This window comes from Phalaenopsis equestris, unplaced genomic scaffold (genome assembly GCF_001263595.1).
Source record: "Phalaenopsis equestris unplaced genomic scaffold, ASM126359v1 Scaffold000347, whole genome shotgun sequence".
Taxonomy (NCBI): domain Eukaryota; kingdom Viridiplantae; phylum Streptophyta; class Magnoliopsida; order Asparagales; family Orchidaceae; genus Phalaenopsis; species Phalaenopsis equestris.
Genome location: NW_018164789.1, coordinates 1121632 through 1186237, shown reverse-complemented (window position 1 = coordinate 1186237; position 64606 = coordinate 1121632). Strand labels below are relative to the sequence as shown.

General features: G+C 34.9%; 2 protein-coding genes across 2 annotated transcripts in view; one reads left to right on the top strand and one right to left on the bottom strand.

Annotated features, from left to right (window-relative positions):
• Positions 1 to 4609: 4609 nt before the first annotated feature.
• On the bottom strand, positions 4610 to 36182 carry LOC110026000 (uncharacterized protein At1g04910-like). Its single transcript, XM_020726735.1, is given in 10 exon segments — positions 4610 to 5146; positions 20283 to 20759; positions 21788 to 22020; positions 22102 to 22158; positions 22160 to 22244; positions 22323 to 22411; positions 22757 to 22827; positions 22956 to 23025; positions 23114 to 23248; positions 35533 to 36182. Coding segments are annotated over 10 exon segments (1890 nt in total). The 5' UTR covers positions 36004 to 36182; the 3' UTR covers positions 4610 to 4944.
• Positions 36183 to 58209: 22027 nt separating this feature from the next.
• The window catches only part of LOC110026011 (LRR receptor-like serine/threonine-protein kinase ERECTA), a 27094-nt gene continuing 20697 nt past the window's right edge, over positions 58210 to 64606 (top strand). Inside the window, exon 1 of the mRNA XM_020726749.1 lies at positions 58210 to 58871. Within this exon, the coding sequence (XP_020582408.1) occupies positions 58772 to 58871 (100 nt within the window). The 5' untranslated portion in view covers positions 58210 to 58771. The remainder of the gene's footprint in view (positions 58872 to 64606) is intronic.

The following is a 64606-nucleotide window of genomic DNA, read 5'->3' as shown; positions in this document are numbered from 1 at the left end:
TATATATATAATAGTAGACATGAGCTTTAAAATGATATTGTAGTAGTGTGCAGTAGTCTAACAATTAATAAAATACCAATAACTGACAATAACCTAGAAAGTTCAAAGAGAGCTATAAGCTTATAAGGATCCCAATAAAATAGTCGAAACCAGAGATCCACCTAGCTGAGAAACAAATGAGAGAAAACAAAGTCATACATTATTAGCAAGCAACTTACCCGGTGAAAAAGTGTAGATATAACATTATATTAATATGAGAAAAATAAAAGGACAAAATTCCACATACGCACTAATAGAAATATTCTCAGAAGCTCAATTTAACACCAACCAACCCATAGTTAGCATAATGATTAATGATAATTTTGAGTGAATTATATGTAGCAACAAAGTGGAGGAAATTCATTTGAACAAATAAACAACTAATAATAAGATGAAGCTTGCCCTCAATTTTTTGTTTCTTATGTTTATGCCTAATAGCAAAATGAACTTTGTTAATAGTATATCAATGGAGGTCCTAACATTGCTAAAAGTTTTATACTTATTTTTCAAATAAATATAGTGAGTTTTAATGTGATTGAAAATAAGAAAAAAAACTTTCTAATGAGTGTTTAATTGAAAAAGTTTGCTTGCAATAATGTTTGTGCTAGATTAAACCTAAGAAATTATCAAGTATGCATTGCTTAAAAAGTGACATGGAAGCAGGCATTAAAAAAAGAGCAATGAATAAGTTTCATGTTGAGCAAAATAGAGCACATATTTAGAGTTAATATACAACCCTCTAGAAGATTGAGCATCTTTTCTAAGCCTCCAAGAAGGATTTTTCAACCAACAATAGCATATTTAGTATAGCAACCTCTAAACCAACCAAGATTGCACCAATCAATTTTAGGACGATATTCATAAGAGAAAGAGTATGAAAGATAGTTAGTGCATATGCTTTTGCACTACCATAAGAAAATATGTTGAGTATATAGGTGTATTATGAAGTCCAAGGTATAGTAGATAGTGTGTAAATGCCACTTATTATTGTCAATCAACATAAAAACTTTAGTAAAGATAGTGAAAGAAAATCTAGAGATGACTTGATTGTCAAGCTTTCCAAAAACTTAGTAGAAGAGTAAATTTCTCTTTTTGTTAACTTGAAGATGAAATACTTTTGAATCTAATGGACACTTGTTTTAAATCTCTCTAAAATATAAAGGCATAATGATTCGTATTATTCTATAGAAATTCATAATATTTAAGATTCTAGGAGTAGAAATAGGTGTTAGAATTATAATGCCTCCAAACAGAGTTGAATTTATAAATGACATTTATGGTGTCTGATTTAGGAAGGTCAACTCCTCCACAATCCTTGGCTCGGTAGTGGTGTTGGTGTTCTCTGAAATAGTGGCAATTTCATTCTTGCCTCATTATAATGTAAAAATTTATTAGTATTAGAAGAGGGTGTCATTCTCAATAATTTAAGGATAACATACATATGAATCAATAAAAATGATGGTTTCAATGGGTTGATCTGAGCTATTAGAATCTACCAATAAATGAGAATAATTTTTGTTGCTATCTACTTAACCAATGTACACTTGGTCCATAACTTTAGAAGAATCAATATAACATGATTAAAAGTAATGTTAAGAAAATCAAAAGGGAGAAATTTACATGGTATGATGACATAAATGAGCATATGATGTTCTAGAGAAGGAAATAATCAACTTCATGGGATTAGCAAAAAGATTAGTAGCCTCGTGAAAAAATCAGATGACATCAAAGAGACATTTGATAGAATTTAAGTTGCATTTTCCAATAATTAGAACGTCATTTGCATATATAAGTCGAATAAAATTTTGAAATTGAGAATCCCAAATTTTAGAAAAGTCATCTATAAAAATTCTTAAAATGTGTGGTGATAGAGAAAAAAGGCTGAGAGGTTCAAACTTCAATCTAGTTATCAAAATTGTTAGGGAAGTCCATAATTTTAATTCTATCAATAAAAACATGACTATAATATGACAGTTTGATATTCTTTAATCAATCACAAAAAAGAAAATATGGGATCTCCTTCCACAAGGATATTCTTAGCATCAGACACAATGTTGACGTATTCAGAATATCAGCTCTAACAATTTTTATAGAGATATCTGTATGGTAGTTATAATGCCAAAGATGGGCCAACAAAATTATGCAAATGTGGTCTATGTATTTGAAACCCTTCACATGGCATGCATAATGCTAAGTTTCTAAAGAAATGCAATATTCAATTTATAGTTCATTCTATACTTGATTAGAAATAGAAGTCCAATAATGATGAAATTGTGGCTTGCAATCAATTTAAACATTAGGAATTCATTAATACCCTTCAATGCATTATTTTATTAGATTATTAGACTCACCAAGCTATTGTCCTACTTGTCTTCTTATGCTTATTTGTAGATTTCTTAACTTGGGTTTTAATTTTATGTTTTCTAATTGGTTATATTATTTCTTGCTAATTTCTACTAAATCTTATCGAATGTCTGGTAGAATGTTTATATTTAGTAAGATTTAATAAATCCCAACTTAAATTAAGAATTTATTAATTTATAATAGGAAGATTTACATTCATACCACTCAATTCCTGTGTATTTACATATCTTGCACCTAAACTTTCCTATGCATGAAAAGAGGCATTCACTCTTTACAAGTTATTTCCGATGGAACATGAAGGATTTGGGTGGTATAAATGTAAAACGTAAAGCTTGCAGGTTAGACATGCAAATACATAGGAATTGGGTGGCATGTATGTAAATGCTCTTTTTCTAATAAGTGTGATTTAAGGGATTATTTCGGTCGATGAACGCAGCGCCTCAATCAAACAACGAAGAAATTCATCTTGATTTAAAAATACAGAGCCATATAATATGACCAATATAATATTAAATAATACTTGAATGAAATGAATTTACTGAGGAATATTTACATAGGTACCCCTCAAATCCTATGTATTTACATATCTATGTTTAAATGTCTTGATTTAAAATATAGGCTCCCATAGAATTTTATTTTAAATATTCTATGCTTAAATGACTTAATTTAAAATATTATAAATTAAATTAGAAAAACTGTTGTATTATTATTATGATATTTAAGTTAAGTTGGTAATTCAAATTTTAAATTTTGAACCTTTTTTTTTTTCTATTCACCATATGGTCCCGCTTATAAAGGCTTCGTTATTATGGCTTTATTTATAAATATGATGTATGCCTTGAGAATACTTTAAACTCATAAGCTCATTGCATCTCTTAGAGTATATTAAAATCTTTTAATTTGAGTATCATAATAGTGAATGAGATGATGGTCTGGTGGTTGGACATTTCCTCCCGTACCGAGAGGTCATATGCTCGAAGCTCACCTAGCCCCAATACATGGGTAGGTTAGCATTAGAGCATTAGATGTTTTAGTGCGAGAGAAAATATCCAATCATCAGATCATTATCTCATCTGCATTATGCATTATATTGAAGCATATTTTTCAATATTTGATACTATTTGATGTATTCATTTCCCCAACTAATATTGACTGATTATTTATTAGCATTATTTGCTAAAAGTTTTATGCTACGCTTCATGTTGTCATCATTTTAAAATTCATTTTATGGAACAAATATTTTATCATGTATTTATTCTTAATGAAATCCACTGGTACTGTTTGTTATAGAAGAATTTTTTTTTGTTGGTGTTTAAGTTTAAAATTTAATAATAAAATAATTTTTTTATACTCTAAAAGAAATTGTTATATAATTTATTATAATAAAATTAAATTCAATTTTATGCTGATTAAATTCAAATTTACAAAATTCTGCTTAATGGATGAAATCCTATGCCAAAAAACAAATTCTTTTAATAATGCCTTCTATATATATAATTTTTTGTTTGATCCATGGTAAAGAACAAAATTGATTGTATATATTTATTTATTTATTTATTTATTTATTTATCGGACAATAAGTTTGATTAAATTTATGATTTAACCATACCTAATTCATATACTTGATTGCACATTATCAGCAATAAAGATTTTCAAAATAACTATAAAACAAGAGGAAAGATGATTTTTAACAAGTTTGTTGACTACATATATTAAAAAATACACCAAAATACCACACAATTCTTGGTCTGTTTGGGGCGGCTGCAACTTATTGAATAATATGTTGATAAGCTAATTAAAAATAATATGTTGATAATCTAGGCGCGGTAGCTATTATAAATTTTTATTTTTTTTGGAAAAATCAGACTGCAGCCAGAAAGCTATTACCGCACCTAGACATGTGTGGTGTGAAAACGTTGTTTTCAAGAAAACGTTGTTTTCAATCGTTGTTTTCAATATTTTGAAAACGCATAAGCTGCCAAAACACAGTTTACCCAAAAAGACCAGGTGTGTTTTCAAAACGCCACCGCACCAAATAAGCTAACACCTAAACTTCCATATTTACAAACCTAGCACTCAACTTTTTAACATAATTTTAAAATACCCCTTTATCATCCTTTGAAAAGTCCAATGCATCTCATACGTAAGTTTATAAATGGCTAATCATAACTAGAGAGAGAGAGAGAGAGAGAGAGAGAGTACTAAATGGGAAAAACTCATCCCTAAACATTTGGTTTATATCATGTAATGAGATTATTTGCAATTACAAATAATAAAAAAAAACAAATACAATTCCGGTTCCTTAAAGAATCAATATTGCATATTTTTTGCCTTTCTATTCCAGTGCTCTCCAATTAATTTTTTCAATATTGCACAGGCTTTTCAGGGTCTCTCTTCAGAGACAAGACCCCAAATTCTTCTCTCCATAATTTGCTTATCTTGCAGTAAAAAATGGCTTTCAATTCTATATACTTTTGTGTGCTTTGTATCTCAACGCAAAATGAAGTAAGAACCAGTGGCTTTTTGCAAATTGCTGCTCCTTCATTTTATACGTGGCTTTTTGCAAATACAACCAGGAAGAGGATTTGCATAAAAAGGCTCCTCCAGCTTGGGAAATTCACCAGGTTCTCTGTAATATGGAGCACCGATTCGTTCCCTGTGCAGTTTCTTCACTTTTGACTTGAATTGCTTCAGTGAGATCTTCCCTTCATCAAAAGCATCAACCAGCTTCACAAAATTTAACCTGTAGGCAATGGGATCAACCAGCTATGAGAATCATTATGGAGTAGAGTGCCGAAATAGTCCATTGATCGTTTGCTTGCGGCTATTTCAGTCCCAGAGTATAAAAGTATCAACTTAGTATCTAGACACTTTAAATTTGTGCGGAAATAGTTCTTCTTGAAAATTATTTTAGCTTATATTAAAAATGTCTAGGGACCAAAAATTGACATTTTTATAGGCTCTTAACACTGAAAAAAGAAGAGAATTATTTTGACACTTTTCTCAATTATTATGAATAAAAATTAGTTCTACTTTGTAGGATCGGAGAATGAAAATATCTTGAAAGTAAAAGAATAGCACAAGGAAAGTGTGGACTAGATTCCTTGGCAACGGTTCAGTTATAGGTGTGTAACTGAGTTGAGCTTGCACGCAAGCTGACTCAAGCTCGAGGTAGAGCTTTATATCGACCCACGAGCTCTGAACTCAAACTCGACCTCCAACTCATTTGTTAAAAAAGATTGAGTTCAAACTTGTCTATATTTTGCTCTTCAATTAGCAAGCTGGCTCGACTAGCTGATCAATGGTCTCATCGATGCCTTCTCCGACAAGTTTTTGTGACACTCCTTTAGCCATTGATGCCTTCTCTTGTGAGCTCTCATAACAATTTAATTTTCGGCTCGAGTTTGCAAGTTTGCTATCATCATTACGAGTCGAGCTCGAGTTCGTCATTCAAGCTCGAGTTAGACATGACTTTAGCTAATCTAGAATCATTTACACCTAATTTCAGCAAGATATTGCCTATTATGCTTCCCTTGCCAATATTGATAACTATCTCACATTTCAAGTAGCTTGATAAATTAGCAATGTAAAAGAACCTTTCTCATAGGAGTAAAATGAACTTAAAACAAAACAAGAACCACCAAATAGAGAGATACTTGACAAATCCAAATAAACATGTAAATTAAACAACAATAAATTGAATGAAGGATGCACGAATTCATATAGTCATACTACTCTGACTATGCAGAAAAATGGAGGGTTATGTTCGAGAGTCCGCATTCAGCATAAAATTTGCGTAAAAAAATCATGACATGAATCACTAAAATTATTGAGTGAATGCTAAAGCGTCACATGCAAGCAATGTGTTGTATGATTTGAATACAGTAAAAAGTGTGCAAGCGTTGTTATACCGGCGCCCGGGTACAGTTTTAAATAAACGAGTGTTCCCACATTATAGACAAATACGGGCAAAGAAGCTGATCCATAAAACTAATATTAGGAAAATATCTTGAAATATAATACTCATTAGTAAATTTCATATTAAGTTTCATAGAAAGATAAATATCTTATGCATTCAAGAAATTAAATAGCTTAGATAAAATATTAAGAAGATTGATAGCTTAGGTTTTAAACTTCAGTATTCAGGTAAAAGTCGTATTGAAATGATATTACTGTAATTATAAATAAGAATTTGAAAAATAATGTCATAAAAATTAATAGAATTAGAGATATAATTATATCTCTAAAGATTGTTATTGATACTAAGATTCTTAATGTTATAGGTATTTATGCTCCTAAAGTAGGTTTGGATATATGTTCAAAAGAAAAATTTTATAATGATCTAGATGGATTAATACAAAAGATACCTCTTGATGAAAGAAAAAATTTTTAATGAAGAAGATTTAAATTGATATGTTAGTAAAGTGGTAAAAGAGTTTAGAAATATTCATGGTGGCTAATATTTTGGAGTGACTAACGAAGATGATATAGTCATATTTGATTTTGATTTAGCTTAAAATTTTGTTATTATTAATGCTTCATTTAAAAAATGAGATGAACATATAATCACTTATAAGAATGAATTTAATCAAACACAGACTGATTATTTTCTTATAAAAAAAGATATCATGGAGAATGTAAACATTATAAGGTCATGACAAGTAAAAATTTAAGTACTCAACATCGATTATTAGTTTTGAATTTTAAAATAAAAAGTTGAAAAATAAAAAAATATAATAAAATATTATCATATAATTAAATGGCAACATTTAATAATTAAATAAAATTATTTTTTTGAGTAAGCTTTACGACCTAAAAATTTGGGAGGTTCATGAAGAAGCAAATAATATATAGGATAAAGTAATATATACTATTAAAAATGTGACAAAAGATGTCCGTGGAGAATTAAAACGAAAATCTTTTATAAATAAAAATAATTAGTGGTGGAATAATAATGTGCAAGAAAAGACAAAATACAAAAAGTTATGTTATAAAAATTAGTTTAAATGTAAAAGCTTAAAAAATTAGGTAAAATATAATGTAGTTTGTAAGCAGTTTAAGAGAATAACTTGTGATGCTAAGAATTTTATTTTTAATTATCTTTATAATATATTAGATAATAAAGAAAGTAAAATATATATGTACAAACTAGTCAAATAAAGGGAAAAGAACAGTAAAAATCTAATTCAAATAAAGTATAATAAATATAAAAATCAAAAAACTATTTTTCTTAAACGAATATATTCAGCATAGATATGTGAGATATTTTGATAAAATTTTCAATGAAGTTTCTAAAAATATGATATACTTTAATGATCTTGATATCGTTAATAATAGTAATTTTTTTTTATCATTATATTAGTAAAAATGAAGTTGATGAGGCTTTAAAGAAAATCAAGGGTGAAAATCGGTATAACATGATATTCTCCAATAAAAGAGTGAAAATATTTAGAAGATTAGAAAATTTCTTGGTTTACCAAATTTTTAATATTATTTTAAAACCTATAAAAATGTCTTAGGAATGGGGGAAGATTATTTTGATCACCATTTTTAAGAATAGAGGGATGCACAAGAGTGTGCAAATTATAGAGGAATTAAGTTGACGTGTAATACATTAAAATTATGGGAGAGAGTAATTGAACAAAAGTAAAGACGTGAAAAAAAGATTTCTCATAATTATGCCAAGTAAGTCTACTATGGAAGCTATACATTTATTGAGAGGTTTGATAGAGAAGTACATAGGGAGTAAGAGGCGCTACATATGAATTTAGTTGATTTAGAAAAAACTTATGATAACATTCCAAGAGAAGTTCTTTGGAGAGTTCTCGAAAAGAAAATGTGTTGATATGACTTATATTCAAGTCATTAAAGATATGTATACTAGAGTTGTTACTTGTGTACGAATAGAAGAAGGATTGACCAAGTATTTTCTTATTTCAATTATATTACATAAGGGAACAGCTTGAAGCACATATCTTTTTGTTTTAGTTATGGATGCTCTTACTGGACATTTATAGGAGAATGTATATTGGTGTAAGCTTTTCATCTCGACAAGACTAAGGAAAAAATTCAAAAAAATCTTAAATTATAGAGTTCTACTATCAAGTCTTAATGCCTTCGTTTGAGTGGATCTAAAATTGAATATATGGAATATAATTTTAGTAGTAGATCTAGTTGATGAGTTGTGACAATGGGTGATCAAAGCATTAAAAAGAGTGAATGTTTTAGATATCTCAGGTCTATTGTTCAAAGTGAAAAATGTTACTAGTAGAATTCAAATTGGATGGTTGAAGTGGAGGAATACATCGAGCCTATTCAGTGATAGAAAAATACCGCTTAGACTCAAAAGGAAAATTTTATAAGATGGTGATGAGACATGCAATGCTTTAAAGCGCATAATGTTGGCCTATAAAGGAGAAGCATAAAACTAAGTATTGTTAAGATAAGGATACTTAGGTGGATGACTGGCTTTACACTTAGAGACAAAATGTGAAACGAATATATCCATGAAAGAGTTGGTGCAGCTCCAGTGTAAGACAAGATTAAAGAGTCATCTTGGATGGTTTGGTCACATTAAACATCAACTGTCCGATTATCCAGTTAGGAAAGTAAATGTTTTAAATTTGACTTATGTTAAGAATGATAGAAGTAGATCTAAAAAGACTTGGAAATGCATGAAAAAAGATCTTAATTTATTATAATATGACACTCAACAGGACACGGTTGAAATAAAGAATTAATGTAGCCGACCCACTAAGTGGAATAAAGGTTTATTGTTGTTATTGTTATTGTTGTACCCTGACGATGTAGAGGTAGAAATGTTAATTAAGTGTATATTTCTTTTCAAGAGGGTTAAACTCCTATCAAAAACCTACATGATAGAAATCTAAGCAGATATGTTGAAGAAATTTGCAACGACCAATGTAACCAAATAAGTGTATGTACACATATTAGCTTCCATTGAAATATTCCAGGCAGCCCATAGATTTACCTTCTCATTACATTAGAAACGCTACTACTCAAGAGAAACATCAGCATTGCTGTTTGTTAAATGAGCAAAGAGTAAAAGAAAGACTATATAAACTATTATGTGGCCTGTGAACCTTGAGAATAGAGCAGTCTACCTTTTATTGATAGAAAAGAGGTGTATAAATACACATTACAAGACTCACATAGAAGAAAAAACTTAAATTTAGTAATACATAAATATGAAAACGAAGCAAAATAAAGAAAACAAATAAAGCCTAATAATAACTCTAACATTAAGTAGGTAAATAATTTTAATACCCCCCTCAAGTTGAAGCATGAATGTCCATCATGTTCAACTCAGATTTGAAGTCGTCAAACAATGGCCGGGGAAGATTTCCCGTGAGAACATTGCTAATTGACCATTTGATAAAACAAATGGAATATAAATCTCCCCTAAATCAAGCTTTTCCTTAACGAAGTGTCAGTCAATCTTTGTATGCTTAGTGCAATCATGCTGGACAAGATTATGGGCGATGCAAATACCGGCTTTATTATCATAAAACAACTAGAGAGGAGTAGAGATCGGCATAATTAATTTATGGAGCTTGATGCATAACTAGAGAGCATCACGGATACGCAAGGATGGAGTGAAACTCGGCTTCAACACTGCTCCGGTCCATAACAGGCTGTTTTTTTTTTTTGCTTTTCCGCGTGCCAAGATTTCCCAACATGCATGAGTAATATGCTGAGGTTGATCGACAATCATGAATGGACCCGACTCAATCTGCATTCGTATAAACAACAAGAAATTAGAGATGTGACGTGAAAAAAACAAAAACTGAGCCCAGTGTGCCTTTTAAGTAGTGGATGAACTTGTGGACAACTCTGAGATAGTGCTCATAGGAATTATGTATGAATTGACTCATAATACCTCCACGCAACAAATCTCAGGGCGAGTATGGGCAAGGTAAATAGGTTTCCCCACAAGACGTTGGTAGTGAGTCTTATTCACTGGAACCTCATTGGCATCATCAGTTAATTTCTCGTTGGAATCCATTGGAACTGCCACTGGTTTGCATAGGAGTAGGTCATTCTCTGTCAATAGGTTGAGCACATATTTGCGTTGAGATAAACAAATGCCCCGAGATGACCGAGCAACTTTCATGCCTCAGACATATTGGAGCGATCCAAAGTCCTTCATTTCAAATGAAGTAACAAAAATAAATTTCAAAAACTCAAATGTTAGTAGATCATCACCTGTGAGCACAATATCGTCGACATAGACGATAAGGATTGCAATTTTACCACTAAACGAATGTCGAAACAAAAGAGTATGGTCTGATTGGGCTTGAGAAAAACCATGACCCATTAACGCTTTTATGAAACTTGTTGAACCAGACCCTTGGAGATTGCTTCAGTCCGTAGAAGGACTTTTGCAGTAGGCACACTTGTCCCCAGGACATGGTAGAGTCAAAACCTGGAGGGAGGCACGTGTACACCTCCTTTGTGAGATCCCCATTTAGAAAAATATTTTTCACGTCCAGTTTAAGTAGTGGCCAATCCAGATTCACAATAAGGGAAAGTAAGATTGAATGGTGTTTAATTTAGCAACCAGAGCAAATGTCTCCTCATAATCAACTCTGTATGTTTGTGAGTAGCCCTTGTCGACTAACTGTGTCTTGTTGGGTTCAAAGGATCCATCTGGGTTAAACTTATTGCTAAAAATCCAGTGACATTACCTGGAGAATGATTCACAACATCTCATATATGATTTCACAGAATGGCATGCATTTTATCTATTACTGCAACTTTCCAGGAAGGGATAACCAATGTTGCTTCAATAGTGTCGGCGGCACACCGTGGAAAGAGATATTTTTCCATGGAATAAAGAGAGCTTCTCTGATTACATACCTCATCAAGAGAACTCACCTCCTCATTCAGAGTGGTGTTAGTTCTGACGATGTCACTCGGAGTGGATTCCAGGTCCTGTAAAGAGGTAGCGGGCTCCAGAGTGGGAACGTGAGGGCACCGAGTATAGCCACGAAGAATGGGAGTTCTGGTTGTTTGGTAGGTGGCGGATCTAGAGAGACAGAGGGCTCCTCGGATATGGTGGTTGGAGAAATATCTACATAGGTCGGATAAGGAATAGTGTCCAAGAAATCAAGCTCTCCCTCAATTGATACAGTGACGGGGAAGTACGAAATTCTTTCAAAGAATGAGAGATGGGCACTTACATAAAATTAATTTGCAGTAGGATCAAGACACTGATAGCCTTTTTTAGTGACAAAATAACCGAGGAAGATATGTTTTATAGACGTGGGATCAAGCTTACTTCCATGAGAGATAGTGTTCCAAACAAAGGCTATGCACAAAAAAAATTTAGATTCAAGAGTGCTGAAAAACCGATTGGTAGGAACACAGAATATCAAGATGGCTAATGGAATTATGAATTTTTGTGGGAATTCGATGGATGAGATAAGTGGCAGCAAGCACGACATCATTCTTAAATATTTTCAGGACATTACATTGAAACATAATGGAGTGAGCTACTTCAAGAAGATGTTGGTTTTTTCCCTCGACTACTATATTTTATTGAAGAATGTTTGCACACGAGTTATGATGAAGAATGCGCTTACTTACAAAGAACTGATCCAAAATAGAGTTAAAATATTCACAGTCATAGTCGGTTCGAAAGACTTGAATTGAAGTTTTGAAGTGAGTCAAAATAAAGGAGTGAAAGTTTTTGAAGGTGACAGCAGCTTCAGATTAATCTTTTAAGATATAAACTCACGTCAGTCGAGAGTGGTCATCAATTAAGACAAAAAACCGTCGTTTATCAGTGTAGTTAGGAGGTCACCACAAATCACTAAGAATAAGAAAAAAAGGAGCGGAAGACGTGTAAGGATGGGTAGGATAAATAACACGATGATATTTGACTAATTAAGAAACCTCACATTTGAAGTTAGCAAAATTTTTATTAGAAAACATAGATGAATACAATTGTTTTAAATACTGAAAATTAGGATGACGCTAGCGATAATGCAATAACACAATAAAACATTCAGTGGATTGAGAAAGATTGCAACTACTGGAAGAAGTCTCCACGTTCTTCGTTCCTTTCTCTTGGAAGAAGTAGAACCCAGCTACTCTTTTAGCAGTTCTGATAATCGTCCCAGAAAGACGATCCTAAGAGACAAATATCAAAAGAAAGCAATATATGTCATGTGTTAGTTTACTAATAGATAACATGTTACACTTCAACAGAGAAACATGTAACACAGATTCTAGAGTAAGGCGGGTTGTTAACACAACCGACCCTTTTATCAGCAATAGAGTTACAGGAGATATAAGCAATTTTAATTGTATCTTTCCCAGAGCATGGATAATATGTTAGGAAAGCTAGAGGGCATCCAGTCATGTGGTCGGTGACACTCGAGTCAATGGATTCATGAACTAGAAAAAGAAGTGAGTGTCATAGGGACGATACCTTGACGGTCATGGGAGATTGATAGGCCGAAAGTGAATTGATTGGATCAGAGGAGCTTGATTAATTTCTCCATCCGACTCTTAAGAAAGTCGGGTGATTCCTACTATTCTGATTGAGAGTTGCTTGTATCCTAGTAGATTCAAATGTCATAGTAGTGAGACCCATACTAGAGAAGGATGTGGTTGAAGGTTCGTATGACATTTTCCCTTGAAGTTTCCATAACTTTTCTGGAGTACGGTTGGTTCTATGACAGTAATCACAATTGGGCCCAGTGGCATGAGGAGGGTTTGATGAGTGTTGAATACTATTAATGGCCAAGGCAGATGATTCGACTGAAATGGAAGTGCCGAGTATGACAAATCTCCAGCTCTCTTCACATAGACTTTTTGTAAAAGCAGCACGAGCGGAAAGAAGGGGATCCTGGCCAAGGATACGGCCCCGGAGTTCATCAAGGTCTTTGTTAAGACCACTAGAAATTGGAACATGCGATCTTTTTCTATAATTTTCTAAAAGAGAAAGATTTGCTGGAAATTGACATGTGTAATCATAGTTGTGATCACATTTCATCCATAAGGCCACCAAATCATCGTAGTATTGGGTTACGGTTCTTGATCCTTGTTTTACGTTGATGTATCTTCTTGGATACCTCATAAAGTTAGCTGAAGTTCCCTACATCTGAGTAGGTATCCCGAACTACAGTCCACAAGGCACTGGCAAAAGGGAGAAACATATACGAACATCAAATCACATTCTCCATGGATTTGATCAGCCACGACATGCCCATGGAATTCTCCACTTCCCACACTGCATATGATAGGTCAGTCTTCGGAGGTTCCCGAATCAGATCAGTGAGATAGTCGAATTTCCTGTATCCTTTGACAAACAATGACACGGCTTAGGAGCATTGGAAAAAGTCAGATATTAAATTTATTGGTTGTGATAACGAATTTCATGTGGTTTTTCAGCCATCCGATTTATGTAGAAATTGGTATCGATCCTCCGGTGGACTCAAGTACACCGTCGGAAAGAGCATCAGTGGAGGAGTCTGTCATGATTCTCGAGACATTGGGGGTTTCGACTGCAAGAGGAAGATAGAGTCTGCTTGAACCACCTGCCGGAAAAATCAAGTTGCAGTATACTTGGTCCTTGTTGAGGGGATCAGCTGCTGGAAACCAGCTAGGAGGATCAGCTGCTGGAAACTGGCTGGGAAGAACAATAGGCAGAAACGCTAGCTGGGAAGAACCGCGGGAAGAATGGGCAGACAAGAACCTGGCTAGGAAGACCCGCAAAAAGAAAAGCCGATTGGGAAGAACCACTAGAAGAATGGGTAGCAAGAACTCGATTGGAAAGAATTGTTGCATGAACATCAAGAAACTGAAAGTTGCAGTTGGAAGAAAGTTTTGGAAGGAGAAGAGGCCAGCTGGAAGGAGATCCAACTGGCTGGAGGTAGATTCGACGACTAGAAACTAGCTGGAGGGAGATTCGGCCGGCTGGAGAAAAATCCAGCAGGTGTTAGGGCTGAAACATTGCTTTGATACCCTGAGAACTTTGAGAATAGAGCAGTCTATATTTCATTGATAGAAAAGAGATGTATAAATACACTTTACAAGACACACAAAAAATGGAAGACTTAGATTCAAAAATACATAAATATGAAAACGAAGAAAAATAAAGAAAACAAATAAAGTCTAATAATAACTCCATCATTAATAAGACAAATAATTCTAATATGGCCTTTTCAATATTACTTGCACAAGTAATCCAAGGCTCCTTTGACTTATAATATTTTCTCATTTAAAAGAATTCTCCAAAAGTTTTGAAGGCATTTGGGATTTATTTTATTTTAATTTAATTTTATTTTGATAATATTTTTACTTGAAATAAAATATGTTGTCGGTCGGGAAATTTGGATGTGGATTTGAATTTAAGTATATATAGATATCAATGTAATTTTTTATTTTCTTAAAAAAAATAGTATTTTGATTTTAAAATCAATGAGACCAAACAAGTCTCACATATTTGATAGTTTTGACGGCTGAGCGCGATACCACATGTAATACACTATCCCGAAAGATAAACACATCACTCGTAGTAGGCTCAACCACCCAAACCAAAGAATTTTATGACATCTGTTGGTCTGCAAAACCTTTTATATGAGACCGATAAGTTCTCCTATCTAATATAAGGATTAGATATAAGGATTAGATAGGGTTTATTTTACTTGGGTTTCAAGTTCCCTATAGAGGCAAGCCCCTATAGTTAACTACATCTTAAATGACCGGGGTAACTTAAGAAGACTCTCAATTAAGACCAGTGGTTCTGTCTTCAAGATTTCAAAGTTTAGGTTTTCAAGATTGGACACGGGAATGCCAAATAGGAGTAGTTCAAATTAGAACAGTTATTTTAAGGAATCCAAAGTAATGAAGAGTATGGGATATCACGAATCTAAGGAGAACCCGGTGACCTCCCAACTATCCTATTATTTGGCTTTATGTCTTTGAAATGATGTTATTCAATGTCTAATCTTGCAATTTATTTTAGAATTTACGGCATACATTTGCACGAAATCTGATCATGCAAATAAACTAGAAAGACAGGAGGATTTAAACCGTATCGTACGACAATCTCGAAATCCTAAAAAGTGTTAGAAATTATAATTGCACAATAGGGTTGTGCAAAAGCCTAAAAGACAAAGTAAGGATTTATGTTGCACTAAGCAAACTACCTCGAAGTCTTATGAGTTGTTATTTAAACTAAGAAAAAAAATGTTTAGTTATCATAGACTTGTACTGTTATAGATCATTATCTTTCGTCTGCTACGTCACGGTCGTGCTGCCAACGAAGAGTTATTTCATACTCCATGTAGTAATAGTTTCAGGTTTAATGTCTTATACGAGAGCGTGCAATATTGTTATTTGGTGACTTACCACTGTATACCTCTTAAACCAGGTTATATCCAAAAGGTTTTGTAGTTAATTTAAAGCATACATAAACTAACTATGCTATAAGGAAGTACCATAAATATATTGTAAATGAAAACAGTATAAGGTGCGGTAAATAAAAGCAATATAAAAAAAAATGCAGTAAAATGCTATAAATGTACTGTAAATTTTGGGTACCTAAGTTTCTTGTTTTTGTTGTACATGTAAATGGGATTGGCACGCAAGTAAAAGTATAATAGAGAAATTTAACTAGCATACCAAACATGTGTTTATGTATAACAGAATAAATGACGGAGTTACATGTGAAAAGCCCTAAGGAAAACTGAAAGTGACCCACAGAGACTCGAAATTAATCGTAGGAAAAAAGACAAACAAATAAAACAAAACACAATGTCACATATAAAGGACTAAGGGTAGGAGATTTATATGTGACATTGTGAATGTCCACAATTGCAGGGAAGATTTGAGTGTAGCATTGGGTTTCATTTTAGGTCAAGTTATGACGAGAATTTCACTATTTAATTTAATTAAAGCAGTCATGAACCACAGTCTGGTGCATATTCTATCTATTGCTTTAACTAACTTATAAATTAGGGTCAGATGCCTAGCTTCAATGTCTATTTAAAAATTAGATAGATGAGCTCTCACCTAGGGTGTGCTCTTAAAATCTAAGAAGTCTACACTTTAACTTAAGCTTGAAGTGTTTTAAAATGTTTTTTTCAATTAGCTGTTTTACAACTAATCCTCGAACATCCTTGGATCAAACTTAGCTAACTATCATGCTCTTAGGACCTAGGGGTAAACCTAGAATTTTGTCAAAAATGTCATGAAATGTGATTCAATCCTAATTAAAACAATTGGGTTTATTAAGTCTAACCAATGCTTAGAGGTTCTAATTGATAATCTACAAATCTTTCAATTCATACCCCTACCTCTTGAAACATCTAAACTCTTACTTTCTCTCAATTCTCACAATTACAATTTAATCCTTCTTATGTAAAAAAAATGTGAATGATTTGCTATCATATTTTCCCTTGGGTTTCAATCATCTAAACATACTAATTATCATTGTTTTTTTCTTTTAGTTCCCTCCCCTCTGATTACCCCCATTTTAAAGGCGTGAATCAATCCTGAAAATAATTAAATCATAAATTCTCATTTTTAACTTAACTATTGGCAAGAAAAAATTAAAAAACAAAACCAAATAAATGGAGGAAGTCGACCCACTTAAACAAAATCAACAAAGTCAGGAGCGAAACCACAAGTAAGTTGGTCCAAAAGCGCAAATAATCAAATCAACTCCCAAAACATCAAGCAAATAGAACTCGAAAAGAGCATTTGAAGTTTTCAAGTCAATCGGAATATAACATTTAAAACAACGTAAATCTTGCTTTCTCCCAATGAAACAATTCAAATTTTCAAAAAAAAATAAGCTCCAAAGACTTTCAAATCTTCAAAAATCAAAATGATTCGAAAAGTCTTCCAAATTTTTCAAATAAAACTCTTAAAGCTTTCAAGTTTTGTAAAAGTAAAGCATTAAGACTTTCCTAATTTTCCAAAAAAAAAACTCTTAAAGTTTCAAAAAGTAAAGCATTGCCATCTTCCAAACCTTCCAAATTGAATATGAGAAGTTTCAGCTTTGCAAATGTAAAGCATCAAAGCCATAAACCTTTGCAAAGAGAATATACAATCTCTCAGATTTTCATATGAGTATAGCACCAAAACATTTATAAACTTTCTAAGCTTTGCAAATGTAGCATGTAAACTCTCAGATTTTTGTAAAAGTGAGGCATCACAATTTTCCAAGCATGCCAAAATGTAAATTAGAATGTGGCCATAATCATGTTTTAAAATTATTCAACTAAGGTGCAAGTAGAAAGCAAAGGAAAGCTCCCAAAGTTTTTAGATTTTGCAAATGCGTCACCTAAATGTTTCAGATTTTGCAAATGTGTCACCCAAATATTTCAGATTTTTGCAAATATGCCACCCAAATATTTCAGATTTTGCAAATATGTCACTCAAATGTTTCAGATTTTGCAAATATGTCTCCCAAATATTTCAGATTTTGCAAATATGTCACCCAATGTTTCAGATTTTGCAAATACGTCACCCAAATGTTTCAAATTTTGCAAATGTGCCTCTCAAATATTTTAGATTTTGCAAATAAGAGACACAAATGTTTCAGATTTTGCAAATACGCCACCCAAATGTTTCAGATTTTGCAAAACATAAGCATCAAGACTTCTAACCTTTGCAAATAAGGTAACCAAGCTTTCAAATTTCATAAATCGAAACGACACTGAATAGTAAAGTGCCCCCTCCCCCAAAGAGATTTCAAATGCTTCTGATTTCACCAAATCTTTAGGAATAAAACCAGAAATTGTATCCTTTGGGTCCAAATATTCACACCAACCTTCCCCAAAATTTCAACAACAAACCAGCAAAGAATTTTGATAAATCAGCCACCCAACAAGGATGTTGATTAAGCTAGCAAGAGACGAAAGCAAGCAGCCATAAAATACAGTAAACCTCACAAACCCTTCGGCTAACAAAACCAGAGATTACTTCATGCTTTATTTAAAAGATTAGACTAAGCATTAGAAGAAAGAAGGTTCTTGACAATGAGTGGAGGAAAGAATGGGATTACCTCACTTGCTGCAAACCAAAAAAAAAAAAACTCCAAAGAAATGAATCAAGTGACGAATCCGGCAGAACCTCCCCAAGGCACTAAAAACTTCAGCACTGAAACTCTTCCCCCAAGAGGGGTTGATATAGCCAAGGAGGAGGAGACTTCCCATACTTACCTGTGGTGAAGTGGTCGAATCAGGAATTGGGAGAGGAAAAAATGCATTTAGGAAAGAGGAAATGCGGCCTAGGGCGGAGCAAGGGTCGAGCACGCGGCAGGCTCGTAATTGGTGAGCCGTTCAGTCGGGCGGCCTGCGAAGAAAAAGAGTCGGGCTCGAGTGAGAAGGACGCAGGAGCTAGGGCACGGGTTAGGCGAAATGTCAAGCGAGTACATGCTCGGTTTCGAATGGGGGAGGGGACTGCGTGTGTGAGCAAAGATTAAGCGAGTCTGCGTGCGTGAGTGGGATTAAGTAGGGTCTCTTTATTATTATTATTATTATTTATTTTATTATTATTATTATTATTATTATTATTGTTATTATAATGTTAATATTTGAAAATCTCAATTTGCGCATTTTTAAAAATCTTGATTTGAGCATTTTCGCTCGTGCATAAAATCATAGCAAAATGAATGTCTTTTCTAGGTAATTTCAATGTTGCGGACGCGTCGGCACTGTCTGTTTAGTCCTCCGATATCATTTTGACGAATTTATCAATTTGCATGTAATTTGTTCGTGTGTGGAATTATAGCAATATGGGTGTCATTCTTAGGTAAAATTGACGTTCTGGGCTTGTCGGCGCAGTCTGTTTCGTCATTCGGGGTTGTTCAGACAACATTGTCGACGATCGGATCTAAAATGCGTCAAATTCGATTTATCTTCAAATTTCGGGTTCTTGATCAATCATTTCAAAAATTGACTTGTGTTTCGATTAATTATGAAGTTTTTACAGGTGTAGGTGACGCAAATTGTGGCATTTGTGTGTGTGAATGTACTAAAGTCATTATGGGTGTCCTAAGTCTTTTAAACCCTATAAGATCTCTACTCGGGCCCCGACGTATTGGTCCTAGCCACTCAACCCAGTGGTGATGGTACATGATCTTAGCCACTCAACCAGGTGGTGACAACTCAAAATCATAACCACTCAACCAAATGGGGATGACCTGGGACCACCATTGTGAGGCTTCGCAAAAGAGTTAAGAGATGGTTCGAGTTTCTAAATAGTGCGGGTCTCGACACTAGTCCTCTAATATGATCGTTAGAAAAGTCCTATGGCTAGATCCTAGGCTCTATGAGGAGGAAGGAAATGCCTCACACAAATGAGGTCAACACATGTTTAGTTGTTTTTAGAAATATTCAAAATAATTTTTTTTTAGTATTTTGAGTGTTTTTAGAAACAAGTTAATTTATTTTTTAAAACAAAAGATAAAATGGTCAATTACATACATAACACCAAGCTTTTATGTATTTACAAATCTAAAATCTAAGTATTCATATTTACATGCATCCCACCCAAATTTTAAATCACATAAAATGCCACTATCACAACTTTTTAAGAATCAAGTACATTTTTTCAAGCATATATTTATGACACCGCATATATCAAACTTCGGGTATTAGAGGTATAAATACATAAGAATTGCGCGGTATGTATGTAAATTTCTCAAAATAAAAAAAAAAATTGTAAAAAATGCATTAAACAAACAGATTTAAAAAAAAATGTAAAAAACAAAAACAAAAGTGATATGAATCAAACTCTTAGCCGTTTAAAGCAAAAAAAAAAAAAAACATATATCTGGCTTTTAAAAGTGTAAAATATCAAATACGTAAGACCCGTACAAGGATGGCAAAACATACCTGTCCGGATCAATCGTCTTTTTGAAATTCTCGAAGCGTCTATGCCCTCGTACTGCCTTCGCCATATTTCCATCAAAAGTGTAAATAAACACATCACTCTGAAGAGCAACAACATAATCCAAACCAGCCAGCATGTTCTGATGATTTATGAAAGGCATAAGCTCCTCTTCTGTAGATAGAGTTGAATGGGAGTGGATGTTTGGGAAATCAACGGTCAGATACTTCATACTATCATTTCCAAAAGCTTCACCAGCCACAAGATAAATGTGTGTGCTTGATGGAAATCCCAATCCCTTGAGAAGAAGAGAAGCTTCTCTAGGAGTTAAAGGGCAGCCTCCCTGCTTTCGCCTCTCTGAACCATCAATTTCCTTCTCCTTCCAATGGCTAACCTCGTAGCGCATGCGGACGAGTTCCTCCTCTTCGTTTGCTGTCAAATTATGGCTACAACCCGTAAAAGCCAGCATGTCCTTTTCATATCTGCAAAAGAAGAAACATTTTATTGCAAAATATTTTTAAAAGAAGGAGAAATTATATAACGTGAGTAAGAATAATGCAAGGTACACAGAAAAATAGTTTGCAGCTAATGATGATGAGATAATTAAGTGAGGCTATTGAGGGAATATATAATGATGTCTTCATTCATAAGAAACAATCCAAATAACTATCTACAAGAGATTATTTGAGAAGTAGGTTTGATTATTGGCTGAAAACGCTTTCATTGATCAAGATGTCTAAAGATCACAGTATTAGGGTAAGAAAAAAGAAAATTTACATACATACCACACAATTGTTATGCATTTACATATCTAACACTTGGTATTTACATTTATAACATTTTGATATTAAATATGAATGCATGAAAATGTGCATTTCATTTAAAAAAGGTTAGTGATAGTGGTAATTTTTTTTTGATGTAAGAGATTTGAGTTTTATGTATGTAAATATGAAAGTTTAGGTGATAGATATATAAATATATATGAATTATGTGGTATCTGTGTAAATGCCCCACGTCAAAAAAGAAAAAAAAGACTGATGAATTACCCCATCATCCTATCAAATATCTAACCTAGAGAAAAACTCTTTCCAAGCATTTAAAACAGATGACAAAATTTACAATATATCTTCCCCTTACTTTTAACTTCCCCTTACTTTTAACATTGAAAAATACGACGCTTTCTAAACCATTGGTATTTTCCTAGAGCATGCCCCAAAGACCTTAGCAGAAAACCGGTACTATATTTATTTACATGTTGCTTGAAAAAAACCACATATATGTAAAACAAAATCAGCACCCAAAAAAAGCTTAAGATTGGGACACCAAAAGAGAATCATAAGAAGCTTAAATGGATTTCATGAAAGAAAAATTAGAGAATCATGTATGAATACAAGGGCAAAAGAATCCAAAAGAATGCAGCTTAAAAAAAAATTCAAATGTATTTTCACAAAATATTCGCATAGAAAATCAAAATTACTAGAAAACTGAAATCAAATGCCCAAAAAATTACCTTAAATGAAGCGCAGCATATGGATGTCCTCGTAACCTCATTCTAGAAACTAGAGTTGCACCAAATTCTTCAATTGGAGCAGAATATTTCAGAGCTCTATAATTTACCCTACATCTCAGTTTCTGAATAAAGGCCGGCAGACCGTTGTTTGCAAGCCGAGAGTCTGTGTGCGTTAAATACAGAACTTTATATTCTTTCAGGAGAGGGAGGACCTCTTCTCTGTAATAACTGACCTGAAGTAAACACATTAAATTATCAATATTATGATAAAAACAATAAAACAACGAGATATTAATTTTGTCTTCAATGTTAACCTTAGACCAAGATATAGGAGTTTTGTTAAAAGGTTTAAAAGGTTCAATCTCTGGCAAAAGAAGCTGGCAATGCTTCAACTATATGAACATCACCCTTCAAGGTCTTAATAAAATGCTTCCAGTCAAAGATATCCTTAAAGTTACTGCAGAATATAAAACAAAAATTCTTCTGTTATTCTGTAAAAGAAACTTGAATAATAAATGTGGCGAAGTGATCGAACCTATCATCCGCCCAGAAGGAAGAATGGTCCAGAGAAGGTAGCACAAGTGTCGCGTTCATAATCTTAACAATGGCAACCATATCACAGATCTACAGACACGCAAATAAGGGCATTGAGTAAAGAATCTTCAACAGAAGTACAACTAAATCAATAAAAAATAGGTGCATTTACATACATACCAGCCTAGTCCTATGTAATTACATATCGATCAAATAAAGTTTAGTTCAACTAAAACTTAGTTATACATTAATACACCTAAAACATTCATATCAAATCAAAAATACCACCATTTTAACTTTTAAAAAGTGAAATACACCTTTTCAGGCATAACTAAGGTGATGTGCATGTAAAAATTGAAGTTTTAGTATCAGATATGTAAATACATAAGATTTGAGTGGAATGTATGTAGATCTTCCTAAAAAATAATCAGAGACCCCAAATCTCATCTGATTCAAACCTCCATTCGCATTAACTAGAACATATCCATTTGTCTTAGTATCAACATCTGCCAAAAAAAATCCATGAAATTTTGAAATTATAATTATTTTACAGCAGTAATGAACACAAACAAAATAACCCAAGAACTCAACAGATGAATATGGCAACGGTGAGAAACAAGGGAAGACAAATTACTCTTATAGTTTGCTGGTTCGATGCATTGTGTGAAATTTTCACTGTTTGGTTTAGCCCATATTTCAGTGTGCTGTTATCGCAGAAGTCATTACCAAACAGATAAGACACTCGATCATATGCTGATACAAATAACTAGCAAAAAACATAAAACGACTTGCCTTGGGTAAATTTTCATTAACTCCATCTATATTCGATGATAATGTCATCAGATATCTATCATTATCACTCCCCACTTTCAAAGCAGGATAATTTGATAGCCATGCTTTCCTACTGCTGTATTCAGCAGACAATCTCTGATAAATGAAAGTACAAAGTTACAAAGAAAAACCTAACTGTGTAACGGTATGTCTGAACCCAAGTATCTACAATTGAAAACCATACTTACAATACAGAAAAAGAAAAAAAGCGTAAAACATCAATTAACAATAACCTACAAACAAAACAAACACAAAATGCTCCAAAGTTGATGGAAAATAAACTATCATATCACATATGATAAAGGGCTATAATGTAGCAAACATAGTTGACATGACTAATCATGATAAATCATAGGCTAGTTAGGCAAGCCTCAACATCCACTCTTGATAAAAAATACAATAATTTGTCAGTTTATGGCCTACATCAATGAACAGACATTGGGCGAATAACATACATTCCTTGAAGCAACAAGAACTCACCTCATACGAGTGTAATTGGAGATATTTTTCTAGAAAATCTAGTATTAAAATTTTAACTCCTTTTGTGTGATCTACAAGTCATCAACAAGGGAAACATGCATATAGAATAAGGTAGAATGACATTCAAATAGTTCCAAATAACCTCATTTGCCACGATTGCCTTAACATCATATTAGATTGGATCAAATATAAAATTATCAACAAACTAGGTTTTAAACAAGTCATACGTGCCTTCATTTAATTTGAATAGCTTTTGAGTTAGATTTAAATTCAAATCCATTCAAGGTCAACTAGCATTCGATCCACGATGCATTTAGCAATAACTCAGATCGATTAGGAAGCTACTAAATTTTCTTATATAAGGTAAAAAATATGAGAAGCCATGCTTGGCAATTAGTTTTGTGGATTTAAAACAAATAATATGGGCGATGAGGGTGGTTAAAAAAAAATTTAAGTTAGTGGATTATAAATATTAGAAAAAAATTAACGATTCTAATTTGTTATTGTAATGATATATAGAGTACATGTGTTATGTAGACACTCAATAGGGCATAATGGAAAAAAATGATTCATGTCGCTGACCATACTTAATAAGATAAAGAGTAGTTGTTGTTGTTGTTGTTGTTGATGATGTGTTATGTGGATCATACTCAATTCACAACCTGATAAAATATTTAATAATTGAATTGATTCAATGTTTATGGTTGATACTTGATGATAGTGCCCAAACTTCGATATAAATTTGTACTAATTGATTGAGGCTTTGATTCTAATCAAATCCACACAACTGATTAATAGGCCAAAGCATCTAATAGCACTAGCATGGCTAAACACAGAATAAAAAATTAACTTATGGAAATGTTAAAAGGCCAGCCTCAATGTTCAAAAAGACCACCAGAAGGCAAAAACAAATTCACATATATAAAAAGAGGATATAGATATTACGAAAAAAATTTAGAGCATATTAAAATGCACCAAGTTTCCTAACAATTTAAAAAAGAGGTGACCCTTGACATATACAACATATAAATCTAGTCACCAGATGGAAGGCTGCACCAAATAGCGAGTTCTACAAATATTTTTACTCAACTATGATTTGATTGACCTGCTTGCGGATCATCACTTGCAGTCAATGATTTCTCTCAATCTAGATAAGTGGGAGTCATTTACATGATAAATGTAAATGAAGGCATTTTTTTCTAAAAATTGTTGGCAGACTTCATTATTTTTAATTTCTCAAATCTAATGTGCTCAAATTAGTGAATATTGTAATACCAAAATAATACCCTAGCTCTATTATCGACTTGAGCAAAAGACTTAGCATGATAATGCATTGCTCGGTGAAATCATCAGCAGCATCCTAGACCCGCAATAGTATTGGACAAAGTTATCAATGATGATGTGGTAAGAGATCAACAAATGGCGTTCCATTAAACATTTATACATGTTGGCAAGGAGGCGAAGCTGTATTATTAACAAGGTGTACTATATGAGATCAATTTGTGGATCGGTCATCTTTTGACTGTTATTCAAATTTATGTGCAAGAGTCAAGGGTGAGATGGAGAGACAGTGAATAGAGGGCTGCAATAAAGATTTTATCAATAAACATCCACGTCGGTAAAGAGTTAGGGTGATGATACCATCGTCATTTATTATTTGCTTTGTTGGCAGAAAAGTGGAACTAATCCATCAAAACCATTGGCCTTGAAAATTTTTTGGATTTTTGACCTCCAAGTGGGATGATTTTTGGTTGAGTTATAGATTAATTATTGTTCTTGCATTTGATAGTAGGAGCATTAGTTGGAGATGTCAATCAGGAATAACAGAAATCATGCAGCTAAATTAGAAGTTTTCAATATTTAGAAGATTCCTTATTTTCAATATCTTTATTCTGATTTATTTCCCTTTTAGCTGAATATTTAGATTAGGAATATGTATTATTAAGTTACTTAAAATAGATTATGCACTTTATTTTGTACCTAAAATAGATTGTAAGATTGTTATTTAATGGAATGAAATCAAAGGGAAAAGGCAATAGAGCCCATTCAGTTTAAGTCTATTTTTCTCAAAGCTTTGACATAATATCAGAGACAAGTTTTATCTAAACCACCGATAATCGTTGAAGGAGCCTCAAAACTCCCTTCCCGCCGGCCTTCTTGCGGGAAGGGAGGAACTACTTCTCCTCCTTCGATTAGCCTTCTATCGGGTTGTGTTGTCCTTCTACATCCTCTCCCTCTCGTGTTTGGGCTCGCCAATAGGGTTAGGGTTACGGCTCCGCTCACCCCACCGTAGAATTTCAGCTCAATCGTCCATGGCGCCACCATCCTCGGCACAATTGCCTCCACCATCGACGTCCTTCGCCATTTGCTTGCTTTATTCGACGGTAGCGACGAAGTGCAGAGCACTGATGATGTTCTACCTCAACGAAATCACTGTGTTTGGTCACAGATCAGAGACTGCAAGGGAGACTGCAAGGAAACTGCGGCTCGACGCACCTCGATCAGCTCCTGATCCAGTTCTCGGACTCCTTCGTGGGATTGCTATTGTTCGCCATAGGATTCCTTCTCTTCATGGTTTCCTTCGTCAACGACCGCGACTTTCAGACTTTCTTCGCTAGAGGAATCGAGCCTATTAGGAATTCAGTTTATTACGCCTCGCTCTCCAAACGATGAAAGCCATCCTCGCGCTTCACTGTTCTTATCCGCCGATTACCCACTGCGATGTGAAGTTGGCGAATGTGCTTCCAAAAGAACGGTTTTATGCACGTCTCGGCGATTTTTGGTCTTGGTCTCAACAGCGATGGATATGAGAACGAAGCTGACGGATTCAATTCCTCTATCTGCTCCACAACGCCTGCAGGGACTCTAGGGTATCATCTTGAGGAATACAAAGATTCTTGAGTTGAAAAAGGGCTTTTATGTTTGTATTATTATTCGTCCGATTCGGATCTTCTTCACCAGGCATCGCTGCTTCTGTGACATATTTGACTGCTTCTTACGCTTCGCTTCGCCCGTCTTGGCTTCGGCTTCGACACACTTGGGCTTTGGCCTACTTGGGCTTTGGCAATTTTGGGCTTCAGCAATCTCGGGTTTCAACAATCTCGAGCTTCAACAATCTCGGGCTTCGAGGCTTCGGCTCTCTTGGGCTTCGACACTTTTAGGCTTCAGCCTCTCGATCTTCAACATTTTTGGGTTTCGACATTTTTGGGTTTCGACATTTTTAGGTTTCGGCACTCTCGGGCTTCGGCACTCTTGGTCTTCGGCATTTTCAGGCTTCAGCATTCTCAGGCTTTGGCATTCTTAGACTTTGACAAAATTTTGGCTTCGACAGACTTGAGCTTCGTCACTCACGGCTTGAGGTTTTTTTGTCCTGACAGTGTTATCAGTTTCTTGTTAGCAAATTGATGTTTCTTGATCAATCAACATCAATTTGAGGGGGGATGTCAATCAGGAAGGACGGAAATCAGGCAGCTAAATTAGGAGTTTTCTATAATTAGAAGCTTCTTTATTTCCAATATCTTTATTTTGATTTATTTCCCTTTTAGCTGAATATTTAGATTAGAAATATGTATTACTAAGTTACCTAAAATAGATTATGCACTTTATTTTGTACCGAAAATAGATTGTAAGATTGTTATTTAATGGAATGAAAGCAAAGGGAAAAGGCAATCGAGTCTATTCAGATTTAAGCCTATTTTTCTCAAAACTTTGACAAAAGAGGAATGGTAATATCTCCCACCTGCAAAGTGCCTTGCTTTCTCTGTTTTGATCATTCATTGTTGAAGACATTGAGGGGCCCATGGAAGAGAGCAAGTAGGTTAGATGAGGTTACGGTAACTGTTTAGAGGGGACCATGTGGCTAATTGGGACAAATAGTGCGAAGTTTGGGGAGATGACTGTTATTGGGCTTGAGGCACTGATACCATGATGATGTACACAAAGAACAATAAACAGTGAATATAAGAGGATGGAAGGTAGAGCAGTATGAGTAACCTATATTTCATTCCATAACACCAATAGGTGATAACAGTGTTTTATGCAGCAAGGGATACAAGTGCTTTTGCCTGAAACAAAGTTGTTACATAACTCGAATTATTAAATTATAATATAATGTTAATGGTATCTTTTAAATAGTTAGGTTGTGGTAGAGATTGAATTATTGGTTGTTACATAATCTCAAAAAAAACCTTCTTTGCTCCGCCGTTGCATTCGTGTAGTAGAGATTGAATTGTTCGTTTTGATTGAATCAATGAGATTAATAGCGGGTGACAGTGGCTGTATGACCTCATTCAGTAATTATATTATGATTGTTGCTTATCACACTTAACCATCATCATTATTTTTAATCTCCAACGAATAATGAATTATCTTTGATCATAAAATTCAGCAACAAAACAACTGAATATCATTCATTTTTTGAATATACATAGCTCCACCATATTTTAAAATATTAACACATACAGCGTGTTTGATAGTACAGTATAGATGTAACAAATTATTTAAAATATTGTGTGAAACATTGCGCTTGAAAAACGAAAGAGAAATAAGTTATTTTGGATGTTTTAAGAAATGAAACTTAGTATGAACCTATAAATCTTTAAAATATATAAGAAAATCAGCATGCAACAAAAGCAGAGTTGGAGAAAAACATAAGGAAGACTTACAAACAAACCACTTAATTTGTATTTATTAACATATCTAACACCTAATTTTCAATTTTTACATATATATGTCACCTTAACCGTATAATTAAAATAGTTGTATTTTTTATGTGATATGAAAGATTTGGGTGATATAAATGTAAACAAGTAAAGTTTAGTTGTTAGATACGTAAATACAAAGGATTTGAGGGGGTAAGTATGTAAATGCCCCAAAAAATAATAGCACGTGAGAGGAAGAATTGTTTCTTTGAGGATATGAATTCAAGCCACATAATTTATTATGTATTGTTGACCTCATTTTTGGTGAGCTATTTGTTTTTTCTCCTAGATCCTAGAATTTAGCCTAAGGACTTTCCTATTAACTATCTTAGAGAACTAGTAATGGAACTCATCTTACATAGGCCTTCAAACCACTTCTTGACTAATGTTTGTGAGAACCTCACATGAGTGGTCTCAATCACTCAACTCTTAATTGCAAGGGCTAAGAACCAACATGTGGATGACCCAAAAAAATGAGTTCTCATAGAATTTAAAGGTTTCAAGGAAGCCCTTCATGGCTTGGACATGCGCTCATCCATGTACTTCACATTACACACTCACGAACACTGCAATCTACACATTCATGCACAATTCACTAAACGACACCAAAATTAAATCTAAACAAATTGAAAACTCTCACCATGTGAATTATCACTTAAATTGGCATGCTCGTCGATGAACTCGTCTAGATGACCTCGGATGACGAAATGGACCAGGCGAGCACGTCTGGAACGTTGATTTTAGCCGGGAATGACACTCACATTGATATGATTCCGCGCGTCAGCAAACGACACGAAAATCGATGCGTATGAAGATTTAGTTAAAGGAGGCGGGTTAAGGCGCAGCCCGGGTTCAATTGAAGTTGAACGCGGGCCACTTATACCAATTCAAGCCGAAAACGCGATGCATAATTTGAAATTTCAGATTTCAAATAAACCACTCAACCTTGCCTTAATTGAATTTAATTATAAATTATTATTTGTCAAATAAAACTCCCCCATAAATTGAAATCACTTAATCCCCCCGCCTAATCTCCCGTAATGTCTCCTGTGAATATTTGGCTATACAATTCAACGGACATTCTCCATCCTGCAATTCGGCTCTCCTCCCCTCTGCACCGAAACCCTCGCCTCCTTCGCCTCCCCCTCTATCAGCCCTTGCTTTCCTCTCCTGACCAAGCTTCTTGCGCCCGAAGCTCCCTCGCTCGTAGCCTCCCTCTTCGACCCGAAGCTCTCCGGCGACTGGCGCTCTTCCTCTCCGGCGACTGGCGCTCTTCCTCTCCGGCGACCCGAAGCTCCCTCGCTTTCCTCATTTTTTTTTTTTTTGCTCGGTTACTTGCTCAATTTTCTTGTTACTTGCCAAATATTTTTGTTGCTTGCTAAATTTTCCTACGGCTTAGGTATTTGTGCTGTGACTTAGTCGTTATTTCTAGATCTGCATTTTTTTTTTGGATTAAATCTGAAGTTTAACTGTTAAGCAGTTTGGTATGCTACTCTTCTACTCATGCATTTCAACGTCTCTGTCTTTCTATTTGTGTTTAAACCAAAATAGTTAGATCAAGCTGATAGTGGTGATCATGATCTGTGCTATTGAAGTTATTATCGATTCTTGCACTCACAACTGTTTTTCTTGTCATTCGTTTTTTTTATACTTGTTCAGTTGTGGTAAACTTTGGGCAATTGATCAAAGGTGCTGGGCTCTTCTTTGAATCATGGAATATTTAAAATTTGTCATGCAAATATGAACATTTATACATATGTTTTTTTGGCACAGCGGGGTCTAAGAACCTGTGGGATTGTATGAAAGGCTCGGGTGGTGTGTTATGCTTTTAAAAGGTTCTTGTGAAGTTCTGCAAGCAAACCAATCGATTTAGTTTAAATTGTTTTCTTTGCCAAATGCCATGAGAATGTTGCATTCACCATCGAAAGAAGTGTATAAAAGCTTGAGGATAAATACTAGCATGGGTTTGGCTTCATGACAGTCAAATTTGTTTCGGAGGTAAGCAGGTACATGACAATGTTTGAGAAGCTTTACTCAACTCTTTGAGGCTTTGGTCGGTTCTGATACACTATTTTGCCTTGAGTTTTTTTTAGCCTTAAGATCCGTTGCATCGATCTCTCTTGCTCTCCTCACTTGGAGCTCTGAATCCTCCCATTTTGATCGAGCCAACCCTGGTGTTTAAATTAAATATATGAAAGTGAGATTTCCTTATGGAAGAAGCCTTGAGTCATATGTGCCTATGAAAAATTGATGTATCATTTGCACATACAAATCAAATCTAAGAAAACTGTTTGAACAAATCAACACCTTCGAGGTTTGGAATAAAATGATGTGAATTGTTATTTTTAGTTTTGCTTGGAACAGTTAAAGGCTAAGATGGTTAAGTTGCTATTGTTTTTTTTTTTAATGGTGGCGCTTACATACATACCACCTGATTCGTATCAATGTACCTATACTATACTTTTTTATGCATATACCGCCCAAATCTTTCATGTTACATTAAAGCTATAAAATTTTATGTATGTGAATACATGAGGATTATGTGGTATGTATGTAAATGCTCCCAATTTATTTCACTGCTACCCTAATATATTTTGTTGAAATGGATGCCTATGGTGTCATGGTTTGCTATCACAATTGGTTTCTGCGTTACAACTTTGATTGGAAATGTATTGGTCTCGACTTTATAAAAATCTGGAATTTATATGAGTCAGTTTTATGCGGATTGAAAATTCATTTGGTTTAGCTTCATGTAAATCTGAAATCGTACAAGCTGGTTTTATGCAAGTTGGAAATTCATATGGATTGGTTTTATAAAAAAATCTGAAATGACATGAGCCTGTTTTATGCGAATTTAAAATTCCCATGAGTTGGTTTTATGAATTTGGAATGCATGTATGTTGATGTTAAGCAAAACCGAAGGTGATATATGATTTTGACTTGCGTCAATTACTATTTCGACTCTTTATATTTGCCATTGGAGCTTTTAAAAAAAGATGCTGATTTGAGGGATGTTCTAGTACTATTTTGGGGCACTTTGGTGGGCTGATTTAAAGCACTCTACACATTATTTTGGGGCATAGCTGATTTGAAGTAATTTATGCACTGTTTTGGGGCATTTTGTTAGGTTGATTTGAAATCTATACACTGTTTTGGGGCATTTTGGTGGGCTGATTTGAAGCAATCTATGTACTATTTTGGAGCATTTTCATTGGTCGGTTTGAAGTACTGCTTAGGCATGGCTTTGGCCCGGTTTTCTCCGCTATTTCGAGCTGATATGATGGATGTTTTTGGGAAGAATTAAACATTTGTTTAGGCCGGCAGATTCACTGTTTTTCCCCTTTGCTTTGATGGCTTTTTGGAAGCGAGTCGGTCGGTCTGTTTCCCCCGTTGATTTGTTTCCTTTTTTTTTCCTTCTTACTCGATGATGTGGTCATACGTGCTTATACCAAGATATAAGTGCGTATAGTATAGAGATATGTGGATCATCGAGTGGCGGTGACGACAAAAGCATCTGCGAATAAAGCAGAATAATATTGCAACCTACGACATCGGGACCTGACCCAATGATTTGGTGAGAATGTAAAATGACAATATTATTCACCGAAATTAGACTAACTATGACCCTTGTTTTCTTGGTCTGCTGGTAGTTCTAGCCCGACAGTGTAATCGACTCGTGGGCAATTCAATTTATAAAATACATAAATACTGTGACAAAACAAATACATTCCTTACAACATCAATACTTTTGATTGCTAAATAAAAAATCTATTTTATTTACATGCATGACAAATCATGAAATTTGAATGATACAATTTAGATGTTCACTTGTCAGCTACCTGCGTTGAATAAAGAATTGCACTCATTCGATTGACTTGCTGGAAATTTATAATTGAATGTCGGGTTTTATACACGTGGATGACCGATGGTTGCCTACGAATTCCTTCGGGAATGATAAATCTAAGGGTTCGTTTGGGGCTGCGGCATGGGAGCGCCGCGGCCTCAGGCCGCGAAATTCTGTCGTTTGGCGGGGCGTCCCTCTCGCGGTGGGACGCTGTTCTGGTAAAAAGCCGGCCGCGGGATCGATCCCGCGGCACAGCTTTCTCAAATGGCTTTTTACGCATTACCCCCTCTTCGTTCGTTCGTCTTGCGCTCCTTCGCTCGACTCCGGCACATCTTTCTCAATCAGCAGCTCTGCTCCTTCCCTTTATCGCTCTACAACCAGCGCTCCTTGTAGATGTCTCTGTGCTCTGCTGGCGATATGAGGATGGACGCTCTAACCTCAGCCAGCTAGTAGGACGCCGGCGGTGGTGACGATTCCGGTGTACGGCGGCGTAGGGCGAGCTCTGGGACTAGAGCCCTCTACTGCTACGCTCAATGGCCACTCGAATCTGGGTTTTTTTATTCTACTTCTGGCCTTTTCTGTCTTCATGCAACCAAATAAGCTTTTGAAGTGTATAGCGCTTTTGGAGTGTATAGTTTTTTTGCAGTTTTCAGACGAAGTTGAAATTTGTTTTTATTTCTTATCTTCTATAGAACTGTTGAAACATCTTTTTATTGATTGCAAAGGATTAATGCGGCATGAACTCCATCCTCTGTTTAAATGAGTAGTAATGTTTTATTCTCCAAACAGAACTTATTAGTTGATGGATCATTTTAGAGTATCAGTTCACCCGCAAAATAAAACGTACTAGTTAAATGGTCTGTTTGTGGTAGTTTTTTTTCTCTCATTAGCTTATTGAATGCTCGGTTCATTTGTAGCCCTAGGTCACTGTAGCATTCATGCATCAGTGGTAGAAAAATGGTAGTTGGTTCTGTTTGGAAATTGAACAAAGCTGAATCAGCTTCCTATTCCCATTTTATTTTTTCGCTTCTTTGTATCTTCAAGACCCCCAAAGAAGCCTTAAGATTAGTAGTGTTGAGCTCTCTATTAATCTGTACTGAAACTTTTGGTTTGAAATAAATTTTTTGCTTTTTGAAATATCAAATATATTGGCGTCACATTTCTGTTACAAAAAATTTACTAAACAGGGGCAGAATAGTCATTTTTTCATAAACAGCTACCCCACGGCTGTTCTCAGACAGCTGCAACAAACAGACAGTTAGCTTCCCCGCAGCAGCTTCTCCACAGCAGCTTCCTGGGACAGCGCAGCTGCAGCTGAAAAGCTGAGAAGCTGCAGCTGCACCAAACTGATCCTAAGCCTACCCCAAGCCTGAATTCCTATGGTCCCCACTTCGATCATCCACATGTGTGTCACCCAGTCTGTTCTACATGTTTGTGTTTTCTTTATGTTGTTATTCAATTCTTTGTACATATATGCATGATATATTTATAATACTAACCCTTTTGCAGCATCGACAGGAATCCCAGATACGCATTGTATATTTCCTTTACTGCAGCCCTTCATTTTATTGTACTCTACAACATGTCTTATTTGTGCATATTTAAATACATCTGCAAGACCTTTAGGATAGAGAACAGTAGACTAGTTGTTTCTAAGGTACAATGTGACACACCGCCGACCAAATAAATTTGCATGCTCACACATAAAACCCTAAACCCTGAGGCGCTACATTACGGAGCTTGGAGCAAGCTTGATGGGCAGCACAACGAGGATGCAAGCAAGTGCATAATTACTTCAAAAAACTCAGCATATGAACAGAACTACTTCAATTAAATCATTCTATAGCCTTAAATAACAACAATCAATAAAACTTTAAGGTAGTTCGTCTAGCACCACATAAATCCTCACTTTTTATTTAAACTCCTGCAATACCATATTATGCAGCATAAGTTCTAACTCTCTTTAGATTCTGATATTGTCGTTCGGTACGACAAAAACCCTTCAATCTCCGCAGGTTATTTGCATAATCGAGTATTATGCAAGTGTAAGTCTCAAATAATAAAATTGACATAGTTGAACAATTAAATAACATTGTCTCCAAAATGCAGCCACACAGTTGAATAGTTTAGGAAATTACTGAGGATTCTCTTCATCATTCATGACGTCCTCCGTCTTTTCCTTCCTTTGGACAACTGAAATAATTGCTCTCACTTGGTGCTTTTCCACTTGATTTTCCGAGTATTGCCGTGAAAACCTAGACCTTGAATTCTTGAAGACTAGTACCTCTGATGATTATCGAGAGTTTTTCTAAGTGACCTCGGTCGTTTGGGATGTAATTAACTATAGGGGTTTGCTCTTATAGAGAACTTGAAAATCAGGTAAAATAAATCATATTTAATCGTTGTATCAGATAGAGAAATTTGTCGGTCACACAAAAGATGCACAAGCCAAACAGATGTCATACATTTTTTAGTTTATACAATCGGGCCCACCGTCAGGTAGTATGTCAATCTCTCAATGTAATATACTACTTGTGGCGTTGTGTTCAATTATTTAAATTATTAGATATACAGGATTTGTTATGACTCGTATCATCTTTCAAAATTAAAACACACTAATTTCAAAGTCAAAAAGGTATATACCTTTTATATTAAATTAAAACATTTTTCAAACAAAAGAAAAGAGAAAAAGTTGACTGACATATATCCTTCACTGTTGCAAAAAATAACTATAATATTATCATAATAAGACGTTAGAAACAATAAAAATCATATATTCAAGACCTTTGGGGTTGTCTAGTAGCGGATTTAGAGCAAGATTTAAGTTAAATCTTGTCAGACGGTCATTTTGGACAGATGAAGGTGCGGATTTGATAAATTCGGATTTCACGGATTTCGGCCGTAAATTTCGTAAATCCTAAATCCCACGAATCGGTGGATTTGCGGGAGTTGCGGGATTGATTGCGAGAGCGATTGGAATCACGGTGGATTTACGCAGAACTTCCCAAACAATTTTAATGTATTCGCGGGATTTAGAGGATTTTGTTGTCAGACGGTTTTTCATTCAGGATTTAGTAAATCTGGATTTAGAAAATCCTAATAACTTAAAATAAATCCTTTACCAAAAAGCCCCTGAATTACATACCTAGAGGATAATAAAAAATACAGTCTCCCACTTAACATTCTAAATTAACACATTTAAATCGGAAATCATGAATCTACAAATAAAGTGCATAGTGCGTATAATCTAACCTTTAGCAAATACCTAATTATTCATAGACCTGCAATAGAAACAAGATATACGGCAACAGCAGCATGATCAAATTACTTCAAATAAAAACTGGAAACAGCCATACCTGGTAGCGCAGAGCTCTATCGGTTAAGATGGATCCAAGCCAACCACCAGCAATGATTTTCATCACTCCAATCCACAAGCAAACGCCGCAGAAAACCAAAAACGCATAATTCCCAAGTCGCCTCCTATCCCTGGAAGCTAGCCCTGCCACGGGCTTCGCGAACAAGCTCTTGCCTAGAAGAGGCGCAGCCAACCGGAACCGGATATTCTGCCCTTGATGCCATCTCTCCGACTTCGGATCAAAGGGCGAAGAGGGTAAATCTGCCGCATCGCTCGTTGGGCTGCCTCTTAAGCTACTATCACCGGACAAGCGGGGCGAGTGAATCTGTAGCTCGTCGGAGCTATTTCCGATGCTGCGCTTGAAAGAGTTAGTGCGCCGCGTCATGGAGGCAGCATACCTAGGGCTGTGGACGCTCTGGTAGTTGCCGGAGCCGGCAGCTTGGTGGTTGGAATGAACCTGCTGGAATCCCATGAGAGAAAGATCGCGGGATCTAAGATTCAGGTGCGGTTTTATCGTTCAATACGAGGGGAATTGTTGCTCTTCGAAGAAGAAGAGGATATTCGTGGGCATTAACGGAGCCAGAAGCTCGAGCATGAGTCGCGAACTGCAAGTGATGGGACAATTTTACAAATTTGACGATTTTTAACTAATTATTAGCCTACCCATTGACGAAAATCTCTAATGTGCCTATGTAATGATTAGTGCTGTAAACGAGCCCAGCATGAATATTATGGGCTCAGCTCTGATTCGTGTTTTGACTCATTTACATTTTCAAATTAAGAAAATAGTTTTAATTGATTATAAATCTTTCTATTGATGTAATAATTAAATTATTTAAAAATAATATATATATATATAGTAAGCCAAAACGAGTCGAACATTAACGAACAAAACTTTGTTCGAGATCCGCTCGTTTATATATCGAGTGCAAAAAAAAAATTGTTCGTATTCGGTTCGTTTGTTTAGCAAACCAATTAAATACGAGCTATTTAACGAGTCGAACACAAGTTGTTCGCGAACAACACGCCGTTTTGACAGCCCTAGTAATGATGTTTACCCAATTAATCTGTGTCGGGTTTGGTTCGAGGATTAGAAGATGTTTAATTTTTTAAGTCATATTTAGGTTGACACTTTAACCCGACATGAGATTAACATGCCAAATAAAAATTAATTCAAATTTAACTCAAATTTGATCTAAATTGCTATTATGCATATGTTCAACAATTTATGCAAGCATGGTAACTTTTTTCGATCGAGTAATTCAAATATGGGTAAATTTTAGGCCAGACTCAAACTTGACCCGCAAACCCAATTTAACACTTTAAATTCAAACCCATATCCTCTTATTGAAGATTAGGTACGACGACCAAATGACTTAGTATTGGTAGTCCAAAATTAAATACGTATGACATATTAGTTTTTTTTATTTTTTTCTATAAGCAATAGAATTGTTTTTTAATTAAATAAAGTTTTCATTGACTTTGCACCTTTTAATAGAGTATTTTAATTTTAAATTATTCCATTAAATTGGCATAAAGATTAAAAAACTCTTAATATGACGATCGTTTTAGTCTTTGTTGACATTAAGTTAGAATAAGAAATTGTTGTGATTGAGAATGATTCTTTCTTTTCTTAAATTATTGATACATATTTGTTTTGTTTTTCTTTGCTCTTTTGTCCTTCTCTTCTTATCATTTTTAGAGAGAGAGAGAGAGAGATATGTTGCTATTTATTCTTTATTCTATGGATGTTCATATCCATCATAAGATTAATTTCTCAAAGTTTCTTACTAGACTTCTACATCTCTAAACGTAGCATTTTGAGTATAAAAGATATGTTTGTCATTAATTGAACATGCAATAAACTTAAAGTTATTCACTATGTTAGAACAATAAAATTAGTACTTGGACTAAGCATTAAATTGATCAACCTCACAATGATCATTGATCCATAAATTAAAAAAAACAACTTTATCATAGGATTGGGTAGAGAGTAGAAATTATTCATCAAATGCAAATTTTCAAGTCATAAGACTTACAAAATGAAAACATTTTTAGTTTTACATGCATTGAAATACAAATTATCACATAATGGTGGGCTATCACAAATTTGACCACATGATAATGAAAAATTGGCTTGTTAGGATTATTTACTATTGAATATGAAGCCAAAAGGATTGGTTGCCAGCACCACCTCTTTAGTACTAATTTTGAGAGTTCGAAAACATTTTTATTTATTCTTTTCTCACATCAAACTCACACAAAAAACATATAGACTTAATTAATTTATTTATTAAACAAATAAGCTACACATTCATAAAAATATTCAAATGCATGTGTACAAGATATATAAAATATGATAAGCTAGCAAATATGTTGGTATACAATTAATGATGACAATCTAGATAATTTTAAACTCAAGAATATTAGCAAATTCTTTAAAATAAGCAATACAACCTATAGCATAGTATTGAATAGGGATCTCAACCTATAAACCTATGTATAATACCTATAGCAATACAACCTATAGTATATACATATGGATTTTACAACATAGCTATAGGGATATACAACCTACATAGCAATACAACCTATAAATTTTATTTTACCTCACCCATTAGGAGCTGTTGGTAAGACATTGCTATTATGGTTGATAGTATAATCACTCACATTCTTAGAATAACATTGTTCATGATCATATATATTGTATATAAATGTTTATAATATGTATATATGTGGTTGAGTAGATATTTTGGATTTTAGTTTAATAATCATATTTAGGGTTTAGGGTATGAGCATGGGGTATGAGATCCCTATTCAATACTATGCTATAGGTTGAGATCCCTATTCATAGCAATACAACCTATGAGCATGCATAAGTCAATGAATCGTTAATGGGGTATGAGCATGCATAAGCAAGATGTAAGGATAATTGAATAGGGAGCATAATACCAAAATATCTACTCAACCACATATATACATATTATAAACATTTATATACAATATATATGATCATGAACAATGTTATTCTAAGAATGTGAGTGATTATACTATCAACCATAATAGCAATGTCTTACCAACAGCTCCTAATGGGTGAGGTAAAATAAAATTTATGATTTATAAGGTTTTATTATCATCATTTAATTTTTTTTTTTTTTTTTTTTTTTTTTTGAGATGTTGTTAATGTATAGCACAACCATTAATTAGTGTTTATAACCAACCTTTTAGGAAAATGATTGTAAGGAATGCAATATTAATGCCCTAAAAAAATAATATTATGGATTGAAAAGAAATATTAACAATGTAATGGAATCAAGGAGATTGCTTTGATGAATACTTAAATTTTCTTTATTTGTATGCTTGAATATTTGCAATGATAGAGCAAGTATTTTTTAAATATTATTTCTTGAATAAAAGCTTAGCATGTCTATAGATTAAAAAAAACAAGTTAGTAGGAGAAATCTGAAAAAAGACCACAATATGTAATATATCTGTGATAATTTATTCTGTATGTAAAATTATATAAGATTGTTTTTCCCCTCAATTATAAAAGTAGATATTACATAGCTAGGAGCACTAGCTTGATCTTACGAGTCTGTAGTAGAGATTAGTAGAGAGATAATGAAGAGTGATGACAGTCCAGCGCAATCGAGTAATAATATTTGAATAACAATATTTGGATGATAACAGTCAGCAGCAGTGTTTGGATGTTGATTATCAGATGATGATAATTGCATAAAAATGGTTTAACAATGACGATTGAATGATAGTGAATTAATAAATGATTCAAATTCATATGTAAATGATTCAAAGAATTAATAAAACAAGACTTATGGTCAAATTTATACCATAAATTATGTATTAATCTTGATTAATCTATTACTATCATGAAATTTTAAATATACCAACTGAGCTCCTAAAATTCAAGAAGTTTCATGGAAATTTAAATGCTTTAATAAGCTACAACCACTCTTAATAAAACACATTCTTAACCCATAAGAATTTTTAAATATAAACTAATTATTTGAATTAATATATGTAATAAGATTTTATATAAAAAAAAATATTAATAATATGATTATTAAACTAAAATCCCCAAACTTTCTAATAATATTATAAAATCAACTATAAAATGAAAAAAAAAAATCCGCATGATTATTAATTATAAACTAATATTACAACCAATTGAAAAAAAATAAATCAAATTATTAGAAAATTAATCAGTCAAAACAAAATCTCTTTCATGCAATTGGTACTATTGAAACCTTGGGCATATCTTATTTAATCAACTAACAGCGATAAACACGTTGCACTAGCTCTACTTCAAATAGTAAATAATCTATATTAGTCTAGTGAATAGTGAATAAGATCATTTTTATAATTTACTTTATATATATATATATATATATATATATAAAAGATCATTTTTATAATTTACTGCATTTATATAATTGAAACCTTTTTTTATCAAGAATTTTTTTGGGTATCTCCTAAGATGTAATTAACCGAAGGAATACATTTCTCTGGGAGCTGCTCTTGACCCCATAACAAGCATTTATACTTGATTATCTGCTTGTGGGTTGCATCTTTAAGATATTCTTCAAGGATATGTCTCCAAGGTATTTTGGATCTAATCTCATTTCGAACATATGCATTGGGGTTATATATGCGAAGTTCACTTTACAAAAGTTCTCTATGTTCCTTCTCTCGTTTGTCTATTGCTCATTATATACCCCTTCTTTCGGTTCATCTTCTCTTCATATCATTCATTTTATCCAAGATGGTGATTTATTCAAATGATTATAAATAAACAAGCTGACGACTCCTTAAAAAAATAAAAGGGAAAAAAACTACAACAATTTGATAACTCCACTGGGGAAGTTTCTCTGTCCAAATTAGGTGTCGTGCTTATATTATCGTGGCTTGGTTCTCTCATTGCGTCCCTCTTGAGCCTTTGGACCTTAGATTTCAATCCATGCCCCAACAATCTCTCATAGACACCCTTGAGGCTACTCATTAGTGATGAAGAACTCACAATACAGCACAAACTTATAGTCATCTCAAAGGTTTTCCTCGTTAAGGAACGTGTTATGCACCTGGTTACGGTGATCTAACATCTTCCTAAAAGTTTAGCCTCATCCCATCGATTGAAACTTCTCATTCATGGATGGACGATTGACGACCAGACTAGATCAACCAATCAACAAAGCCTAGCCAATCAAATTAATTTAGCTGATAAAAAGTCAATCGAGCTCTCGACCAACTGACAAAAACAGCTTAGTCTTACCGACTGAAACAACCTTACCATGTCGAAGGCAAATGAGCTCAGCCATTTGAGCCAGAGAGCAACTGAGCAATAAGCTCATATATGTAAAAGAACTTAAATATCATGTACAACCCCCATTAAATCATATAGAAAAATTCAACATTATTATATTGTATCATCTCTCCTATAAACATTGTTTATGTGTTAGTGTGGAGCCCGGTTTGGACCTCCTTCCGCTCTAGCTCTCCCGATCGTGAGAGATCGCGATCTCTCGCTCCTACTTGATTGTGAATTGGCGCTTCCCGCTCCCACCCCTTGTTTCATGAAGCTTCTCGCCCGATCGTCGCATCTCTTTACTCGATCGCGAACTGCTCCTGCCTCCGCTTGCTCCAGCGCGCGCGAAGCGAAGCTTTGCTTAGTACGATGTCTCCCGCATTTTTCTCGTGATAAAAGGCTTCGGACGGCTTCTTCAGTTTAGAAGTCACGATTGAGTTCTTCTTCGGGCTTCCTCGGGATAGAGGAAGAGTTCTTCGGGTTTCCTTGGGATAGAGGAAGAGAAGTGCAAGCAGAGTGTGTGTGCTTGGTGAAGGGAGAAGAAAGCAGAAGAAGAAGAAGATTATTCTCCCTTGGCTTCTTCTTGGTGGCTTGTCGTAGAAGAGAAATTGGATTTATTTCTCTTGTAAGTTTATCTTAGTCAGTGTATCTCGGTGTAGAGTTTCTTCGATGTATCTCAGTGTAGAGAGAGAAGAAAAGGAGAGAAGAAGTGAGAGCAACGAAGTGAGAGTGAGAGATTCCTCTTATAAGTCGAGGTGATCGACTGGTGTAAAATCCTCAAGCAGTAAAATCCTTTGCAACTCCGTGGACGTAGGCAAATTGCCAAACCACGTAAATCTGTGTGTTTTTTTAGTGTGATTTTTCTCGTTCTATTTTTTTTGCAGTGGGAGTTGTAAGCAAAGATAAGATTAAATCAAGAAATAGCTTGGACGTACAATGCTATTTGGACCATGCTGATATGTTGACTGAAGGTGTTACTCTTGCGAAACTGAAGTTGTGTACAACTTTAATTAGTCTTCTATAGTGAAGACACGGCTTTGAGTTGCAGAGGTGAAAGATTCAAGTTGGAGGATTCATGGTGAAGGATTCAAAGTGGAGGATTCAGTTCGAGGAATGAGATGTTGTAGCAGGTGTACTGATCTCCAAGTGGGAGATTTGTTAGTGTAGAGCCCGATTTAGACCCCCTCCTGCTTCCGATCGCTAGAGATCGCAATCTCCCGCTCCAGCTTGATCATGAATCGGCGATTCCCGCTCCCGCCCCTTGTTTCGCAAAGCTTCTCGCCCGATCGTTGCGCCTCCTTGCTCGATCGCGAACCGTTCCCGCCTCGACTTGCTCCAGCGAGCTCGAAGTGAAGCTTCGCTTCGTCCGACGTCTTCCGCTTCCTTCTCGTGATAAAAGGCATCGGACGGCTCCTTTAGTTTAGAGTCACGATTGAGTTCTTTTTCGGGCTTCCTCGAGATAGAGGAAGAGTTCTTCGTGTTTCCTTTAGATAGAGGAAGAGAAGTGCAAGCAGAGTGTGCGTGCTTGGTGAATGAAGAAGAAAGAAGAAGAAGATTGTTCTCCCTTGGCTTCTTCTTGGTGACTTGTGGCAGAAGAGAAATTAGATTTATTTCTCTTGTAAGTCTATCTTCTTCGGTGTATTTCGGTGTAGAAAGAGAAGAAAAGAGAGAGAAGAAAATGGAGCAACGAAGTGAGAGTAAGAGATTCATCTCGTAAGTCGAGGTGATCAACTGGTGTAAAATCTTCTGCAATTCCGTGGACGTAGGCAATTTGCCGAACCTCGTAAATCTGTGTGTTCTTTTCTGATGTGATTTTTCTCGTTTTATTTTTTTGCTTATGAGATCAAGATAATAGATAATATGTATTGCTGTTTACTCATCTTTCTTTCTCTCTCTTTCTCTCTATTTTTATATACTTAGTTTCTTAAGATTTGATTCACAAATAAATGCAGAGTTGGAACACCATGAAATAATATAACCCGAGTCCATGCAAAATATTATTTTTTAAAATTTTATTTTTGTATGAATGAAAAGAAAACTCGAAAAATATCAAACACTAGACACCAAAATTGCGCGGCAGACTCCGCGCATTATTGGAACTTGGAATAAATCTATCACGTGACAGGCTTTGGCATGTAAGAACAAGCTTGATAGATTTGGATGTAAGGCCAAACGAATTTTCTGTGGTGGATATTCATTTGAAGGTTTTTATTTATTTATTTATTTATTTTATTTTTTAATACTATCATAGAAAATATAAAGTTGAAATCTCAATAAATAAATAAATAATTATTCTAATTATAAATCTCAAACAAAAAAACCTTCATATTAATACGTGTACCGTGGAGGTGTAAGTCCCTCAGGCCGTGACTTGTTAGTAGAGTATCCTCTCTAAATGTGTAAGTCCCCTCAGGTTATGTGTTTGAATCCTCCCGTATATACGGTATGGTACTTGAATATTTAACACATCTAGGAATGCTCGGGACTCGTCTAATAGCCTTCGATAATTCCTCTTTTATATATATATATATATAATTTGAATATTTATTTTTTTATTGAGATTTCAACTTTACATTTTTTATGATCTGATATAACTAGTATTAAAAAATAAATAAATAAATAAAAACCTTCATATTAATACGCTTACCGTTGCTTATTGGTAGAGTAGCTTTTCTGAAGGTGTAAGTCCTCTCAGCCGTGACTTGTTAGTAGAGTACTCTCTCTGAAGGTGTAAGTCTCCTCAAGTTACGAGTTCGGATCCTCCCGTATATACGGTATGGTACTTGAATATTTAGCACACCTAGGGATGTTGGAGATTCATCTAATAACCTTCGGTCATTCCTCTTTCTTTAATATATATATATATATATATAATAACAAAAAAAATAAAAATATATCTCACTTTAATATATATATATATATATATATATATATATATATTCATGCATAAACGGGTGTATTTAGTTTTTAAAAATTAAAATTGTGATAATTTTGTGTCGCATGAATGATTTAAGTGACATATGGAGGTATAATACAAAATTTAGGTGTCCAGCGTGCAAATATATAGGAATTGGGTGGTATTTATGTAAATGTCTAGCCTGGTTAAAATAACTCACAATGAATTGTGAACACACAAGTCTACTCTTCTTCTTAATTAGAGAAAATGGAGTTACAAAGTCGATTATTGTAATTGTACAACAATTGTTCATAAAAATAGTCATAATCTTGTTGTAATAAATATAGTTATCAATGATAGCACACTGCAACGACCATTGCCAATTGTTATGAAGGTAGTAGTCCACCGTGAATGCTGTAAATGACTGTAGTGACAGCTTATCGTATAGTTCATAGTGGAAGTTATGGTAGTGATTGATCATCTGGGCTGAGATGGTGGCTTCAGAAGAATCGGCTCGCCCTAGAGGTTGCAATAGGATAATGATAAATTACGATATCAGGAGTTGCACAAGCCGTAAGTTATATAGGTCATAGTCAGTCACGCAGACAGTAGGTCGTAGTGGTTGGTTGTGTGACAAGTGTAGGCTGCATGGGTCAGCGTCGAAAGTTGCACTAGTCATAAGCCACATAGACCATAATTGGTTACGTAGACAACAATGGTAAACTGTGATGACATATGTAGGTTGGAGTTAGGAGCTGCATGAATTGTAAGTCATATGTTGTAATTGGTGTGTAGGATGTAGTGTAAGTTGTAATGATGTTTGTATGCTACATATAATAAAATCAGAAGTTGCAAGAGATGTGAACCACTCAAGTTGTAGTTGGTCACATATGTTGTGGTGATGAGCTGTAATAGCGTCAATATATCACAAAGGCTTAAGTCGGGAGCTGCACGAATTATAGACCGCATATGTTATAGTTGGTCGCATAAGCCTTATTGGTGACTTGTGATGACGTCTTAAGGTAACAAAGGCCTCAATTGAGAGTTGCACAAGCTCTGAACCATGTAGGTCGTAGTTGGACATAAGCCGTAGTGGTAAGATACGATGACATCCGCAGGTCATAGAGGTATGAGTTAGAAGGTACACAAGTTGTGGACCATTTAGGTCGTAGTTGGTCACATAGGCCATATTGGTGAGCTGTGATGATGTACGTAGACTGCAGACACCATATTTGAGAGATGCAGAAGTTGTGGGCCACTTAGAGCGTCTTTGGCCACATAGGTCATAATTGTGAGCTCTGATGACATCCATATGCAACAGAGGCTAGAGTTGGGAGCTGCACGAGCTATGGACTAAGAAGATTGTTGTTGGTTACATAGGCTGCAGTGATGATTTGTGATGATGTATACAGGTCGCAGGGGTCAGAGTTGGCGGTAACATCATTAAGGGAGTTTTATGAGTATGAAGAAAGTCACAGTTTTCAAGGTGCATTGTTACACTACATTTGGGAGGCGTCATAGTATTGTATGTGAGATTTGTTATTACATCGTCATCAGAGTTGTTACACCGAACTCGAGGTACGTTGTTACACCATCTTTGAGAGAAATCATCGCACCATCTGTAGTTGCATTATTATGTCATCTTCACGGTGAGTCCTTGCATCATATTTAGGATGTGCGTTGTCATATCATCATCGAGATGTATCTTTGCACCTTATTTGGGTTATATTGTCACACCGTTTTGGTGAGGCGTTGTCACACCGTATGTAGGGTGTGTTGTTACACCATCATAGAGATGTGTCATTGCACCATTTTTAAGGTGTGTTGTTACATCATCTTTGAGAGACATAGTAGCACCATACATGAGGTGCAATGTTACATCGTCATCGGGGTGTGTTGGTGCATCGTATTTGGGATGTGTTGTTACATTATCTTTAAGAGGCGTTGTTGCATTGTATATGGGTGCATTGGTACATCGTTTATGATTATGCATTGTCTATGATTGCTTATGACAATAATTATGATTACAATAATGTCACAATGTTGTGTTAGACAGACTATTACATCAATGATTGCAATTATGGATTATATGAAACGATGGGATTCCTGATTCCTGGTATTCAAACAAGAACAAATTTGGAAACTGTTGGGATCAAATAGAGATGAAAAGTAGAAAATTAGTGGTATCAGAGAGGGGTATTGATAATTGTTATGTTGACAGGGGCCAAAGTTTTATTAATAATCAAATTTGTCTTTGGGCTGGGTGACGACCCTATGGCAAGAAGTAATCAAAGTGTATACAATTACAAGTGACATTCCTAAGATGACATTATATGATTATGAAATTCATATAAATATAATTATGATTGCATATGAATGAATGAACTGTATAATTGCTAGTTTCTAATGTTTCATGTATTTCTTATTCTTTTTTCCTTACATGTCTGATATGATTTAAGCACATTTATATTCATATTTTTCTGTTTTGTATATGAGCTACATAATCATAAATTTTGTCTTTTTTTTCTTATATAAAATCTTATTTTAGCCTTGATTAATTTGATGGGCTTGTTGCAACTCACTCTTTATTACTGACTTTCAGGAATGAATAATGAGCGCCAGGGCAAGTAGTACTTTATTCTGGGACTAAAACGGTTCAATGTAAGTAGTCGAGGGTTAAAACAACCCAATGTAAATAATTTGAGACTATTTTTGTACTTTACTCTTAAAAATTTGAGCGAAGCTTATCTTAAGGTAAAGCCTTTTATTTTTCATTTTGACAAAACTTTGTTTCATTATATATGTGTATGTATTATTTAATTTATAAAATTGATGTATGTCAGAAACTCCGTGGAAGTAGAGTGATTGTTTGATGTTTTATTATGGTACAAGACTTCAATACACACTCAGATAATAGAACAGAAGTAAGCAAGAGGATACACCTCAATTTTCAAGTGGAAAATCTTGTAAATAGAAAAAATCATAAGGCCTAGCCCGGTTGAAATAACTCATTATAAATTGTGAGTGCTCATATCCACTTTTCTTCCTAATTAGAGAAGTTGAATTTACAAAATCAATTACTATGAACGTACAACAATTGTTCATTGAAAAGAGTCATAATGTTGTTGTAATAAATATTATTATTGGTGATAGTAGGCTGCAAGAGCTGCAGTTGATTTCTATGAAAGTAATGGTCCACCCTGAACGTTGTAAATGATTGTAGTGTCACTTATTATATATTTCATAGTGAAAGTTAAGATAGTGGTTGATCAAGTGGGTTGTGGATGGTTGCTTTGAAAGAATTGATTGACCCTAGAGGTTGTAGTAAGAAGTTGTATAAGCTTTGAGCCATGTAAGTCATAGTTGGTCATATAAGTCTTAATGATGAGTTGCGATAACTTTTGTAGACTGCAGAGCGTGGAGTCAGGAGCTGATCAAGTTGAAAGTCATGTAGGCCATAGTCAGTCACGCAGGTCATAGTCCATAGTGGTGAGCTATGTGACTTTCATAGGCTACATGGGCCAGATTTGAAAGTTACACAAGCTATAAGCCATGTAAACCGTGGTTGTTTACACAGACCGTAGTGGTGAGCTTTGATGGTGTATGTAGCTTGGAGTCAGGAGCTACATGAGTTGTAAGCCATATAGGTTATAATTGGTGCTTAGGTTATAGTGATGAGTTGTAATGACATTCATAGGCTACATATACTAGAGAAAGGAGCTGCATGAGATGTGAACCACTCGGGCTGTAGTTGGTTGCATAGGTTGTAGAAGTGAGTTGCAATATTGTTCATAGGTCGCAGAGGCTGGAATTGTGAGTTGTATGAGCTATGTACCACATAGGTTATAGTTGGTTGCAAAGGCCTTATTGGTGAGTTGTGATGACGTATGAAGGTAATAGAGGCCGCAAATGAGAGTTGCACGAGCTTTGAATCATGTAGGTTGTAGTTGGTCACATAAGTCATAGTTGTGAGATATGATGCCATTCGTAGGACATAGAGGTCAGAGTTAGGATGTACATGAGTTGTGGACCATGTAGGTTGTAGTTAGTAACATAAGTCACAGTGGTGAGTTGTGATGATGTAAGTAGGTTGCAGATGCCAGATTTAGAAGATGCACGAGTTGTGGACCACATAGAGCGTATTTGGTCACATAGCTCATAGTGGTGAGCTCTAATGACATCCACATGCTACAGAGGTCAAAGTTGGGAACTTAACGAGCTATGAATAATAAAGTTCGTTGTTGGTTACATAGGCCATGGTGATGAGTTGTGATGATGTATGCAGGTCGGACGGGCCGGAGTCAGTGATAACATCATGGGGAGAGCTTTATGAGTATGAAGAAAGTCACCGTTTTCAGGGTGTATTGTTAAATCAACTTCATGAGACATCATTGCACCGTATGTGAGATGTGTTATTACACCGTCATCGGGGTACGTCGTTGCACTGTATTTGAGGCACATTGTTACACCATATTTGGGAGACATTATTCTACCATATGTGGGTTGCATTGATACACAGTCAAAAAGGTATATCATTGCATCATATTTAGGATGTGCATTGTTACGCTGTCATCGGGACGTGTTGTTGCACCTTGTTTGGATTATGTTGTTGTACCGTCTTGGTGAGGCGTTGTCGCACTATATGTAAGGTGTGGTGTTACACCATCATAGAGATGTGTCATTGCACCGTTTTTAGGGAGTGTCGTTATACCGTCTTTGGGAGACATAATCACACAATTTGTGAGGTGCATTGTTACATCATCATTGGGGTGTGTCGTTGCATCATACTTCAGATGTGTTATTACATCATTTTAGGAGGTGTCATTGTATCATATATCGGTGTATTGTTACAACATTTTTTGGGAGGCATCGTCGCATTATACGTTGGGTGTATTTTTTACCCCGTGTACTAGATGACGTATTGCTATGTTGGGTGCTTCACTTTTTCACAACATATGATGAGATTCTGCAATGCACATTGTTATTCCACAAAGGGCTTCACTACAAGGAGTATTTGACGGTTGATTTGGTGAACGACGACCCACAAGTAGTTGTCAACGGTTGCAAGAGCAGAAATAATCCACCGGATCTTTTGTGTAGAAACGATACTGAGCTTCAGCTCCATCTTCAAGCTCTGACAATCTTCTTGCTCCAGGTCTTGGTCCTCTTTCAAAAGGGTGCATGATTCCATTTATAAAGTCCATATTGCAAACAAAAAAAAAATTTGAACCACTAGGATCAAACAGCCTGAGGAAGTGCCCTCAATCTGATGGTAGTGTTATATAGACATTTAAGTTTCTTAATGATTTCAGAATTAGGTGATCTTGGGTTATTTGGATTTTTCTTGTTGAGACACTTGATTTGATTATAAACACGTCAAATTTAGTATATGTTTGACCTTTTAATTATAAACTGAAAGCTTTCAAAAAGTGATTTAACGGCTTGATTTGATTCAGTTTAGACTTAACTTTTGTATCGTTGGGTCCCACTAGTAGAGCAAGTGACAAGTTAGTTTGAGTATAAGTTTTCTGAGAGATCAAAATTATAGATGACTTTTAATTGAAGTTTGAACATTCTTACTTAAAAAATTATCTCAAGATTTTTGTTGTGCCGAGATTTACGTCAGATGATGAAAATGTATTAATGGAGCCTAAAATATAGTCATTATCAAAATATGAAATATTCAATACAAAATATAAAACAGATTGATGTAAATGACAAAAAAACTAGTGTAAAAAAAAAACTTTACTTTATAATCTGCGATAAAAAAAAATCAATTTTAGGACGGAGAATTAAAGACAAATGGGACATAAAGCATGTTGTCATGATGTTAATAACGTCAGGAGTAATTCTTGATCATTTCAAGTTTTAATGATTTTGGTTGAAACAGTTTTTAAATTTATTAATATTTGACAGAATTTTGCGCAAAAAACTTAAAATATTCGCTCTAAATTTAGAAAAAAATTATTGTGTATATTTATAGTATGCAGAAATGCATACAATGAATCAATCAAAAAATTCCTCCTACCAAAAGTGTATGTCAGTGGGTCTCAATTAAAATTTTTTTCTTAAGAAAAAATTCTTATTGGACAGCGGATGCAAATTAAGTCCGCTGTCCGCACAAAATAAGGGCTCCTAAATTTATCTCTCCTTCGCAAAAAACTTACTAAAACATTTAAATGCCGTCTAAAGATTTTCGATGATTCTATAAAAAGTCCCCATAAATTTCTTTACTTTATTATAATTTGAATATCATTTGAGTTGTTATTTTACGAATGTGAAAACTACATACAGACTTATTGAAATATTAATATTTATAAATTAAATACCGAGTTAATTTGTCTCGTGCCGAGCAAACTATTGAGAATTTGATAAAATGAAAAATATGGATTGGGTTTTTATCGTGAATTCTAATATTTGAATTTGAATTTGAAAAATAGATGAAAGGTGGTGATTGATTCGTAAATAATAAGTTTCGAATGATCTAGATTTATCTACTTATAATTTTATAATATTTTACAATAAAAATAGTTGAAATTATAATTAAACTTAATTTTAAAATGAAAACTATTTACAAAAATTCCCTGGAAGGAGCTATTTGATGTAAATCACATAAGGAGCTATCTCAAGGTGCATTATAATGAAATTAGAATGCCTAACTTATTACGAGGCATCAAATCAAGGAATAAGGCTGAGAAATTTTATCACTTAGCTACATATTCTTGATAATATTGTGAGACCACTAAAAATACATTGTGATAATAAGTATATTAAAGTATATTCAAAGAATAATAGAAATTAGTCGATATTAAAATACATTGAAATAAATTGCTTGTTGTAAAATAGTGTTAATTAAACATATACGTACAAATCTTATAATGACATATCGACTTACAAAAAAGTTTATTGTCTAAAGTGTTCAATGAGCATATGACTCGTCAGGGGCGAAACATGCCTCTTTATTGAGGGTGACGAACTTATTTTATTAAAAAAATTGCACAGTTCAAGACAAAGTCTTGTATTTCGCTATCAAAGATAAATTGAAACATATTATAAAGTTTTCAATCTATCCTTTTTGCATATTTTGATAATATTGCAGAACAGTTTTATTCGAAGTCAAATCAAAGACTTTTTTTCAATATACAGTACGCAATCATTAAGTAAGTCATCATCCATTTGAGTACGCAATCAATTTTTGACAATCTTTAATGTAGAGAATGTTCTCTCAACTGTAGTAGTAGCAACTGATAAAGGTAATGTCAAGATAATAAGTCTATAAACTAAGTGATACACACTATCTATATTTGTCTAAACTAACTACCATGTAAGGCCAACAATGTCATTTAGAGATGAGAAATTAACACTATTGTGCATATCAATAATATAAGTAAATAGTTGATGCTCAAGTGTCACAAATTCAATAATAGAAAAATCATACGGATATAATTCTGCAAGACGAATCTATTTCTCCTTATCAAAAGCAGAGAATAAATCACTTTGGTTTAAACATATCACACAAAGAAGTAATTCAGTTCTTGCTTCTAAGAAACAATTGTTCAACTCTTGGAGTTGCAAGTTGATCACATTATAAAACAATTAAACACGATAATAATGTAAATTTGTCATTTTTTCACTTCTATGTGTTGATCGACGATTAGCCTTGAAAATATAGTTCATCTCAAGATTATTGATTTCAAAAACATTACAAAAACGTAACACTTCATCAAATAAAGAATCTCATTCATTTTCCCTTATCATTTGTGATTGTTGTTTGATTACTTACACTAATTTCATTGCTTTCTCAATATCCTTTGTTTTTTTTATAAGGATTGTGATAATTCATTTGTAATACCTAAAATATCAACCACTAAATGCATTATAAAGATAAAGTCAAAAGATTGCATTGCACTGATTAAAACACCAGCTTCAATTAACTGTTGATCATGTACCCCCATCCTCTTTTACTATATTAGGTACTTCAATTACAGATGCATACATTTTTGTGAGACTAATTAAAGTTTGAAAATATGAGTTTCAACAAGTTTTACCGACTTGTTGCAAAGCCGTTTTGTGATTTAAACAATGATCATTAAGTAAAACTTCAGTTTCAAGACGCAAAAGAATCTTCTCATGCTTAATTGTTTTGAGTGCATCACTTCTATTACTAGAAGCTTCTATTGTATTCAGAATTCTTACAAAGTTGTTCTGTGATTTAAACAACGATCTCTAAGTAAATCTTCAGTTTCAAGATGCAAAAGAATCCTCTCATGCTTAATTGTTTTGAGTGCATCACTTCTATTACAAGAAGCTTCTAATGCATTCATAATTCTTGAAGTAAATTCCAAAAAGTTATTTGACCAATCAATGATCTTTTTGCTACTGCCACTAACATAATTAAAGTTGATGAGTAAAATAGTGAACATAATATGCTTGAGGATTATCATGAAAAATAAGTGCTTCAAGTCATTGAACTTACCTCGCATATTAAATGCCCCAACATAGCCTTGACCATGTATTCAATACAAGCTTAATGAATATTTTGCTAATATAGATTCAAAGGCTTTCTTGAGTGTAGATGCATTTAATTAGGAAACATGTTTGATACTAATAAAGCTTTCAATAACTTATTTCTTTTTATTGGCATATCTCACTACAATAGATTATTTCATTCATACATCACGAAACTCATTCACTATAATATAGAAGTGTGAATAACATATATCTTTCTTGATAAGGATAAGAGTCATAATTGTTGTTGCTTCACAAAGTTATTTTTGAATCGTTGGTGAAGTCAACTGTAACTTTATACTGACATTTTTAAACGTAAATTTTTTCACCTCTTCATTATGATTCACAAAGAAATAAAGAAATTCCAAATAATTTTCTTGATTAATTGATTTAGGTGATTCATTATGAGCACGAAATGATAATTCCTGCGTAAAATAAATTGAATACAATCAACTATTATAGTCAATCCAATATGATATTCTATTTTATTTCTCTCATCCTTACTCAACCACATAGCAAAAATATTATGTATTGACAACTTCATTAAGTCCTTACATGTTTATTTTGCCTTATTATGAGAACCATTATGTTCACCAACATAGGATAAAAGTTTTTTTTTTCTTCTAAATCTTAAATTCTTCACTAACAAAAGAATATTCAGTGCCTTGACTTATAACAATTTGTTTCTAAGGCCTAAATAGATAACAATAAAGACAATATGTTGCATCTTTCAGAATACCATTCTCTAACCAAGTTGGATGCACCTCAAACTATTTTAAATTAAATATTCGTGTTATGTTGCTAATCAATGTTTGAGTAAAATTATGACTTTTTAGCTAATGCGATTCCTTCAACAAATACGCTTTTCATACTGCAACTCCATCATTACCACATTACTCAAAATTGAAAGCCGAAGATTGCCAATATCAATTTATGTTCATTTTTTTCTCTTTAAATAACGATCCACTTATTAAAGCTTAAGAAAAATTTTCTAAAATTAATATAAATAGTTTAAAATTACCAATCATAAATCATAACATGAAGTATATGTTAAATAAATAAAACATTCAAAACCTAAGAGTTCAATATCAAATAACATATATAAATGGAGGAAAAAATGAAAAGAGAATTTTTACACACAACCGAAAACTTTTAAAACTTAAAATATATTGTTGATCATTTTTAAGAAAAAATACACATTGCGGGGAATAATGAAACACATACCTCTATATGACTGGAGAAACAACTTCGAGCAGAGAACAATAAATGATGGTCGCAAAATGTTAATTATACCGCTTAAACAAAAGAAATGACGCTTAGCGATTAGTTCAAAATCTAATATCTGACAATGAATGTTAAATTTTTTCTCGACTCCATGAAAGATTCGAAGATGATTTGTACCCTGCTTAGTGGAACCAAACATGGATGTTAACTCATCCACACAAATTAGTTTAAGGTGATGGGAAACATTGAAGTTTATGTATTAGATATGTAAATACATAGCAATTAAGTGGTATGTATGCAACTCTTTCAAAAATTTAAGCATTAAATACATGATTATTGAATGCAATCAAAACCTTACAACTCTAACTTAAATATCAAAAACAAAACCACTCAATTAGATAGTTGGTGATGATCATTTTGATTTATATTGCTTTGGCACAAGCTTTCCCTTCTAAGTTCTACATATTCAACTCATACAATCAAATAAGTGGTCCCCTATGTAAAGGGTCATTTACATACATATCACCCAATTCTTATGTATTTACCTATCAATACCTAAACTTTAATTTTAACATTTATACCACCCAAATCTTTCATATCACACAAAAAAGATGCCATCATTTTTTGCTTTTCAAAGTAGAATACAACTTTTTATGAATAAATAAGGTGGCATATATGTAAAAATTGAAATTTAGACGCTATTTATGTAAATACATATGAATTCCATGGTATGCATATAAATCTTTCTAAGCTAAAAAAAAAAAAAATCATGGGACACTCAATATAATTAGGATTTTATAAATTGTCGAGTTGATTAAATTTGTAAAATGCTATTTCATAAATAAAGATAAAGCAATTTAAGATTTTATTTTAAAAAATATATTTTTTGTTATATTCCAAGTGAGGAAAAATTATTGCATACGGACACCTCATGCAGAGATGTGGTGTCCGATCTACACCATAGATCATTGTGATATATGGTGAGGATGCATTCAAATTTTAAAAAAAATAAAAAAAAATTAAAATAGGGCCCACTAAAATATATCATCATCGTAGATCACCGTGATCTACGGTGTAGATCGGACACTGCATGCATCTCTGCATGCAGTGTCCTTATGCAATAATTTTTCCGAAGTGAGACGACCTTTACAGGTCTTACGCCCACCATTTGGCTTAAAAAACATAACTTCACATGGGACCACCGAAGGCTCACTCTACCGAAAAAATATTACCACAGGAATACTGATGCATCAGTGCTATAATGGGGAGGTGCCACGTGGCATTATGGTGGGACTATTGCATATATGACACATTCTCATTGGAGTACTGATGCATCAATACTCCTGAGGTAATATTTTTTTCCACTATATCCGTTGTTTTATTTATCAGTAATTTAGCAGACCATCTTAACTATGCATTTAAATGTGTATTTCACTTTTTAAAATCTAAAATAATGATATCACAATGTGGGATCCTAATTTGAGTATTATAAATACGCCTCGAGCGTTAGAGTCGGACGGAGGAAGAGAGAGAGTATAATAAATTTAGAATTTATTGTAGGATGAGTTGGGAAAAGATGTCTCTTTATTCATATTTTTTGCTCATATTTATATAAGAGTATTTTGTACAATTACTAAAATGGGGGAAACGGTTATGAAACGCTCTTAATACAATAGATACTCTTATTAAACGTATGGATTTCATACAATATATCTATTTGCAATTTGAAGTTTAACATAACAGTAATAGGTTGGCCTGCTTGTTTGAATTCGACCGATTGAGACGTCCGGTTTTGTGGCAATTGTGCTATTTGAAATACATGTTGGTCGGTTGAGGCGTCCGGTCCAATGTCGATCTCGTCCGCTGCTGTAAAGGCAGGACGACCAATTAGCCGTGATCAAGATTCTTGCCTGCTTCACAGTCGATTGGGCTTGTCGCTCAAGTCTTTCTCCATGATGTGTCAGTTGATACTCAATCATGTGATTGGCAGTAGGATGGTACAACACCTTAGTTGTCGACCGTAGTCTGGGTCGTTCGGATACTTTGTGATTTGTGGTGACTGTTATGATGTATGAACACAAAAATTAAAATACTGATATTTTTTATGTTATACGAAAGATTTAGGTGGTATAAATATAAAAAGTATTGTTTATATGTTTGATATGTAAATAAATAAGAATCTTGCATTATGTATGTACATGCCTTTTTATTTAAAAATAATTTTGCATATTTTTAATATATATTTGTATTAAAAAATATCTTTTATTTGAGAGAGAGAGAGAGAGAGAGAATGTGACGTCGTGATTGCCCCCATCAGAGCAAAGTGGGGGTGTTCCTCGGGCTCGGTGACCCCTTTCATATATTAAAAGATTGTTTACATGGGAATGAGAGAGTAAGAAATGATACGAGTCCCCTTATGCATAAAATAATTTTCTTATTTATATATTATAGGAGGACAAATATACTAGTATGAACTTGCTCTTGGGAGTTATTATTCACGTATTGACATCTTTTCTTACTAATAAGCACATAATCATATTCAAATGCATTTTTTGGTCATACATAGATGTCCCAAAGTCTCTTACTTCTTAGAAGTGAAACTGCGATAAGAGTAAGATACTTTAAATATTCTTGCAAAAATACAATCATATTCATGCACCATTGATTTAAGCATCTCTTATCACATTATTTTCCCTTGCACCGAAGTATTCTCCGGAGGCCTTTTCGGGTCTATTTTTAGTCAACACTTGTAAAGAAGTGTTAGTAATTTATTCAATAAATAAATAAAGCTCTGAATTAGTTTTTACCATTTGCTTATTTTGTATCTTACCGTTATTAGACAATTTGATTGCGATAGTTGGATGTTTTGGTTTGGTTGACGACTCAGATCTTTGGAGAGACATTTACTCATTTTTTATGTATTGTAGTTTGCTGACCGCTTTGCTCAAGTCTTATAAAGCTTGTGTCTCGTTTGCTCAGTCAATTCATCTCCTCGTCGGGCCTCAGCATTCGCTATGTCTTAGACAAATCTTATCACTGTCTTAGCGGGGGTCACCGACGAGATTTGCAACTGTGGTAATTTGAGGTGTACACTTCGTGGAGGTTGTCACAACTGAGCAGGAAACCATTTCCAAAGCTTTCAACCTGCTTTGAGTTTAGAGACATGAATTTTTATGCTTGTCGTTGATGATCAATAGTATGCTCACCCTGGGGGTGAGTCTTGTATATGCTCTGTCATATAATAATTCTCCAAGTGTCTCATGTGAACACTTTGAGTGCCCACAATTTCGGTCGGACTTATGAAAACATAATTAATAGAGTTGTCTTATATATTTTAAAAAAATAAAATAAAATTATCAGATATTTCGGTTTTTTAAAAGTGCACATTGCTTGTCCAATTCTTCCAGTTGCTTACAATTTATTAGTCGTTTGGAATTTTCGGTAGCCTACAAAAAAATATTGGTCACCATGAGAATCCAAAATTTTTGTTCGCCATAATTTTTCGGTCTTTTGAAATTCTCGATCGCCAGAATTTTTTTGTTGTCCGGAATTGTCGGTCGCTAGATTTTTTTGCCGCAATAAATTTTCGATCAGTAAGAATTGTAGGTTCACCGAAAGTTTTTTTGTTGTTGTCTGTTCATGGAAAGAAGTCTGCCGATATTCACATGAAAATGTTGGTCGGCGTCAGCGACTTAGTTGATGAAGAAGTCTGTCGACGTTCATATGAAGAAGTTTGTCGGCATTAGCATGAAAAAGTATGTCCGCGTTCGCGTGAAGAAGTTTGTCGACGTCAATTCGTCCTTAGACAGTCCGAGAAACTGCATGTGCTCTCCATCCTTCGTTGGCTGATTTTTCGGCCTTATGATATTGCCGGTCAGCAGATGAGTTGATCGGCGGGATTATGTTCACTTGACAAAAGTTTCGGTTAGTGGGATGTTGCAGATTTTGGTCGGATTGATTAGTTGCAACCTATTGAGATTTTCAGCGACCGACAGAACTTTTGGCAACTGTCTCCAACGGGCTACGGGAATTGCGGAGCTGGCTGGGATTTTGGTTGGTTTTGAAAATTTTTTGCCGTCTGAAACTTGATCGGTGGAACCTGCCGACTATTGACATCAATTTTTGATGTTACTAGTGCAGGATGTTCACTTGATTGACTTGAGACTATTTACTACATATAATCCAATAGCTCGAGAAATCCATTTAGACTACTCAATACGGAGCACAAAATCAAGGTCTACAATGATTCAATCTTGTTCGGGAGAATCCATCACATGATAACACCGATCATGATACAGGACATGTTTAACTCCCATTATAATATTTAGAGACCATACTCCATACATCCGGAGAATCCATCGAGCCCGAGTTTTTCCATCCGACCGAGATAAATAAGACTTTTTTAAAACATCCGACCGAGACTTCGGATGTCAATATAAGACTTTTTTAAAAGCTAGGCGACGAGTTTTTCCACGAGTTATAGAAAATATGTACTCGCCAGAATAAAATTTATGCACATCAAATATTCTCCGATTAATTTAAATTATCTATAAACAGAGAAATTCGAATTAATTATGAACAATAAATGCGTTTTTTATCTTTACCCTCCCGCTCGGGAACACGATCCGTTTCCCACACGTTTCCCCTCCACCTCGGTAGATCTGCAGATAAACCCACGCCATTTTCCTCCTCCTCCTCTTCAATTGTGGAGTGGCTGAGGCTTATTTCCGGTATAACTTAAACAAAAAAAGGAGTGGGCTTATCAAATATCATTTTGAGGGTAAATCTGTAAAAGGCCATTATCTGTCGTCTGCCACCCTCCATGCCTGCAACTGCAAACTGCTGTTCCTTTAGAGAGAGAGAGAGAGGTGACTTTAGTGAGAGAAATACACACCTAGTGAGAGAAAGCTGATGCAGAGGGAGATTCGAGGCAAAGAAAGCTGCTTTAAGTTATGCGGAGGAAGGCTTGATAGAGAAAGAAAGAAATTAATTGTTATAGAGAGAGAGGTCGAAGAGCCGTTTAAAGATTGGATCTTTGGAGAGACAAAAATGGGCTCAGAAAGGTGCATTTTAGTTAGAGAGTTAGTAGCTGCGTCTAGCTAGTAGCTGCAGAGCCCTGCAGGCTAGCTGTATGGGCTTGCGATGAAAGGCACTGCCCCATCGATGTGACAATACGAGTAAACTTCTCCGTCGTCATGGCTTCATCATCCATCTCTCACTCTGCTTTCTCCAACAACGAGTGACCGTTTTCGGCTCCAGTGATCTGAAGCTGATACGCTTCCAAGCGTGGGAATGGCGTTGTCGGTAATGCAGGGCAGGAGGTCGTCGTTATCTCTGGTTCTGCTTCTGTTTATTGCTTGGGGTTTCTGCGTCGCCGGCGGTGACAATGACGGTGGGTTGCTGGAGCTTTAGCCTGTTATTTGTTTAATTTCTCTCTTAGTTTTATGCATTCGAGGAGCAAAGTTTGGTTAGTTCAGAGCCGCCATTTACTTCTGGTTGTTATTTTAATAATAGTACTTGGCTTTGGTTTTGTATGTTGTTTAGTATTTTAATGGGTTGTTCGGCGGTGGCTTTATTTTATTCTCAGCAAATTTGAATTTTTTAAACGAGGAGGAAAAGCTTGGATTTTTATTTTAATTTGCTCATCGTTTTGCATTTTCGTTTGAAGTTGTTTGTTCTGCTTCGTTGTCCCTATAAGAATTTTTTAATCATTTATAATTAGAGAGAGCATCCCGTTCTCATGACACAGCCAAAATACAACAGAGGCTGGATAAGAAATGGGTGGTTGCTCTGCGAGGGAGCCATGGGGGAATTCTCTTACTTCAGATTTGTCAGCTACGTTCTCCTCTCTAAGATTCTGTCGTCTAGTTTTGACTGGAGGCGATTCTCTTCCGCTCTCTCCTTTTACAGTTGTTTGAAGCCATGTCGGATTCTGAAAATATTTTGAAGTATTTTACGAGAGTTATAGTTATAATCAGCCAACAAAGGAGGGGAATATATTGGAATTCTATAGAAAATTTTGGATTATTGATTTGAAATTTTAACTGGGTTGATGTGGGTATTGAGTAGTCAAAAGGATTTGGAGGACATGAGATCTGATGAAGTTATAGCTTTATTGCAAGCGCTTGAATAAAGGAGGGTAAAAAGGCAAGAGCTTTTGATGAAAATTATATCAAAGAAGGTTTTATTTTGAGGGGAAAGAAGATTTCAATGATAAACTAGAAAAAAAAACAAAGAGGAAATTGTGGTCAAGGACAGAGAGGATACAATAATGATAATAAGAAATGAAAGTCCTAGAGGAGTATGTAAACAAGGGAAGAATCCAAAGTATGGCATATCAATGATTCAATTTTATAAATGCAAGGAGTATTACAGTTATGCTTCACGTTATTGGTATAAACATTCAGTTTCTCAGCAAAGCAAGGGTTACATTCTAAAAGAGTTCACTATGAAAGGGGAAGATTTTATGTTGTCATCTCGCACAACATTGAAAGACAATTCAAGGTAACAAAGAACTAGAAATTTGCGAGAGATCTATGACATAACTAATGAGCTTAATTTCATTTTTCTTGTTATTAAACAAAAATTAATTTCTGATGAAGTAGTTATATATGATAAAATATAAGTGCACAAATGGAGAAATGGAGTTTATATACGTGCACAAATGATCAAGTTGAAAGTATCTTCACAAAACCAGTTGCGGTTGACCCATTCCATAGATCAAGGATCTTCTTGGAAGAATGAACGGAAAGAAATTAAGTTTGGGGAGTTTGAAATCAAAACTTAATTGTAATTTAAGAATTCTACTGCTTAGGATATTAATGGGAACCAAATAGTCGCACATTTTGATTTTACACTTTTATTTGTAAATTTTTAAAAAGGTGAAATCAGGAATTAATGCATTTTTCTTTGGTGAGGTGAAACATACGCATCGTGGTGGATTAAGGTGTAAGCATTGAAGTAGAAATATAAAAAAAAATTAAAAGGAATTTTCATGTATGAAGTAAGCATTGAAGTAGAAATATAAAAAAAATATTAAAGGAATTTTCATGTATGAAATTATTGACACTTCTCAGTTTAGTTCATCACATGAAATTATAAACAACAAATCTCAATTTTAAATAATATAAAATATAACCTTGAAACATAGTTCAAGGTAAACATGTTAAATTTAAATTTGCCATGAGAATAAGAGTTTCAGCCTCTTTTTAGTTTTCATGATCTTTGTAAGAGTTATTATGTATAATAGTTTTATCATGTCATATTCATTGGCATTTTCCAAATATTTTTCTATTAATGTAGTTTTCTTCTTATTATAACAATTAACATTGGATTCAGTATAATTTAAAGTAAAACAACTAATTAATAATATAATTAAGTAATTCATTATACCTATTTTCTAATTTTTTTTAGGTGTTTTATTACTTCTTTTAAATATAAGTATAAAATATGACAAAACATATATAATATAGTATAACATTTTTTTCATGACTTTATTGAAGCACCACGTCAAATGCCCCAGGGTATAATGCTTTGTATAATTTTATTTTATCTCATCATAATAGTGCCATTGCATGGAATATAATCATTGATGCTTTTATTAGGTGCAACATTTGGACTTATTGCAATTGTTTATTTTGCCATTCTAGGAATGGAACTGCAAAAAATATCAACAGAGGTTGTGGTTGTTGTAGTGGCTGTAGGAGAGTTGGGATTAGGTCTATGACAGGAAAGCAGGGACAGCTGGGATTTAGCGTGCCTGGAGGGCGAAGTGGGCGGCAAAGTCACAAGAAGAATGGCGGGGTTGCAAGGTGGATGGAGGCAAGCAAATGATAGGGGAAGTAGGCGAGGAATTAGGGGTAGATACACACTAACTTGGGATGAGTTACAGTCGGAGCACCTTCTCGTGATCAGATACAACTTTTGAAGGAAAAAAGGGAGGACGCCAGTGGCTGGCTAACAAAAATCTCACCAAAAATTATACCTAAAATAAAAAAAAATTGAATATATATAATAGATAACTAAGAGGGGGCTGCAAAAAATATCAACAGAGGTTGTGGTTGTTGTAGTGGCTGTAGGAGAGTTGGGATTAGGTCTATGACAAGAAAGTAGGGAGAGCTGGGATTTAGCGTGCCTGGAGGGCGAAGTGGGCGGCAAGGTCACAAGAAGAATGGTGGGGTTGCAAGGTGGATGGAGGCAAGCAAATGATAGGGGAAGTAGGCGAGGAATTAGGGGTAGATACACACTAACTTGGGATGAGTTACAGTCGGAGCACCTTCTCGTGATCAGATACAACTTTTGAAGGAAAAAAGGGAGGACGCCAGTGGCTGTCTAACAAAAATCTCACCAAAAATTATACCTAAAATAAAAAAAAATTGAATATATATAATAGATAACTAAGAGGGGGCTGCAAAAAATATCAACAGAGGTTGTGGTTGTTGTAGTGGCTGTAGGAGAGTTGGGATTAGGTCTATGACAGGAAAGCAGGGACAGCTGGGATTTAGCGTGCCTGGAGGGCGAAGTGGGCGGCAAAGTCACAAGAAGAATGGCGGGGTTGCAAGGTGGATGGAGGCAAGCAAATGATAGGGGAAGTAGGCGAGGAATTAGGGGTAGATACACACTAACTTGGGATGAGTTACAGTCGGAGCACCTTCTCGTGATCAGATACAACTTTTGAAGGAAAAAAGGGAGGACGCCAGTGGCTGGCTAACAAAAATCTCACCAAAAATTATACCTAAAATAAAAAAAAATTGAATATATATAATAGATAACTAAGAGGGGGCTGCAAAAAATATCAACAGAGGTTGTGGTTGTTGTAGTGGCTGTAGGAGAGTTGGGATTAGGTCTATGACAAGAAAGTAGGGAGAGCTGGGATTTAGCGTGCCTGGAGGGCGAAGTGGGCGGCAAGGTCACAAGAAGAATGGTGGGGTTGCAAGGTGGATGGAGGCAAGCAAATGATAGGGAAAGTAGGCGAGAAATTAGGGGTAGATACACACTAACTTGGGATGAGTTACAGTCGGAGCACCTTCTCGTGATCAGATACAACTCTTGAAGGAAAAAAGGGAGGACGCCAGTGGCTGTCTAACAAAAATATCACCAAAAATTAAACCTAAAATAAATAAAAAAATTGAATATATATAATAGATAACTAAGAGGGGGAGACCCCTCCCCTTTGACAACAATCTTATCCACGGAGGTTGTGGTTGTTGTAGTGGTTGTAGGAGAGTTGGGATTAGGTCTATGACAGGAAAACAGGGAGAACTGGGATTTAGCGTGCCTGGAGGGCGAAGTGGGCGGCAGGGTCACAGGAAGAATGGTGGGGCTGCAGGGTGGATGGAGGCAAGCAAATGATGGGGGAAGTAGGCGAGGAAATAGGGGTGGATAGACACTAACTTGGGATGAATTACAGTCGGAGCATCTTCTCGTGATCGAATACAACTCTTGAAGGGAAAAAAGGATGACGACAGTGACTGTCTAACAAAAATCTCACAAATAATTAAACCTAAAATTAAAAAAAAAATGAATATATATAATAGATAACTAAGTGGGGGAGACCCCTCCCTTTTGAGAACAACCTTATCCCCAAAATAGGAGTCTACGGATCTTTGCACCTCCTTTGCTAAACCTGTCCAAGTTGCCCAGCCGATTTAGCCCTCTGCAGTCTCTCGAGGTTGGGAGAGTTTTGACATCTTTCATCGAAGCTTCAATCTGCATGTTGATGAAGATCACAAGAGTGGTCAGAACCTTTTGGAGCTGATGGACCTTTGACGGTGGCCTGAGAGGTGGTGTTTGAATAGTAGGGGACTGGCTAGTTTGTGGCGGGAGAGGGCTTAGCTGGGGTTGCAGGTATATCCGTAGAAGCTATGATTATTGTAGTGGCTTTAGGAGGGCTGGGATGTTCAATGGCAGGAAAGCAAGGAGAGCAGGGGCTTAGTGGTGGCTGAAGGGTGAAATGAGCAGACAGGGTCACAGGAAGGATGATGGGGTTGCAGGGTGGATGACGACAAGCAAAGGATGGGAAGTAGGCGAGGAATTAGGGGAAAATTTACACTACCTTGGGATGCGTTACAGGTGGAGCATCTTCTCGTGGTTGGATACAACCCTCGAAGGAAAAAAAGGAGCAAGCTGGTTTGTGGCAGGAGGCAGGAGAGAGTTTAGGTGGGGCTGTAGGTAATATCTGCAGAGGTTGTGGTTGTTGTAGTGGTTGTAGGAGGGCTGGGATGAGGCCAATTGCAGGAAGGTAGGGAGAGCAGGGGTAGCGGTGGCCGGAGGGCGAAGTGAGCAAATAGGGTCACGGGAAGGATGGTGGGGTTTCGGGGTGGATGACGACAAGCAAAGGATGAAAATGGACATAATTAGGAGAGGATACACACCACCTTGAAATTAGTTACAATCGGAGCACCTACTCATGGTTGGATACAACCCTAGAAGGGAAAAATGGAGGATACAGTGGCTGTATAACCAAAAATCTCAGTAAAAATTAAACTTAGATAAAAAAATAATGAATATATATAACATATAACTAGGAGGGGGGGGGGACCTCTCCCCTTAGACAACAACCTTATCCCCAAAGTAGGAGTTTACAGACCCTTGCACCCTCTTTGCTTAGCCCGTCTAAGTTACCCAACAAATTTAGCCACACTCGGAGCCCCACGTCACTCTTCTGAGGATGAGAGAGTTTTGATATCATTCATCTAAGCTTCAATCTGCGCATTGATGGTGACAGGGTGGCTGGAACCGCTTGCGGCTGATGGACCTTTAACGGTGGTCGCCCGGGGAGCATCTTGATCCCAGTGGTTGATGTGCTGGCTCCCAAAACACTGGAGGAGTTTCTCTACTAACGAGCATACCTTCACGTTGATCTAATCTTCTTCGGGTTAACTACTAAGTTGAATGTGGTTTGTGTTCTACATAGACTGCTCTATCCTCCCAAAGAATCCAATGTAGATTCAACCTAATCTAACATAAGGGTAACCTGAACATCCCCGAGCGGTGGTGTCCATGGTGGTGAGATAGTGGTCGTGATATCATGAAATGCTCTTGTGACTGTCCCGTGTTTGGAATCAGTCTCTGTCCTATCATATTCTATTATTACCAAAATTTGTCCCACCGATGCTGCTCTGCTGG